Genomic DNA, 71,527 nt, shown 5'->3' with positions numbered 1-71,527 from the left:
GTGGGTGATAAGGAGTGGTGAACTTGTAGTTGACACTACATTCCTTCCACATAGCTGTCAAGTATCCTGACATGAAGTTGGTACCTCTGTCAGAAACCACCTCCTTAGGAAAGCCCACTCTGGAGAATAGTCCCAGTAGGGCCCTGGCCACAACAGGAGCTGTTGTGGTCCTAAGGGGAATTGCCTCTGGATACCTGGTGGCATGATCCACTACCACCAGTATAAATCTGTGTCCAGATGCAGTGGGGGGATCAATGGGACCCACTATATCTATTCCCACTCTTTCAAAGGGAACCCCCACCACAGGTAGTGGTATTAGGGGTCCTTTGTTGTGCCACCTGATTTGCCACTGGCTTGGCAGGTCACACAGGAGCGACAAAACTCCTTGGTATCTTCATTCATGTGAGGCCAGTGAAAGTGAGGGACAAGCCTATCCCAAGTCTTGTTCTGGCCTAAGTGTCCTGCTAGAGGAATATCATGGGCCAAGGTAAGAAGGAAGCCCCTAAATTGCAGAGGTATAACCAACCTCCTGGTTGCACCAGGTTTTGGGTCTCTAGCCTCTGAATAAAGGAGCCCATCATCCCAATACACTTAATGGGTACCTTGAGCATTCCCAGCAGCCTCAGCAGCGGCCAGCTGTCTGAGGGGTTCAAGAGATGGACAGGATAACTGAGCCTGCCCCAAGTCAGCCCTGGAAGGTCCCCCTGTCCCCAGAAACTCAACCTGGTCAGGTTCAAGCTCTTCAGGGACAGTTCCTTCAGGGTTCTCAAGATCATCCTCCTGGGAAGACTAATCATCACTTGGAGGCAGGGGGGAAGGCACAGCCTTCACCCTCCTGTTCTTCTTCTTGGTAGGTGCTTGGTCCATTGTTCCAGGATCCAAGACCTGAGGTTCAGTAAGGCACTTTTTGGCCTGTGACCTGGTCACAGCAAGGACATGTGGTGATATACCTAACATCTCTGCATGTGTCCTGTACTCCACTTCTGACCATAGAGAACTCTCTAGGTCATTGCCCAACAAACATTCTACTGGGAGGTCTGCACCAACCACAACCCTTTTGAGGCCAGTTACCCCTCCCCATGAGAAGTTAACAATAGCCACACTATGGGAAGTAGTGGTATTGCTGGCATTGGTCACCAGGTAATTCACACCTGGTATGTACTGTCCAGGATCCACAAAGCCTGGTGTCACCATAGTGACACTGGCACATGTGTCCCTGTAGGCTTGAGACACTTTTTCATTTATTAAAGGAGTCTGTCTGTACTTGCCCAGATTACTGGGGCTCACAGTCAGGGACAAATCCATGTCCCCATCACAGATCAAGACTGCCTGTGTAAGGGTTCTGTCTAAGTCAGAATCTCCTTCAGTTCCCATAGTGATTCCCACTACACCCTTTGTCTGGGGACCAACACTGCTAACAGTACTACTGGGAGCAGGTGCCTTAGGGGCAACAGTGTTGGGGGCTCCACCCTTCTTACAATCACTAGTCCAGTGAGTTGTATTCTTGCAAGATTTGCACCAGGGTTTCTTTGGACCTTCTTTCTTCTTTCCTTTAGATTGTTGGGTTCTGATCACCACCCTTTTGGTCTGTTTTCTTCTGATCACCCCCTTGGCCCTGGTTCTGGTTCTTTTGCTTAACCCTGGTTCTGACCCATTTGTCTGCCTTCTTTCCCAATTCTTGGGGAGAGGTCAGATCTGAGTCAACCAAGTGTTGATGCAGTTGCTGGATTGACAGTTATTTAAAATCTGTTCTCTCATCATCAAATTGTACAATCCTGTATAATCAGACACCTTACTTCCCAGCAACCAACCCTCCAAAGCCTTAGTGGCACATTCAATATATTCAGACCAGTCCTGAGTCTGTGTCTTCTGGGTATCTCTGAACATTAACCTTCAGTGGTTAAGCCTAACCCATCAACCAGGACACTCTTCAGGGCTCTGTAGTTTCTGACATCCTCCTCTCTAACAGTGAGGAGTCTATCTCTGCCTCTACCTTCAAAGGAGAGCCATAAGATTGCTGCCCACTGGTCCTCAGGAACCTGCTGTACTTTGCAGGCTCTCTCAAGAGCAGTCATCCACTTGTGGATATCATCCCCACTTTTGTAGGGGGGCACAACCTTGGACAGGTTCCTATTATCAAATACCCTATCTTTGTCCCTCGGGACAATGCTGCCACCAGTGGGTATAGGCCCACTCTCTCTAGGTTGCCTAGCCTTGCTCCTGTTTCCTGATCCTCAGCTGGGCTTCCTGCATTCTGGCCTCATGCTCCCTCCTCTGAGGGCTGGTCATCCTTCTTCTGGAATGACCCTGAGAGCCTCTAGAGGCATGAGAGGCATTAGAGTCACCTGAGTGATTCCTCTGTCTCCCAAACCCCTGGTTAAGTCCACTAGGGAAATTCAATGGGGGGAACCCATTGTCATTCCCAAATAGTCTTAAGTTAGCTGAGCCAGGTATAGCACCTGGCACTGGGCTATTTCTCCCATCAGAATGACTTCTACTATCAGACTCATCCCCCTTGTCATCCTTGTCCCTATGCTGATCCTCATAATCTGTAGTCTGATTCTCAACTAAGGGGCGACTGTTAGGAAGGGGTGCTTCAGTAGCATCTTCAGAAGGAGGGCCTCCTGTTCCTGTCCCTAAGGGGTCTAACTGGGAGGCTTTCTTGAGAGCTCTCTGATCTTCATCAGTTTGCAAGAGTTCTCTGAGTTCAGCAGAGGTAGGGTTCCTGGGCTGTTTAAGGCCCCTGGAATTAGCCAACTGCCTGAGCTCATTCTGGTTTAGGGTAGCAAAGATGGATGGTGCCCTCTGGGGGTCACTCTCGACAGAGATGGGTACGTTGGACCCCTCTGCCCCAGCCATTGCTCTTAAGTGTGGGTGGATGTGTTGCAACTACCTACACTTGGGTTTTCCTACTAAACCTATCTAGTAGTTGTAGTCAGGGTGTGCTACTCCCTTTGCTCTACAACAACTAAGTTCAGTAGAACTTAAGTATATAACTAACTTGTTTTATATGTACCTACAGGTACCTGTATGATCTTTCAATTGGTAACAAAGAGATTACAGAGGTAAAACAACAGCAAGCTCAAATCCCAACCGCTGCTCACCAATGTGAGAAGTTGGCCTGGTGTATGATGTTCACTAGTTAAAGTGACCACCTTGTACCATGCCAAGCAACCCTTATGGTGTGGTTGTAAGTCAACCTTTTCGGACCAGCTGCCCTAGTGGTAGCGTAGGCTAAGCAGTCTTTGAGGCTAAACTCGTTTAGTCATGTAAAGCAAGCTGTTTTACCATATGTAACCCCCCTTTATACCAATGAAAGGACACCACACAGATATATATTCAAAATATATATGTATTTATTACTCAAAGTATCCCCTAGACTCTTTATGAGCACAGGAGCACAAATCGTTAAACAAGAAAGTATCACAATATACAGAAGTTGCACTTTATATGGAAAGGCCCTGGTGGCCGCTCGAACCATATACTAAAATAGTGGTATAAGTACCACAAACAGGAAAGGGAGAAGGCCTAGGGCCTCTAGAATCACTGGGCCTACAAGGAGCTAACTTCAGTTAGTGACCAGGAGGTCCACGGGTCGCGTGTGCAGTGAGGAAAGTTACACGCGGGTTCCCATAGGTTTTCAATGGGTGCGTAAAAGTTCAAAAGTTACTGCTAGAAGGGTCTTCTGGTTGGACTACGAAATCAAGACTTCAAACCTAGACATTAGAGATGTTACTCTACACTTGTGCACCGGAGTGCCAGCTTTACCTCACCCACAGGAAGCGGGTGCATAGGTCTCGAAGTGCGTCGCGTTTCGTCTATCTGTTGAATGGAGCCTGACGACAAAGATGCTGCAGGCGGTCGGTCCAGAAGAGATGCGGTGGATCCAAGGATGGATCAGAAGTGTAGAAGACATGTAAGCAGAGGGGACAGTGTTCACAGTCACTAGCCAGTGACCGGTGTGGCACCAGGTAGGTACCAGGCGATGTCGGGTGCAAACAGGTGAAGAGGTGTAGCTTGTCTCTGCAGCCACGTGGTCCCTGAAGGTCGACGACGTCCAGGAGTCGGTTCACGAGCTGTCCCACGCAGGCTCTCGCTGTCGGCGACTCAGAAGAAGCAAACAAGCCTTGGCAAAAGCAGGAGTCGCAGGAATTGAAGAAAGCTGTTAGCTCTGACCAGCAAGGTCAGAGGGGCTGCTCCTTTGGAGGGAAGCAGGGGCCAGTCTGGAGCAACCAGACCAGCATCGTAGTTTTCAAAAAGGTTCGCCAAGATGGCCACTAGCCAACGGGCCAGGGACCGGGTAGGCGCGTCGAGTTGCAAAGTGCAGAGGGGCCCCACGCAGATCGTGGAGATGCTGGAGGGCTCACCTTTGGTGCAGATGCTGCTCGGATGTTGGGCTTCTCAGGACCCAAAGCACAACTTGGAGGGAGCCTATGTTGTCGCGCTTGCAGCTTGTCGAGTGTCTTTCAAGATGGCTGGCTCCACGTGTCTCGGTGCCTCCACGGGTTCCTTCTTTGCAGGGACTGTGGATCGGGCTGTGAGAGGTCTGGAGGTCCAGTTCTTGTCGATCTCTGGGCTCGGGCTCCGGCGGGAGGCGGCGGCAAAGCAAACGTCGATTCGCTGGTTGGTGCTTGCGTTAGCAAAATGGTCACTCCCTGACCATAGGGGAGAATTCCTTCAGTCTTCTGTACAGCAGAAAGTCGAAGTTCCCGTCTTCTTCTTAGTGTTAAGTTGATTCCAGGATGTCTGAAGTCTTAGGACACAGCTCCTACCTTTAAGCGGATTCTAGGGGCCGGACTACCTGCTAGGTCCCCCCCTAAGGGTGGGACCAGGAAGGGGGGTGGTTACACCCCCAATCCTTTGTCCAGCTCGCTCCAGGTCTGGGGCTGGTGTGCCCCAGGACCGGTTTGAACTGGCATATGCACCGAGGCTCCTTGTGAGCCTCAGGCATGTCTGATTTTATTCAAGCCCTACCTGACCAATACACAAAATCCTGTCTGGGGTGGTGCTCGCACCTCCCCTGGCAGGAAAACCTTTGTCCACGTCTCCCAAGCTGGAAGGACTCCCAGCAGCAGGAGGGCAGACTTGTGTCGGTGGTGGCAGCGCCCATTTTGTGGAGCTGAGGCTATGTCTGATTTTACCCGGGTTTCAGGTTCTGTACATGTCGTGTCCCTCTAGAAGGGTGGAATGCTAACCCCGTCGCCAAAATTGGCGAGGGGTTAGTATTCCAATTCGTATGACACCTTACTCGACATGTTTTGATAAAGCCAAACCTAAGATAGCATTTAACCGCGAGGTTCATAATGCACTTAAGAGTATATGGTATGGCGATATCTGGAAACGGTAGAAGGAAGTTGTTCTGACCACTGCAGACAGGCTCAGCTCATGCCAGAGCACCATCTCACATGAAACCAAGCACTCTGCCTTCAGGATTGTTAAGGCCTGCCATAGGAGTGACTTATAGGTTAACATGTGTCCCATTTAAGGTTAGGTATAGGTATACTACACCTAAGTAAGAGGTGGATACACCAACTTACCCCAGCTGAGTGATCAGCCAGTTGTGTCAAATTGCTAGGCCAGGCCAGGGGTGGCACAATACATGCTTCAGCCCCTGGTAGGCCTTAGATACACCAATGCCCTGGGTACCTAGTGTACATGGGTACAGGGGCTCACAGGGTGATCCAGTTCCAATTGGTTATGCACCTGAAGTGCATAGTGTCAATTTAGTAGAGAGAACAGCAGGCTGGGGGTCTGATTAGCAGGCCCACAGCCTCAATATGTCAAAAACCAGTGAAGCAAAAAGCAAAAATTTGGGGTGACCATAGGATAGCAGACCCTATTCTCCTACAGTTCCCACATGCAGAGGAGTCTGGCAGGGTGTTGTATGTGTAGGAAGTAGCTGTGTGTCATCTCCTATCCACTTGGAGAGATGAAGAAGGGCATCCAATTTGGTAGGAGGGCTTCCCAAATTATATCAGCATTCATAGGCACATAACACCTCCTCAAACACTGTGGATAGAAAAGTATATCTACTGACCACAGTGACCCTGGTGGCGGGCCCAAACATCACTTATCAAGTGGGAGTGGCAGTGCTGATCTACCTACAGTATCGTGCATGCTATGATTAGCACTGGAGAAGTGCTGTCGTCTGTGAAGCTAGTGGAAAGTACACCATGGCGGCAAAACTGGCAAGAAACCTATTTTCCTGGTAAATAACGAGGATCAATTTATCAATAAAGTAATCAGTTTGCAGAATTGCAGTAGGAGTTGCCTAACGCTACACAGAGTTCCACAAAAATTAAATTAAACCAAAAAAAAAATATAGGCGAACAAGAAACTGCAGCATCATTTGTGGACGAGCACCATGCCTGTCCTAAATAGGCTTGGTAATGCACAGAGTCTGCATTATTCAATATTACCAAAATGATGGAAGTTTGCATCTGGAAAAGGCTGCAACTATCTTAAGACTCAAACAGCATATTACAAGGGTGCTTCCTGCTTTTCAGTACCCTGTGGCGCTAAAAAAAGCAGCTATTTATTTTGGCCAAATTTGAAATGTATGCTTCTCCGTACAGGCAAAAGTAAATAGTACGCATTTGTGATTAGTGCTTAATGATGGCGGCGAGCCCATTTCAGAGATTTCCAAGCAACAGCATTTAAGGGAAAAAAGGCATATGGAAACAAAGGGAAAATTAATCGCATCATTTGTTCAGGTAGGAAAGTCAGGATCACCAATCATATATGTGATTATGCAGTTTACAATCTAACCACTAGACCGAAATGCCTTCCTAGAGGAAGAAAAATAAAAAGGATGGCACATTTGCAGATTCCACAATCAACCAAGTCCCCGCAACCTCTATGATCCATGTGCCACCAGTCAGATAATGTGCTTCATCGCCCGCAATGAAGAATGTAGCGTTCTATACACGCAACCATACAATTCAACCATTATCAAGTTTGCCCCCTTGTGGGCAGTCCAAGCAATTACACTTCATACTTTATGTATCTTGCCCCACATCCAAGGCATTTGTGCAGCTTGAGCATTAGGCAGAATCAGTTATCGGAAAATAATCGGCAAAAGGTTAAAAGAAAACCTCACTACAGACCAAGACATGAAAGAACTGAAGCAGGAGTAAGCCTGGTTCTGCAAGTAATGTGATATTGTAATGTCTACTTGCGTGTTGACACTACATACACTGGGGTTGGCAAGAGTTAGCATACTAATCCTTTATGGGTTCCGGAGTAGTTTGCTACTTGCCGAAAAAGCGATTCGACGCCTCGTCAGGGGTAGTAAGCGCTATATAAATGCGCAATACAATACAATGCAATATCAGTAATAAATATGTCAGCGCAACCTTTTTCCTTTAAAAATTGATGAATTAGCGGGAACAGCAGTAGTGCCACACATGGCCAAGAGGTTCTAGGTTGTGAAGCTTGTACTCTTTTGAGTGAATCCACTCACACTCTTCCCCACTGCCCCCAGGTTCAATTACCTCCAAACACATTTCTTTTATTTGCTAACTGAAAGACATGCCTGGCGCCTTGCATCGAATGCTGTCTGTCCCATCCATACATTTCCCTAACGTGCGCTGTGTCAATCACCCGGACCCAGCGCAGCTCAACCTGGCGATCTGGCTCCTGAAATCCTAGAATTCGGGTACCTAAATCTTCCCCCTGACTGTACGAACGTCATCAGAGAAGCTAGAAGACCTACCACTAGAGCGTGCTACGCCGCTAAGTGGAAACGTTTTGTTGTTTATTGCTATAACAACACTATCAATCCACTGGACGTGTCCATTCAACACATCATAGACTACTTACTCCACCTACAAAGGTGCAATCTAGCCTATACGTCCATTCGACTACACCTCGCAGCTATTGCAGCGTACCTACAAAACAGGCAACATCTGTCACTCTTCAGTGTACCTGCCATTAAAGCCTTCATGGAAGGCCTTAAAAGAATAATTCCCCCCAGAGTGCCACCCTCACCTGTGTGGAACTTAAATATCGTTCTCACGAGGCTAATGGGGCCTCCCTTCGAACCTCTCCATAAATGCGAACTACAGTTCCTAACATGGAAAACCTCTTTTCTTGTAGCCATCACTTCCCTTAGAAGGGTCAGTGAGATACAAGCACTTACTATTCAAGAACCCTTTCTCCAAATGCACCATAACAAGGTTGTTCTCCGTACCAACCCAAAATTCCTCCCTAAAGTCATTTCTCCCTTTTACCCAAACCAAACAGTAGAACTCGCCTGGGTGTTGGACCATTAATTCGTCCTCTGGAGATTCTTTCTGGACTGCAACTAGCATATTGCGAAAATTGGGACAGTGATAAATGGGAACATTCCAAGTACTTGAGTGTGTATGGTTCCTGGGATTGTGGAACTGTTGCGACGTGAACCCACTGGATTTCAGCTGTGCCATCAATAATCTAGTGTTGGCGTTATCTTATCTGATTGGATGGAACTCTGCCATTCAGTATGAAATTATAAAAGATTGGTGAACATTCAGGAAGAGACTATATTTGGTCTCTGTCATAATTCAGTGCCCTGAAGAAGTCCTGGTTCAGGACGAAACACGTCGGCTGGTCTTTCTGTAGAGTCATATGAACTGAATGTTATGTCTCTTGAAATTATCAAAAAGATGAAAATAAAATGAATATAAGGAATGATCTCTGAAGAAATTTTATAATTGCAAATGAACTCTGTGTCTTTAAGTTTCTCTTGTGGTGCACCTCTCTTCTGTTGGTATACACTCTGATTCCTAAGGGAATAGGCATTGTAACAGTGGGTGCCACTGAGCGTGCACACAAATTTCCCTTAAATAAAGGACTGTTACTGTGAGAGTAATAATAGGTTAGGTGCTGGTCAATTGAAGGCTCCACTGTTTTTGTCGTTCCAAACAGTAGAACTACCAGTATTTTTCTCGCAACCACAGACCATTGCAGAAAGGGCTCTTCACACACTGGATGTTAAACGAGCCTTACTCTACTACATTCAGAGAACACAACCTTTCCGTTAGACCAAACAACTGTTTGTTTCTTTCTCTCCACCACACAAAGGTAACCCCATCTCAAAATCGGGGATAGCTAGGTGGATTGTAAAATGCATTCAAATCTGCTACCATAAAGCAAAGCAAACGCTATCCATTCCCCCAAAAGCCCATTCTACACGAAAAATAGGGGCTTCCATGGCATTCTTAGGGAACATCCCATTAGGTGATATCTGCAAAGCAGCTACATGGTCAACACCGCACACTTTCACCAAACACTATTGTGTAGCTGTGCAAACTAAGCAACAAGCTAGTGTGGGCCAGGCTGTACTCAAAACGTTATTTCAAACAACTGCAACAGATACGGGTGGTCGCCGCTAACGGTGGGTACTGCTATATAATCTATGCACAAGTGTGTAATCTGCAGCTCATATGCCTCAAATGGAATATGCTACTTACCAGTATGCATCTGTTCTTGGCATGTAGAGCTGCAGATCTACACACGCCCACCCGCCTCCCCGGCTACCTTTATCTGTTCCAGTTTATCTTATTTAGATAGCACACACATGGGCATCTTCACTGTTACTAGTACGCTCCATCTTTCCCTGCTGGCAAAAAACAATCTGAGGATGGAGCCGAAGCCCATGCGCAATACGATCCAAAGGAGGAGTCACCGGCCTCGTGACTTCCAAAGACTTTCCGAGAGGAAAAACAAACTGCAAACATCCGGGCCCAACACCAGATGGCGATCTATGCAAAGTGTATAGATCTGCAGCTCTACATGCCAAGAACAGATGCATACTGGTAAGTAGCATATTCCTTTCTATTCCCCAAACTGTGCGCGTGTCATGTGCGGAGTGAAGCTCTCGGCCATCAGCGCTGTCCCTGGCTCACTCTAATGAGAGCAGATGAATTAGTGCTACGTGACACGATTTGAGCAGGGCTCGTGCCCGCCTCTCTCTCTCAGCTTCTCTGCCCGCGCTGGTGACAGCCATGTGGTGGAGGAACGGGGTGGGTAGAGAAATGTGCTGCGCACACTCTTCCGAGATGGCGGCACCCCCAAACCCTACTGTCTAATTGGGGTTTCGGAAAGGTCAGGGCCTACTTACCTGCCGCCCTCAGAGGCAGGGGGCGCGGACTCTCCCCAAACGTACCATCCTGCCGTTAATTTATTTCTGCTGCGGAGTGCACGCTTCCATTACAGCAGAATCCGTTAAGAGAGGAAATATTGAAGAGCATTTGCTGTGGTGGGAATGGGGTGCCCCGGCGGGGATTTGCTGCTAAACAAATGCATACTGCAGCATAACCCAGTGCTGCTCGGGTGCAGCCTGAGGTAAGCAGAGGTTGTGAGTGTACCTGGGGTACCAGATGTCTCTCTCCCGCCCCCTTACCGTGCATAACAGGCAAATTATATTTTGGTATTCTAAAAAAATATTTGAACTCTTCCTGCATTGATGTTATCTCGTAAATTTGGACGTGGCGTGCACATGTCACAATGAGTTCATGTTTGGTCATTTAGTACAAGTGAGGTAGACTTTTTTTTTAAAGAATTTACATTGTAATGAACAGCACCAAATATTGACACCACTAATGTGATAACTGCTGTCATCATAAGCAATTTTAGTGCTCAATGGTTGCTTGCCAGAGACCTACAGAACACCGTTCCAAGGTCAGGTAGGGCTGATCCAGTCCTTCATCCTTCTGATGTCAATACGAGGACTAGTACTTATTATAATAACAATAAGGCTATTATTGGAATGCTCAGAGGTAATTCAGTTTCTGGTAAGCAATACACAAATAATCATTCATTGTTTATCAGTAATCAAAACAGTGCAGACTTCACCTTGCGCAGCACTTACCATACACATTCTCATACTTTTTTGTCCCGAACATTTTTTATGCAAGCTTTTACAAAACTAGAAGAAAAGAAAAAAAAGCCCACGAGTGGTGCGCGCGCGTGCACTACAAAGAATTTAAGGAATGCAGCAGGCACAGCAAGGGCCGCTGCGCGCTCCCAAGCTCCCTAGGCTAGGGGAGAGAGAAGTCGGGACATGCACACGCCTTTGGCCAATTGCGTGCTGTCTTTCTTAGAAAGACACACGCAAAGGCCAATAGCGTGTGAGCAAAAAAAAAAAAAACACGCACAAGGATGTGGTCTGAATTGGAAGTCCTTACTAGTAGCTTCGCAGAGCAGCGCATGCACGTTGGCTCAGGCGAGACCTAAAATGTCACATGCATAGTAATCTAAAAAGTAACTGAAAAGTAATTTCAAAACATTGACTTACCTGTAATTAAATCAACTGCATTCAATTGTAAAACATTGCATAAGATTTTGAAAAGCATTTATTTCACTTACCTGCACCAGGCTTGGCTTTCTTCTAAGAAATAAAATAACTTAATAATATTTTTGATACAAACAAATTGGTCTGAGTTCAGTCTTTTAGTGTGCAACATCATTTGCTGCCTGAGAGTGTACAACAAATGCTTAACACTACCCTCTGATAAAGCCTTACTGCTAGCCCCCACAACACTACAAATAGTTAGTTTTGTGTTACGGGAACTGGCCTAGGAAATATGTTAGAGTAGACAAATGGGGGCTTTAATCGCCTGCTCATGGATTTTAAGACCACTTTTGATACTGTTAATCTTGATGAAGTAGGCTAAAACATACAAACAAACGTATACCCCATGGCCTCCTTGTTTTGATTAAATATTTGCTTACTCAAATTAGGATTTAGGTGGAGATTGCAATGTGTGGTTGTCTTAGTCCTAAAGCTGAATCCTAGAATGGCCTTAAGCAGCATTGTATACAGGCCCAAAAGCTTTTATTTGTTTCTAACAAACCTACCAGTCGCTGTTTGTCTATCAAACTTTTTTTCACAAAAATAATAGATTGCCATAGAGAGTGGATAATGTAAGAAGATGTTTAACTTATTCTGAATATTACTCTGATTACCTCACAAACGCAAATTACAGCTCTGTCCTCGGACAATGATCTTATGACAAACACTTATAAAATCAAGGTCCTACCTTATAGTCACTGTAAGATTAATTACACTTGGTGGATTGTGATAAGGTGTTGGAAATAGTGGATTCTTATCAATATTTGGGCATGTACTTTTCTTATTTATATATCATTTTATTGGCATTTTAGATGACACACATTTCGTAACCTAGCACTATCACCCATCTTCATTGCTTATCATGAAAGACAATCCCCTCTCCCCCATTCCCCTTTCCCCAGTTTATGGACTTAATGGATATTAGTTCCTGGTAAAGTCTCATCAACATTGAGTGCGCTGGGTTTGCTACATATATTGCCCCTGTAAGCATTCCATTGGTTCACAATTTTACCCACTTTTGGGGAATCCTTTGCCCTCGCAAACCACTTCTCCGCCAGCATGCACCAGTCCATATCTAATTTCCAGTCTCTAAGCAGCAGTGTCTGATCGACTCCCCATAGTTGCGCTATATTTCTCTTATCCACATCCAATCCCAGTGCCATCCATATTTGTTGCATGCAGCCTACTTGTTTCTCCCCAGAAATTTAGCATGCACCACCTGACTGAGACCTTCATAAGTCTTCCACTCACTGCCCCCATGCATTCAACTACCGCTGTCCAGTATCCATGTATCCTGGAGCAGTCCCAGAGGATGTGGAAAAATGTCCCCGTCAGCCCACAGCCCCGCAAACAGAGCCCATCTGTTGTCCTCCCCATCTTTACCATCATTGTTCAAGCATGGTACGAGCGATGGCAGACCTCTAATTGGGCACCTCACTAGGCGGCGCAAGAGCCTTGGCCCACTCATCATCCTTCAAGCCCTCTAGATCCTGAACCCCTAGCTCCTGTAGGATCTGTAGTGCGTGCTTGTCTAGGAGCCGATCTTCTCGGGACGAAGATTCTGGGGATAAGTTCATCTGGGCAACACTGCTCAGACTGCATGGCGGAGTATGTAACAATAGGTTTCAGTGGTTGCCAACTGATTGTCGCGCTACAGATCAGATAGGGGGATAAAATTCCTGTGTGTCCAGACGTCTCCCACCTGGGAAAGTCCTATGTGGTCCTATTTATCAAACCTTGGTTGTTTCCTTGGTGTACCCAGAATTTCAGTGTCCCAGAGTGGTGTTGCTTGCATGATTTTATCTTTTTATCCCAGGGCCAGCACTGCCGAGCACCAGTTGGCCACCATAGTCTGCGTTGGGTCAGGTAAGTCTATTGACCTAGATCTTCTGTGAAGGGCCCCAAGGTACCTTCTGGGTTGCAGCGCTAATCTGTCCATCTGGAAGGCAGGCTCCGTTTGCAGGAGGAAACCCCTACTATTAATGGTGCTCAGTTGTGCTACACAGTAATATTTCTGTACATCAGGTAGCGCCAGGCCTCCATCATACCAGCCTGTGCGAGTTTGTGCAGTGCTACACGAGCCGGCCCGCATCCCAGAGCAGCATTGGAACCTCCCCCTCAATCACTTCAAGTATGATTTGTCTATTGTGTACTGCGTATTTTGAAGGGCATATAGGAAGCATGGTAGGGACATCATTTTAAATAATGCAGCCCTGCCCAGGATGAAAAGAGGCAGGGACCTCTCATGTTGCACGTCTCTTTTCAGCCTCTCTAGCACCGGAGCTGAGATACGGTGGAAGGAGAGGTCTTGTGTGATATAATGGAACCCAATGGTCGCACAGTCATGCGGAAGCCGTGGGATCTGTCCCCAGAGTGGGTAAACCAAGGACTTGTGCAATTAATGATATAACAAGAATAGCAGCCGAAGATGGCAACAATCTGCATCAGTCTGTATAATGTGCGTTCCCGGTCTATTATGTTAACAACACATCATTGGCATATAGAGATATTTTATATTCCAACTGCTCATTCCAGCATAAGCCTCGAACCACTGGGTCTGTTCGGGTCCATGCCGCCAAGGGTTCCAAGGCCAGAGTAAAACTTAGGAGTGACAGGGGGCATCTCTGCCGGGCATGTAGTTTTCTTGAGTGTGTGAGGACAATGATTTTATGATAAACACTTGTAAAAACCAAGGTTTTACCATGCGGCTATTGTAAGATTTATTATACTTGGTGGATTGGTGATAAGAGATTGGAAATAGTGGATTCATATCAATATTTTGGCATGTACTTTTGTATAATGCCGTCTTGTGCCACCCACTAGTGCACGACAAATGTATACGTGATTAATATCATTGCTGGCTTCAGGAAGTTTAATCAACTGTATTTAGGCTTTTCTATAAGTTTGTTGGTTAAAGCTATCAGAGGCTAAATTGGGCCTTTAGATTTTAGTTCCTTGTTAGAGATGGATGGGATGTTAGATTTTACATTTTTGGATGGAAAGAATTAGAAAGGGGCTTGAGGACTTCTAAATCTAGTTTGCTCCAGGCTATCAGACTTTCCCAGATAACCAAAAGTGCTCCATTGCCATGAATATATCATTTCCAAATAACAATAAATTAAATAATTAGCGCTCTAATACCTTCGGGTCGAGTTCGCGCTATATAAAAGATGCAACAACAAAAAACGTATTTTTAAGGACACGCGTGTTGTCCTCTGCAAATATTATTAGAAGGATTGCAATCACTTTAATAACTAGATCTACACAGTGATATATAAGGGATGTTACATTGTTCATGAGACAATTGTGACTTGTCCCACAGCCCTTTATTCAAGGTACACACCTTTTGAAATTAAATCAATGCTGGGATAGAATTTTCTGAGTGAATGTGAACAAGCATAAACATTAGTGGAAGGTGTCTAGCTCAGCCTAAATTATATCTTTCTCTTGTAGCCATGCTAAAGAATCCACACCAGTACCTCTAGACACACAAGAATTCAGCTTTGGTTTTTGTTTATTTTATTGCAAAAATCCCACGACAAGTTCTTTAGAAAAAATACTCACAGTTCTTAAAACACACAGGGAAAGAAAAACAATTCAGGGTTAATGTAAAATATAAAACTTCAGAAACCCTTTAACCCCTCCCACCCCACAACATTCCATTTGCTCCATATCTTTATATGGTGGATTAATCATTGCATTTACCTTGAACATTGCATAGTTTTTCGTACAATGTGTGTTTCTTATAACAGATCAAACGCACGCACAAGGCTTGTAGTAAGCCGCCAATCATACCATTTTCAGCATCAAAAAGGTTTCTTAAGAAGCCCCACCAACTTCATTACACTCCTTGACTGACTTGTTCTCCAGTGAGATCATTAATTTTTATTGCAATTAGGTACATTAGTCGTCATTTTAACCCCTACTCTTTCTGTGAAGTAAAAAAGAGATCACCAAAAAGTAAAATCTCTAATACTGTACTTTAGTGAGGGGTTGAATTTGACGTTTCTCAAAGTAATTAACTTAAAATATGAAGAACTTCTCCGGCTTAAATACGAGGTGATGTTACATTCACTAATCTTATATACACATGTACAAGTCAGTCAACAAGTAAGTAAATGGAGTCTCCTCCCAAAGAAACCTGAGTCTTCCCATCCATCCAGAATGTCCAAAAGGCTGTCCACTACATATGCCAATACTCACACACACACGTCCCAAGTGGGATTTTTTTCCTTTGGTATTCTGAGATACTATGACTTGACGTCATACATTGATGCACTCTTGTGCAGACCTGTGCCACCTTAACAGGTGGTATGATGGTCTTGTGCACCCTGTTGGACATTTTGGTGGTGTTTCCAATACTTGGAGCAGTACCAAGTCCCATGTCTTTCTGCTTTCAGTGAACCGTGAAATGCCTCATATTAACTGTGTTAGTGGCGAACATGACCTCTTCGTGGCTTTCCGCGGCCTGCGCTAGCGAGGTGAATTTCATGAGGACTTTCGTTATGCAGGCTTGTGACCCAAATAGCACCCTGACTTTCTCAATGAAAAAAAAACAAATTTCTCACAAAGATAAAATAAAAATCACTACAACTCATCACGCATTTTGTCGCCCTTGGGCCTTACTAACCGGCCAATGAAAAGAATAGAGTCTGTTTTATTGTCTTTGATAAGGAAAACAAATGGGTGGTCAGCGTAGAAGAGTTTAGGATTCCTCAGTTCTTCGCGCCCATAGATATCAGAATCAAAAGGGTTGCCGGGAGTGTCAAACTCTAAGGCTGTGGCATGGAAGACGTTGGCCAGGTACAGGTCCTTCTTACCAGAGATCTTGGATAAATCAGCTTTTGCTTTGTCGCTGGCTTCCGTCAGGCCCAGCTCAGCCAGATGTTTCTGAAATGAGAGAGTCAGTGTTGTGGTTTAATTGAAACCTGTATGTTGTAGCATCCACAGGTGTCGCCTGCTCCCCAGGTTGCATGATAATGGCAAAGGAATGTAAAGTCGGCTTCCATTACACATGCTTGTGACAGTTTAACATTCTCTCAACTCAGAAGTTCAATCTATGATTTTTCTGTCTTTTCTTGTCAAGTTTTAATGTCACTCTACCTTACTTACGTTTCTTCCTCTTCCAAAGTTAGGCTGCTATTTTAGTTATGCCTTAGACACAGCTTTACCTGTTCACCAGCCTTATGTTTTCCAATGAATTAATATTTATATACATGTGTATATATATCTAGATAGATAGATAGATAGATAGATAGATAGATAGATAGATAGATATCTGTACTTCCATTGCTTTTTTAATTTAATGTCTAGGGACTATAATTACAAAACGAGAAATGTAAAAAACACTGCCGACATCCCAAAGGAAGGCCTATCGGCTTTGCCCATTTTGTGGCTGTTCCTCGCGTCTCCATTGTAGTCATGCAGCCAGCTCCATGCAACTACAAGCAAACCTATCAACAACATTTCACAGAAATTCATACTGTCATTGTTTCTTTTTTTCCATTTTTGTGTGTTTTTGCCTGTTTTTGAGGTGGGACTTACCTGAAGGTCGTGGCTGACTTCCACGCTGAGTTTGGGAATGGAGATCGCCACTGCTCTTTTCTGAAGTTGGCCCAGCCAGGTTTTCAGCTGATCTCTAGTTAGAAGTTTCTCAACGCGTTCAAGTGGCTCGACGTGGTGGGGCATGATGAAAATCATGCTGGATAGCTTGTGGGCGAGAGGCATCTCCACGATCTGAAGACTGTTGGCAGAGTCTTCGTAGTAATTATACAGACCTTAGGACAAAAAGCAATCAGAAATAAGTTCATTCTTTCTGCAGACGAAGGATGGTAAGCTGTGAGCTGCACAAACGTACATGCTTAGCTAGGGGCATACTTATGAGAGGCTTGCATCGCCGTTACGTCACTTTTAGTGATGCAACAGCAGCGCAAACCTTTCAACCATATCTATGAGGCCATGCAAAGCTACTTTGTGTGGCTTTGCACGTCATCATAGATATGGGGTACAGCAAGGCAGCACAAATTGATGTGTTACCTTACTCTGTCGTAGGGAGGCATTATATGGGCGTTGCCAATGGGTGTTCCCATGCAACACCCATGGATTTAGGCGCACCCCATATTTACAGGACTGTGTAAGTCTGGGGATGTGCCAAAAGCTTACACCTCCTGAGATGAGGTGCAATGAGGAGAAATATATTTATTTTTTCCTCTTTCAATATGTGCTGACTTCTGCAGCACACAGAGAAAGAGGAACAAGCCTCCCAGGATTGTTTGTGTGCAGAAAGGTGCCCCTTCCTACACAAAAACAATCCTGCCGTCAATGCAGGCACCCTTGCACCACAGTGCAAAGGTGCCTGCATTAGCACTAGGCAGACAAAACGGCTCCAGCGCAGTGGGAAAGGACGGGAATGCACTATATTGCATAGATACGGTGAATTCCTGCCCTTTCCTTTTGGCGCAGGGCAGCGCAGCAAAGGGACTAACTACTACCTGGTCTTTTGTGCTATTTGTGGTCACAGCTTTGGTCTGATGTAGATTTTTTTAACAGTGGGGACATTTGACCATTCCCCTAGTCTAATAGAGTGTGGGTGATACTGTTTAAAGGGTGAAGGTTTTCCCTAAGGTGTTGCTTCAGGACAGTGAGAGTAATAGATTTTTCAACCTCCTGGCTGATTATGGGGAGTCTCTGAGGGTGCTTTTCCACAGGGTTTGGGTCTTAATGGTCTGCCACCCAACCGAAGCCAGTGGTGTGGTTGTTGTATTAGAGTCTTGTTTCATCTGAAGAGCAGAATTATATATAGTTGATTGGCAGTCCTCCCCACGTCCCCAGAAGCTTACTTAGTGATTCTAGTACCCCACTTGTTTTAACTGCTCTTGGTTACTTTTCAACCATTGACGTACTGGAACTCTACATTGGTTTAACTTGATATTGCTACATTCTAGTCGCATGATGTGTCTGGCTACATGACTGAATTTAACTATAACTCAGCAGTGCAGGAGAGAGAGACATGCTGGACTTTTGCATAACGCAGTCGGATAATTGAAAATAACCCAGGACAATGTTTCTGAGAGAGATACGGAGAGTGTGCCTTGTATAGTGCTTACTACCATTTATGGTCTTGTGGTGCTTACAGAGTCTGGGTGCGTTTTATGGTATGAAATGTGGACGAAGTGCAGAATGACAAATTCTGCGGGGGCCAAACTAATATGTTTCATTTTCTGATGTCTGAGCTTGCGAGGAAATCATTGCATACATGGTAATGGCCTTTAAGGAAGTTTGCAGTAGGGCGGAGGGGGAGTCAATGGTGCACAAGGACGAAGGTTTCCAGATTTAAACTCCTAAACATACCTGTACGGTGCATCATGGGAATGCCCACTGTGAAGGAACGGGTCACCATGAAGACACGATCATCGACCATGGTGTGATGGAATCTTTCCTCCCAATGAGCTACAACAGATAATATGACAATGGTATCAATGACAATGAGTCTGTAACAGCAGGTCAGGTCTATTCTACAAAGACATCAAATGTATTTCATGTGGAATATCTACCTATTACAATTTTTCCCTCTTTTCTTAATTAAATGTTATCTTATTGATACTTACGCTTGAAAAACATGGCGTTGACGATCAATGCCCCGTCGGTCTTCTCAACGTTGTTGGTCACTTCTGGAAGCTTGCCATCGGTGGTCTGCGATGCCCATTCGTTGATCGACTTCAAGGCACTCCTCTTGTCTCGGAAGTTGATCTTGGAATGCTCGTAGTTGTAGTGCTTCTTGCTGTCCTTCACAAAGTCTTCAGCAAAGTTGATGGAGGTTGGACCGTAGAGGCGGTTGCCGATCTTCCATGTCACGTTGCGGGCGGTGGAGTTGCTCACCTCATTCAGAAGCTCAGACAGCCCCGCGTGGATGTAGTCATCATTCAGCTTGTCTGCACTCAGGATTGCTTTGGCTTGCGTGGCAGTGCTGGCCTTGCCGGCAAGTGAAACTAGGCCCAGAGAAGAGGCCACCACCACAGGAGAAACAAGGATGTTGTCCATGCTCTTGTCTTTGGCCATCGTATGGTACAGGTTGAACGCGAGAGTTGCACTTCTGTCTGCCAGGGCGGTGGCTTTCTCACTTAGTTTCTTGATCTCCCCTGCCCCATCAGCCGCTGGTTTATCTGCAGGCTTGGCTTCTGCAGGTTTAGCTGCCGGCTTGGCTTCTGCAGGTTTAGCTGCCGGCTTGGCTTCTGCAGGTTTAGCTGCCGGCTTCTTACTTACTCCTGCGTTGACCGCAACCAGAATGGTCAAAAGTACAAATCTGGTCAGCCACATGGTTTCAAAGCGAGTTGGCGGCCCTCTAATCCTGCTAAAATAAAAAACATGCATAGTTTTGCAATCACAAAGTGAGAGCTACACAAGTCTAAATATCTAGAAGTCCTGAAGCTTGATTACGAAGCTTGACAGTGATAAGATTACATTTATAATTTCTTCTGAAAATTACTATGGTCAACTTCACTACTAGGCGGTTTGAAGAGGACAGAGTGCCTTCAGGATAAGAATATATCTGCTGCACTGTGTATGTTTATGGACGACCATGTAGCAACTAGGATTATAAAGGTGCTCAGAAATGTGTCTGCAAATGGAAGACCCTGTTAGCAGCCTGTACAACAGGCGCGTGGGCACTGTGAGCTAGTAAATCCCAAGTATTCCTGGGTTTGGGGGTGGTATAGACCCTCTGCACATCCAATTATAGGCTCTTGATCATGTGGGCTGCACATTTCTCTGCAAAATTAAGTGGCCTTTATTGCGTTTTGTGTGTTCTTTGCTCTTATGCGCTCTCACCTCCTGAGATGACATTGTCACTTCTGTGGCTAACACTAACCACATAAGTGAGGTGGAAATCCCCAGCCTCCCACCACCCCAGGCCCACCAGCTGATTCCTCGGGCTAGCTTAGCTCCAGTCAGGATTGCCTAAGAACTGCCAATCAAAAGACTGTGTAGGTCCCAAATGGCAACTTATTTACTTCCAGCTGTCCACTTGCACACCAAAGACCAAACCCCGGTATATGTTTGCGAGTACTCATGCACTAGGCCATCCTCAACCACTTCTAGGCGTAACAATAAAAGTGCCTTCTGTAGAATCAACCTTTTATATCTGTGAGGAGACTGGAGCCCGCGTGATCTTAGTAGTAAAGTCGGGGTATTTTTAGGGATAAGATTCATGAACTAGTTATTATCTTGTTTTGATTGGCTAGGTTCAAGCTGCATGACTATCAAATGATTTGGTTCTTGCTAAACGAATCCGTGTTTCTCTTTAAGCAAAACATATAAAGAGAGTAAAAATATGTAATGTAGCCCAGTGTAACTACCAAAAGGTGAAGCTAATTCACCCATTATTTGTTTTTTAGGTCTCGCCTGACCCAGCGCATGCGCTGGTCTGGCGAGACTTATTGAGAGGGCTCCAAAAAGTGCTACCAGGAACAGCCTGGAGCTACAGTGCATGTGCGCGGGCGCGCGCGCCACGCCGCGCTTTACCGCGATTACTTTCACTTTAGCGGCCGTGCGGCCGCTTTGATGTGTGATCGTGATCCCATCGCGATCACTTTCACTTTCGTGGCCGCACGGCCGCTTTGCATAGCCAATAGGTCTTGCTTTTAGGACCTTATAAATATTTAGTTATGCAACTGTTGCATGGCTAAACACTTATAAGGTCCCAAAGGCGAGACCTATTGGCTATGCCAATGCTTGTCTTAAGGAGCCGTCCTCAGTGCAGCAGATGTCCCCAGACTTGGATCCGCAGCTCACAGTCCCATGGAACTCAGGCTGCCCCTCACTCATGGGGCCCAACAAGGTCACAGCCAATCAGAATGGACCAGGCCTAGCAGTTTGGGTTGAACTCTTCCTATTGGAGCAGGACCGATGCTGATTTACATAGGGCTGCCCCCTTTCAGTAGTGGCACAGTGAACAAAAGGAATGGACGGACAGGAATGCACCTTCGAGTAACTACCAATGGCAACGGCTGATCTAAGTGCATATACCGTGCTGGCAAACAAAAGAATGTGGCACAGTACTGGGATTAGTAAAAACCTATGCCCTGCACCGCTGCAAACTGGGAACGCCTTCCGATTCCAGCCCACTGCAGGGATCTGGCGATGCGTGAAGCGTGTGTGCTTAAATAGCACTGGATTTCCACACAGACTAGTAGCCCGTGGCAGAAAGCGAGCAAAGGCCAAACCCTTCTGATGAGGGAAAAAACGCTGCCTGGGGCCAGGAATGACTGCATCTGCTAAGACCTGCTGACAGAGAACTCATTGTTTGCAGGGAAAGAATGCGCCCGGCTCGGTGCTCTTACAGCCCCACCTGGAATCCCTTTCCATGTAATAACTATCCGGCATTAGGAGGTCATGGGCTGTCTTGTTGACACATCGTGGCCCTACAATGTGTATGTCAGGGGAGGAACTAGAGGCAACTTGAAGAAAGTTCGGCAGAGGACTTCTGTAGACCTCCACGGAAAGGAAAGTTGTGCGCTGGGACCTGGAAGCCCGTGCGCGTGGAAGAAAAGCAGACTACAAGCTCAAGCTCGAGCTGTCCTTTTGGCTTTGAGACAGGAAGCAAGGACTGAAGACGGGGTTCTTGGGATGGCATGGGGTAGTGTTTACTCTTAAATTTACACTCCAAAAATTGCAAGGGGATATCTCCCCCCTAATGTGGTGCCCTCTGACCCGCCTGCCCTCGTGCTCCTGGCTCAAGAGAAAGTGCATGGGACCCTCAAAACGCTATGCTGCGGGCAATTTAAAGTAAAACAAAATCTGGAAATTTACACAAAAGGTGCAAAAACCTGCATATGCTCCAACCCACACCATGGATGCCAATGGCCGCATGTAACATTGAATGCGTCACCGCATTCCAATCTGACGCGTAGTTTCGCTTTTACATCATCATAGCCGTAAACAACAGTAGCAAAAGAACTGCGTGGCGGGGGGACCCATTACTTGGGGGCGCTTACGCTTGGCAACTACGCCGGGGGTCCAGAGACACGCACAGGCCCGCGGACATGCAAACTCATCTGGCCCACCCCCTATGCTGGGAAGTGTGGGTGTGGCCCTTGGTGACCCGTGATAGACCCCGGGCCCCCCGCCATTACTCCCACCCATTCCATCTCATCGCCTGTCTCAATGCACCAAAAACCTACTTGAGTTCGCCCTGTTGTACCGGTTCCGGCTGTGCCTGCCTCTTCTGGCGGAATGCAGACGCAGGGAGGGGACGTGTCTGGCTCACAGGCCGGAAAATCTCTACTCCCGCCCCCCGAGCAGACTTAACGCTTCCAACGCCAGCCTGGGGAGCCGGTGCCCTGTGCATGATGTGACTGCGCAAAGGGTTTAACTAGCTGCATTATGGATATGTACACCCCTCAGTGGAAGATATCAGGGCAGTTGAGGGCAGCATGTCCTATTAACTATATGCAGAGACTGGAAAATGTGTGCAAAGAACCAATCCCATCCATTCCGAGGCCTCTTATCCGTCTATGGTCTTCGATGGAGCGCACAGCAATCAGACTATCCAATACAGTTTCATTTGAACGGAGTGTCTGAGGGACTTCTATTACCAGACTGAAATCTCGGGAACGGTGAGGGACAGCCACTGCGTACATATAGCGACCCCTTGTTCACACTGTATAATAACAACCATAAGCAGGACAGAAAACACACAAAACCCACTTCCGGGGTTCAGGTACAAAAGGATTAAACATTAAAACACTTCATAAACAGCAGAGTTGTTAGGACGTCTAGATACCTTTAAACTTTTTCATACTGTTCTCAACGTTTGCCCTTTTCATTCTGAAAGAAAACAGACAAATCAAGCAGGGCCCGAAGGAAGAATGTTATTAGCACAGATGTAAACGTTTTGCTCAGCTTAGGGTGGGTGCACCAAGCCCTAGAACCACAGCAATGGCCAGATGTGTTTTTTTTTTTTTTGCAGGACAACATATTGAACCGTTTTTTCCCACTAAATGCTACTGGACACAATTTAGGTATTGCACTAACTGTTTTAAAGGGTTAAAAAACAATACATTACACCGTGTGTCCACCCGTCTTGCTACATCTTGAAAACTCTTTAAAGGGCCCATCCCGCGCAGAGGAACAACACAGTTCTCTTTACCCTGTCCTGCTGCATGGCTAACAATCACTAAGCACTGGCAATCGTAATCTCTAACATAGACATATTAGAATGCTGGTTTGGTTGATGGCGTCAGCTTGTGTTCTGAGATCTGTTGTGATATCATTCACTAGATGGTCCCTTTAAAAACACACATTTGCAAAATAAAATCACAAGCATAATTACTCTTTAAATGCAACTTCTTATACATCTGATACAGATTAAACCACCGTTTTACTGAATTTGCAAGCTGAGTTACTCATTAACACGAGCTCTTCTTGCAAAATCAGACATTAATTTAGACCAAATTCTGTCGATTTCAAATGGAGTAGGAAGCAATGTATCAAGATCGCATGCGAGGGTGAACACTTGTACAGAGCAACACAACAAAGTGAGAGGCCTCAAGGCGCTTTCGAAATGGACAAATACAGTCCGGTCTATTTTAATGCTTACACCATTTTCAGTCTGTGCTGTGCGATCCGCTGTTTGGCACATGATAGTGATCTGCCCAGGATCCCGCAATTCTGTCAAGAAGACAGGGCAGCTAGGATCATAACTCCGCTCCGGTCAGTTTTAAAGGGACCAACTTAACCACTCAGCAGCCGTACCCCGTCTCCGTTTAAGCGATGGGGTAGTCGTTGGCAATCAGTATCTACTTGACCCAGGTCGGCCTAGTGAGATGCTACTGGTAATTAATTACACGGTCTCTTAGCAACAGGATGGGATTTTTACACAGGCACCCATGGGGCCAGGCGGTCCTCTCGTCTACACTGCACGTAGCCGCGGGGTAGGCGGCGCTCTGCCCCAGGAGGATGAGAGGCCGAGCCTGCCAGGGTTGAGATTTCGCACGCCCCTGGCTCACTCCCGAGACCACTACACCCCCTTGGCTCCTCCCACCACGGGGGTGGCGGCTGGCTGGATGGTCTCTAGTTACCGTCTGCTGAGGTGGCAGGGAGTGGAGGGACTGTGTGCAGGGCGGAGCCTTCTCTTTCCAGCCTGGCAGGGCCATCTCAGCCTGCATTGGAGAAAGTCTGCACCGAGTCACATCTATAGCTTTGTGGGGGTTGGGTACGTGGGAGCAGGGGTGGGGATAATGTATGTACTGGAACCCCCATCAACAACAGTCTGCGCATGTCTAATAGAGTAGTGATGGAAGCAGCAGGTAACTCGTCTTCCAAAAACGCATCCATGCTTCTCTTGCAAGAGGGCTCCCTGAAAAGGAAGGGAAAGGGTTGCCCTGGATGCCCCACCACCCCCTCAACTCTGTTAACCACGAGATGGATAATGCCCCAGTTTTAAACTGAGCCTCAAACCCCACTGATGGAGCAAAAATATTTATACATGCATTTCAAGGAAATGAATGAGGCTAACGCCAAATATCCTCCGGGGTGCGCAGGGAGAATGCACACCCCCACCCCCTGGAGCTCCACCCCTGCATTATTTCATTGTAGTGTTAATGACGTGTTTCATTTAGTGACCCATGTAACAGGGCACCTAGACTTTGCTGTAGATAAAATACTTTCTTGTCGATGTTGACCCTGTGCTCTGTCCCCTTTAAAGAAAGCATGATGTCACAAGAGGATTTAAGACCCTACCAGCCAGCACCGAAAGTAGCGCATTCATGCATCCTCGATGCGATGCATTTCTGCTGAGTGGAAGTTCCTTTAAAGGTACGATCTAGTTAATAAAGTTAAAAAAAATAAGTCAGCACCCACCTGTGCATCAGACAAAGGGACATTTGAGGATCCTGGCTGCTATGAGGCAGAGCTAAGGAAGCAGGGCTGTAATTCCTTCTATTTACGGACTGTCCCTTTAAAAGTACGATCTAGTAGTCAGTAATGTCAGACAAGCTCGCAGTGCCCACCTGTACATCAGACAAGGGGATATTTGCGGATCTTCGTTGCTACTGAAGCAGAACTCGAGAGGGGGAAATTGATTTATTACATTTACTGGGGGACCCCTTTAAAGGTCCAATCCGATGAGTACATTACTGTAGGTCTCCAGACGCAATCAGAAGTTGGACAAATGGACATTCTAGGACCCTTGCTGCAGGGCAGGGTAAAGAGGGCTGCCACTTTCGTTTCGCTGATTTAAATGCCCTTTATATCGCCCCCCCCCCCTCCACCCCCGTGCGACCTCCTTCGTTTCTCACAGCTGTGCAGGGAGCACACCGAGCTCCTCCTCCGTCACGAGAGACAGCGGGCAGTCTTTGACTGCCAGCCTCACAATGACATCTTTCACTTTACCCAAATCACCAAAGGTGAAAAAAGGGGGTGGAGGAATGAGGGGTGGGGGGGTCACACTACCTCACATCCGACCCCCAGGCAAATCATTGTGAGACTTTTATGTTGGCACCCCAAGTCTCTCTGATAACTAAAAACAAATGAATGCACCCCTTTTTGGAGGGCTCTATTCTTCTTCCTGGGAACTAACAAGCGAGAATGAAATATTCCGATGCCACGCCTGAAGTTTAGATCATAGTAAATAAAGTGGCGGGGGGGGTGGGGGGAGAATTGTTTAAACGCTCTCAGAAACGCCTCGTGGCTTCTGATGCTAAGCACAATCACAACACAAACTCTCTAAAAAGTACCACGAAAACCATAGACTCCAGACAGGAAAGGATCGCCGAGTGTCGGGCGGGGCTGCGTGGCATCCATCCAGGTTGCAGAAGAGCTGGGTGGAAAACATATTCCTGCACTCCCGGCCTCGGACAAGCCTCACAGCTGGTGATACACACTCAGAGGTAACTGCAGGAGGATGGTAGTGCCACCCAGCCGCCCTCAGAGCACAGGGCACAGAGCCTTTACTGCTCATCCCTGGCATCGAGTGCAGTGCAACGGGGCAACTTGCATGTGTACACCCGCTAAACCCACCGGGCACCCCCTGGCTGCAAGCAGCACACAGGGTGCTGCCTGTGGGCGCCAGGAGCAGTCGAGAGCCGGCAGTGTCCTGGCCAATGCCTGGGCACGCAGACTGTGAACCGTTCTCCGTTGGACCAGCAGGGCTGCAAACAGACTATTAATGAACTCACTAAAACACGAGGTACACCGAACGCCCCAGGACGCCCCCTTTCCACAATGCTTGGTAATTGTCCCGGCATTCTTCTATACCTCGCTGTGAATGGAGCTTTCGCATTTTTACAACATGCATATTACATTAAAGGATAAACATAGTGTCTGCTCTTCTTACCTGAAGAGTTTGTTGTGCTGCTGCTGCTGCTGCAGGGGCTGGTGATGGTGGTGACGTGGCTGCTCTGTGTCTCCTTCGCTCACCTCCTCTCCAGCGCCTTTATACCCTCCAAAAGAAACTTCTGGAAGTCTGGGAAAGACCTTAATAAAGTTCTATTCAAATGAGGCTCTTTGAACTCTGTGCAAACTTGCAGCTCCATCCCTCCCACTGCCCCTCCCCCCGTCAGCCCCTGATGCCTCGACTTCAGGGTCCTAGTGCTTGCGCCCCACACCCACAGCCTCGAGGAGCTGCGGCTTCTTTGCAGAGGCAACAAAGAAGGATGATCACTTTGCAAAGCCAAAGAACACTTATGAAATTACCAGTCTCTAAGTTTTATATCCATTAAGATCCAGGGTTTCTAAGCGCTTTCAACGTGACAAGATAAGAGACACAGGAAGATAGGTGGAGGCCAAATTGAGCATCTGTACTTAGACAGTGACTATTACTCAGAAAGGTTTACAAATTCGAAATCTTTCCTTTGAAATACAATTTAAAATATCATCTTTAAAACCAATATAGAGACACAATAAAGGTGACAACATTCTTTCATTAACTCATTTAAAAAAAATGTATGCTTGTATATGTCAGGCCAGTTCCCAGGGCCTAGGAGTCTTTGGGGTAAGTAAGTTGCCAATGTTTGAAACGATTATTGCCTGTTCCAGCTGGCACCACAGACGCCAGACTCTGCTCCGAGTTCACTGAATGAACACTACCTCCGGTTTATTAGGATTTGATGTTCCCAGGGGTCAGCCAGGGGTCAGCGAGGTCAGCCAGTCAAGGCTTACCCATGAAGGTTGGTGTGTGTAGAACCTAAAGTATAACTTTCACAGGTAAGATGCGCAATAAATATGTTGTGAAGTGTTTTATATTCTTTTATATAGAGATAAGATTTTTATTCACGTGATGCCCAGTCGCTTACCAGAAGTACTTTGGAAGCCTTACCACGAGTCTCAACCGTGAAAAATGCATGTATGGTTCAAAATCCTAAACGTGGAAGGTTCTGCTTACATGCTCTAACGTGTGCTAGCATGAGCAGGGCCTAGCTCAGGAGAGTCCCATGCGCAGGGTTTGCTTACGTGCTCTAACGCGTGCTATCATGAGCAGGGCCTAGCTCAGGAGAGTCCCATGCGCAGGGTTTGCTTACGTGCTCTAACGTGTGCTATCATGAGTAGGGCCTAGCTCAGGAGAGCCCATGCACAGGGTTTGCTTACATGCTCTAACGTGTGCTAGCATGAGCAGGGCCTAGCTCAGGAGTGTCCCATGCGCAGGGTTTGCTTACGTGCGCTAACGTGTTCTAGCATGAGCAGGGCCTAGCTCAGGAGAGTCCCATGCACATGGTTTGCTTACGTGCTCTACTGTATGCTAGCACGAGCAGGGCCTAGCTCAGGAGAGTCCCATGCGCAGGGTTTGCTTACGTGCTCTAACGTGTGCTATCATGAGTAGGGCCTAGCTCAGGAGAGTCCCATGCACAGGGTATGCTTACATGCTCTAACGTGTGCTAGCATGAGCAGGGCCTAGCTCAGGAGAGTCCCATGCACAGGGTTTGCTTACATGCTCTAACGTGTGCTAGCATGAGCAGGGCCTAGCTCAGGAGTGTCCCATGCACAGGGTTTGCTTACATGCTCTAACGTGTGCTAGCATGAGCAGGGCCTAGCTCAGGAGTGTCCCATGCGCAGGGTTTGCTTACGTGCTGTAACGCGTGCTAGCATGAGCAGAGCCTTGCTCAGGAGAGTCCCATGCGCAGGGTTTGCTTACGTGCTCTAACGCGTGCTAGCATGAGCAGGGCCTTGCTCAGGAGAGTCCCATGCGCAGGGTTTGCTTGAAATACAATTTAAAATATCATCTTTAAAACCAATATAGAGACACAATAAAGGTGACAACATTCTTTCATTAACTCATTTAAAAAAAATGTATGCTTGTATATGTCAGGCCAGTTCCCAGGGCCTAGGAGTCTTTGGGGTAAGTAAGTTGCCAATGTTTGAAACGATTATTGCCTGTTCCAGCTGGCACCACAGACGCCAGACTCTGCTCCGAGTTCACTGAATGAACACTACCTCCTGTTTATTAGGATTTGATGTTCCCAGGGGTCAGCCAGGGGTCAGCGAGGTCAGCCAGTCAAGGCTTACCCATGAAGGTTGGTGTGTGTAGAACCTAAAGTATAACTTTCACAGGTAAGATGCGCAATAAATATGTTGTGAAGTGTTTTATATTCTTTTATAAAGAGATAAGATTTTTATTCACGTGATGCCCAGTCGCTTACCAGAAGTACTTTGGAAGCCTTACCACGAGTCTCAACCGTGAAAAATGCATGTATGGTTCAAAATCCTAAACGTGGAAGGTTCTGCTTACATGCTCTAACGTGTGCTAGCATGAGCAGGGCCTAGCTCAGGAGAGTCCCATGCGCAGGGTTTGCTTACGTGCTCTAACGTGTGCTAACATGAGCAGGGCCTAGCCTAGGAGAGTCCCATGCGCAGGGTTTGTTTACGTGCTCTAACGAGTGCTAGCATGAGCAGGGCCTAGCTCAGGAGAGTCCCATGCGCAGGGTTTGCTTACGTGCTCTAAAGCGTGCTAGCATGAGCAGGGCCTTGCTCAGGAGTGTCCCATGCCCAGGGTTTGCTTACGTGCTCTAACGTGTGCTAGCATGAGCAGGGCCTAGCTCAGGAGAGTCCCATGCGCAGGGTTTGCTTACGTGCTCAAACGCGTGCTAGCATGAGCAGGGCCTAGCTCAGGAGAGTCCCATGCGCAGGGTTTGCTTACGTGCTCTAACGCGTGCTAGCATGAGCAGGGCCTAGCTCAGGAGAGTCCCATGCGCAGGGTTTGCTTACTTGCTCTAACGTGTGCTATCATGAGTAGGGCCTAGCTCAGGAGAGTCCCATGCACAGGGTTTGCTTACATGCTCTAACGCGTGCTAGCATGAGCAGGGCCTAGCTCAGAAGTGTCCCATGCGCAGGGTTTGCTTACATGCGCTAACGTGTGCTAGCATGAGCAGGGCCTAGCTCAGGAGAGTCCCATGCGCAGGGTTTGCTTACGTGCTCAAACGCGTGCTAGCATGAGCAGGGCCTAGCTCAGGAGAGTCCCATGCGCAGGGTTTGCTTACGTGCTCTAAGGCGTGCTAGCATGAGCAGGGCCTAGCTCAGGAGAGTCCCATGCGCAGGGTTTGCTTACGTGCTCTAACGCGTGCTAGCATGAGCAGGGCCTTGCTCAGGAGAGTCCCATGCGCAGGGTTTGCTTACGTGCTCTAACGCGTGCTAGCATGAGCAGGGCCTAGCTCAGGAGAGTCCCATGTGCAGGGTTTGCTTACGTGCTCTAACGCGTGCTAGCATGAGCAGGGCCTAGCTCAGGGGAGTCCCATGCGCAGGGTTTGCTTACGTGCTCTAACGCGTGCTATCATGAGCAGGGTCGAGCTCAGGAGAGTCCCATGCGCAGGGTTTGCTTACTTGCTCTAACGTGTGCTATCATGAGTAGGGCCTAGCTCAGGAGAGTCCCATGCACAGGGTTTGCTTACATGCTCTAACGCGTGCTAGCATGAGCAGGGCCTAGCTCAGGAGTGTCCCATGCGCAGGGTTTGCTTACATGCGCTAACGTGTGCTAGCATGAGCAGGGTCTAGCTCAGGAGAGTCCCATGCACATGGTTTGCTTACGTGTTCTACTGTATGCTAGCACGAGCAGGGCCTAGCTCAGGAGAGTCCCATGCACAGGGTTTGCTTACGTGCTCTAACGTGTGCTAACATGAGCAGGGCCTAGCTCAGGAGAGTCCCATGCGCAGGGTTTGCTTACGTGCTCTAACGAGTGCTAGCATGAGCAGGGCCTAGCTCAGGAGAGTCCCATGCGCAGGGTTTGCTTACGTGCTCTAACGCGTGCTATCATGAGCAGGGCCTAGCTCAGGAGAGTCCCATGCGCAGGGTTTGCTTACGTGCTCTAACGTGTGCTATCATGAGTAGGGCCTAGCTCAGGAGAGCCCATGCACAGGGTTTGCTTACATGCTCTAACGTGTGCTAGCATGAGCAGGGCCTAGCTCAGGAGTGTCCCATGCGCAGGGTTTGCTTACGTGCGCTAACGTGTGCTAGCATGAGCAGGGCCTAGCTCAGGAGAGTCCCATGCACATGGTTTGCTTACGTGCTCTACTGTATGCTAGCACGAGCAGGGCCTAGCTCAGGAGAGTCCCATGCGCAGGGTTTGCTTACGTGCTCTAACGTGTGCTATCATGAGTAGGGCCTAGCTCGGGAGAGTCCCATGCACAGGGTTTGCTTACATGCTCTAACGTGTGCTAGCATGAGCAGGGCCTAGCTCAGGAGTGTCCCATGCGCAGGGTTTGCTTACGTGCTGTAACGCGTGCTAGCATGAGCAGAGCCTTGCTCAGGAGAGTCCCATGCGCAGGGTTTGCTTACGTGCTCTAACGCGTGCTAGCATGAGCAGGGCCTTGCTCAGGAGTGTCCCATGCGCAGGGTTTGCTTACGTGCTCTAACGTGTGCTAGCATGAGCAGGGTCTTGCTCAGGAGAGTCCCATGCGCAGGGTTTGCTTGAAATACAATTTAAAATATCATCTTTAAAACCAATATAGAGACACAATAAAGGTGACAACATTCTTTCATTAACTCATTTAAAAAAAATGTATGCTTGTATATGTCAGGCCAGTTCCCAGGGCCTAGGAGTCTTTGGGGTAAGTAAGTTGCCAATGTTTGAAACGATTATTGCCTGTTCCAGCTGGCACCACAGACGCCAGACTCTGCTCCGAGTTCACTGAATGAACACTACCTCCTGTTTATTAGGATTTGATGTTCCCAGGGGTCAGCCAGGGGTCAGCGAGGTCAGCCAGTCAAGGCTTACCCATGAAGGTTGGTGTGTGTAGAACCTAAAGTATAACTTTCACAGGTAAGATGCGCAATAAATATGTTGTGAAGTGTTTTATATTCTTTTATAAAGCGATAAGATTTTTATTCACGTGATGCCCAGTCGCTTACCAGAAGTACTTTGGAAGCCTTACCACGAGTCTCAACCGTGTAAAATGCATGGATGGTTCAAAATCCTAAACGTGGAAGGTTCTGCTTACATGCTCTAACGTGTGCTAGCATGAGCAGGGCCTAGCTCAGGAGAGTCCCATGCGCAGGGTTTGCTTACGTGCTCTAACGTGTGCTAACATGAGCAGGGCCTAGCCTAGGAGAGTCCCATGCGCAGGGTTTGCTTACGTGCTCTAACGTGTGCTAGCATGAGCAGGGCCTAGCTCAGGAGAGTCCCATGCGCAGGGTTTGCTTACGTGCTCTAACGCGTGCTAGCATGAGCAGGGCCTAGCTCAGGAGAGTCCCATGCGCAGGGTTTGCTTACGTGCTCTAAGGCGTGCTAGCATGAGCAGGGCCTAGCTCAGGAGAGTCCCATGCGCAGGGTTTGCTTACGTGCTCTAACGCGTGCTAGCATGAGCAGGGCCTAGCTCAGGAGAGTCCCATGCGCAGGGTTTGCTTACGTGCTCTAACGCGTGCTAGCATGAGCAGGGCCTAGCTCAGGAGAGTCCCATGCGCAGGGTTTGCTTACGTGCTCTAACGTGTGCTAGCATGAGCAGGGCCTTGCTCAGGAGAGTCCCATGCGCAGGGTTTGCTTACGTGCTCTAACGCGTGCTAGCATGAGCAGGGCCTAGCTCAGGAGAGTCCCATGTGCAGGGTTTTCTTACGTGCTCTAACGCGTGCTAGCATGAGCAGGGCCAAGCTCAGGGGAGTCCCATGTGCAGGGTTTGCTTACGTGCTCTAACGCGTGCTAGCATGAGCAGGGCCTAGCTCAGGGGAGTCCCATGCGCAGGGTTTGCTTACGTGCTCTAACGCGTGCTATCATGAGCAGGGTCGAGCTCAGGAGAGTCCCATGCGCAGGGTTTGCTTACTTGCTCTAACGTGTGCTATCATGAGTAGGGCCTAGCTCAGGAGAGTCCCATGCACAGGGTTTGCTTACATGCTCTAACGCATGCTAGCATGAGCAGGGCCTAGCTCAGGAGTGTCCCATGCGCAGGGTTTGCTTACATGCGCTAACGTGTGCTAGCATGAGCAGGGTCTAGCTCAGGAGAGTCCCATGCACATGGTTTGCTTACGTGTTCTACTGTATGCTAGCACGAGCAGGGCCTAGCTCAGGAGAGTCCCATGCACAGGGTTTGCTTACGTGCTCTAACGTGTGCTAACATGAGCAGGGCCTAGCTCAGGAGAGTCCCATGCGCAGGGTTTGCTTACGTGCTCTAACGAGTACTAGCATGAGCAGGGCCTAGCTCAGGAGAGTCCCATGCGCAGGGTTTGCTTACGTGCTCTAACGCGTGCTATCATGAGCAGGGCCTAGCTCAGGAGAGTCCCATGCGCAGGGTTTGCTTACGTGCTCTAACGTGTGCTATCATGAGTAGGGCCTAGCTCAGGAGAGCCCATGCACAGGGTTTGCTTACATGCTCTAACGTGTGCTAGCATGAGCAGGGCCTAGCTCAGGAGTGTCCCATGCGCAGGGTTTGCTTACGTGCGCTAACGTGTGCTAGCATGAGCAGGGCCTAGCTCAGGAGAGTCCCATGCACATGGTTTGCTTACGTGCTCTACTGTATGCTAGCACGAGCAGGGCCTAGCTCAGGAGAGTCCCATGCGCAGGGTTTGCTTACGTGCTCTAACGTGTGCTATCATGAGTAGGGCCTAGCTCAGGAGAGTCCCATGCACAGGGTTTGCTTACATGCTCTAACGTGTGCTAGCATGAGCAGGGCCTAGCTCAGGAGTGTCCCATGCGCAGGGTTTGCTTACGTGCTGTAACGCGTGCTAGCATGAGCAGAGCCTTGCTCAGGAGAGTCCCATGCGCAGGGTTTGCTTACGTGCTCTAACGCGTGCTAGCATGAGCAGGGCCTTGCTCAGGAGTGTCCCATGCGCAGGGTTTGCTTACGTGCTCTAACGCGTGCTAGCATGAGCAGGGTCTTGCTCAGGAGAGTCCCATGCGCAGGGTTTGCTTGAAATACAATTTAAAATATCATCTTTAAAACCAATATAGAGACACAATAAAGGTGACAACATTCTTTCATTAACTCATTTAAAAAAAATGTATGCTTGTATATGTCAGGCCAGTTCCCAGGGCCTAGGAGTCTTTGGGGTAAGTAAGTTGCCAATGTTTGAAACGATTATTGCCTGTTCCAGCTGGCACCACAGACGCCAGACTCTGCTCCGAGTTCACTGAATGAACACTACCTCCGGTTTATTAGGATTTGATGTTCCCAGGGGTCAGCCAGGGGTCAGCGAGGTCAGCCAGTCAAGGCTTACCCATGAAGGTTGGTGTGTGTAGAACCTAAAGTATAACTTTCACAGGTAAGATGCGCAATAAATATGTTGTGAAGTGTTTTATATTCTTTTATAAAGAGATAAGATTTTTATTCACGTGATGCCCAGTCGCTTACCAGAAGTACTTTGGAAGCCTTGCCACGAGTCTCAACCGTGTAAAATGCATGGATGGTTAAAAATCCTAAACGTGGAAGGTTCTGCTTACATGCTCTAACGTGTGCTAGCATGAGCAGGGCCTAGCTCAGGAGAGTCCCATGCGCAGGGTTTGCTTACGTGCTCTAACGTGTGCTAACATGAGCAGGGCCTAGCCTAGGAGAGTCCCATGCGCAGGGTTTGCTTACGTGCTCTAACGTGTGCTAGCATGAGCAGGGCCTAGCTCAGGAGAGTCCCATGCGCAGGGTTTGCTTACGTGCTCTAACGCGTGCTAGCATGAGCAGGGCCTAGCTCAGGAGAGTCCCATGCGCAGGGTTTGCTTACGTGCTCTAAGGCGTGCTAGCATGAGCAGGGCCTAGCTCAGGAGAGTCCCATGCGCAGGGTTTGCTTACGTGCTCTAACGCGTGCTAGCATGAGCAGGGCCTAGCTCAGGAGAGTCCCATGCGCAGGGTTTGCTTACGTGCTCTAACGCGTGCTAGCATGAGCAGGGCCTAGCTCAGGAGAGTCCCATGCGCAGGGTTTGCTTACGTGCTCTAACGCGTGCTAGCATGAGCAGGGCCTTGCTCAGGAGTGTCCCATGCGCAGGGTTTGCTTACGTGCTCTAACGCGTGCTAGCATGAGCAGGGCCTTGCTCAGGAGAGTCCCATGCGCAGGGTTTGCTTACGTGCTCTAACGCGTGCTAGCATGAGCAGGGCCTAGCTCAGGAGAGTCCCATGTGCAGGGTTTGCTTACGTGCTCTAACGCGTGCTAGCATGAGCAGGGCCTAGCTCAGGGGAGTCCCATGCGCAGGGTTTGCTTACGTGCTCTAACGCGTGCTATCATGAGCAGGGTCGAGCTCAGGAGAGTCCCATGCGCAGGGTTTGCTTACTTGCTCTAACGTGTGCTATCATGAGTAGGGCCTAGCTCAGGAGAGTCCCATGCACAGGGTTTGCTTACATGCTCTAACGCGTGCAAGCATGAGCAGGGCCTAGCTCAGGAGTGTCCCATGCGCAGGGTTTGCTTACATGCGCTAACGTGTGCTAGCATGAGCAGGGTCTAGCTCAGGAGAGTCCCATGGACATGGTTTACTTACGTGTTCTACTGTATGCTAGCACGAGCAGGGCCTAGCTCAGGAGAGTCCCATGCACAGGGTTTGCTTACGTGCTCTAACGTGTGCTAACATGAGCAGGGCCTAGCTCAGGAGAGTCCCATGCGCAGGGTTTGCTTACGTGCTCTAACGAGTGCTAGCATGAGCAGGGCCTAGCTCAGGAGAGTCCCATGCGCAGGGTTTGCTTACGTGCTCCAACGCGTGCTATCATGAGCAGGGCCTAGCTCAGGAGAGTCCCATGCGCAGGGTTTGCTTACGTGCTCTAACGTGTGCTATCATGAGTAGGGCCTAGCTCAGGAGAGCCCATGCACAGGGTTTGCTTACATGCTCTAACGTGTGCTAGCATGAGCAGGGTCTAGCTCAGGAGTGTCCCATGCGCAGGGTTTGCTTACGTGTGCTAACGTGTGCTAGCATGAGCAGGGCCTAGCTCAGGAGAGTCCCATGCACATGGTTTGCTTACGTGCTCTACTGTATGCTAGCACGAGCAGGGCCTAGCTCAGGAGAGTCCCATGCGCAGGGTTTGCTTACGTGCTCTAACGTATGCTATCATGAGTAGGGCCTAGCTCAGGAGAGTCCCATGCGCAGGGTTTGTTTACGTGCTCTAACGTGTGCTAGCATGAGCAGGGCCTAGCTCAGGAGTGTCCCATGCGCAGGGTTTGCTTACGTGCTGTAACGCGTGCTAGCATGAGCAGAGCCTTGCTCTGGAGAGTCCCATGCGCAGGGTTTGCTTACGTGCTCTAATGTGTGCTAGCATGAGCAGGGCCTTCCTCAGGAGTGTCCCTTGCACATGGTTTGCTTACGTGCTCTACTGTATGCTATCACAAGCAGGGCCTAGCTCAGGAGAGTTCCATGCACAGGGTTTGCTTACGTGCTCTAACGTGTGCTAGCATGAGCAGGGCCTTGCTCAGGAGTGTCCCATGCGCAGGGTTTGCTTACGTGCTCTAACGCGTGCTAGCATGAGCAGGGCCTAGCTCAGGAGAGTCCCATGCGCAGGGTTTGCTTACGTGCTGTAACGCGTGCTAGCACGAGCAGGGCCTAGCTCAGGAGAGTCCCATATGCAGGGTTTGCTTACGTGCTCTAACGGGTGCTAGCATGAGCAGGGCTTTGTTCATAAGTGTCACTTGAACAGGGTTTGCTTATGCACGCTATTATGTGCTAGCATGAGCAGGGTCTTGTTCAGGAGTGTCACAGGCGCAGGATTTGCTTACGTGCACTAATGTGTGCTAGCATGAGCAGGGCCTAGCTCAGGAGAGTCCCATGCGCAGGGTTTGCTTACGTGCTCTAACGGGTGCTAGCATGAGCAGGGCTTTGTTCATAAGTGTCACTTGAACAGGGTTTGCTTATGCACGCTATTATGTGCTAGCATGAGCAGGGTCTTGTTCAGGAGTGTCACAGGCGCAGGATTTGCTTACGTGCACTAATGTGTGCTAGCATGAACAGGTCACAATAAAAAATCGGCCACTTCATGTCAATTAAAGCTAAGTGCAGTGGCGTAACTAGACCTACTGCCACCTGGGGCAGGTCCTAAGTTAGACGTCTGGTGCAGGTAAGGGAGGGCTTTGGGGGGTGGCCGACGGACGACTTGTTCCAGGTGTGGGTGTGGTATCCGACTTGTTCCAGGGGTTTGGAGGGGGGGGGGTCTGGCGGCCGACAGACAACTTGTTCTCGGGGGAAGGGGGATGGCAGTAGTCGACAGAGATGACTTGCTCACCTCTGCCACCCCAAAAACAGTGCTGCCCGGGTGCGGCCCGCCCTCTCTTGCTACGCCACTGGCTAGGTGGGTCGCAAAAGTGGGGAGAGGATGTGGTCCCGGTCCGTCGGCTTAAACGGCCGACTTTAGTGCAGGAAACCAGGGTACTAGCCTCGAGGTCGCGTCCACATCATGTGATTCTGGGCAAATCACTTAATCTCCCGGTGCCTGGATGTGTAATGTAAATACGGTGCTCATGTAAAGCGCTCCAATACCTTCGGGTCGAGTTCGCGCTATATAAATATTCAACAAAAAAGAAAAATGGGTTATGGTTCTAAAAAGTTTGGGAAGCACTGATATAGGTACATTCTACACACCAATTTGCCCATAAACAAAAGACCACATTAGATACTGCTAACAAGCCATTATAAGTTAATTAAGGGTACATGAGATTTAAAATGTAACTTTTGGAAAGCTAGAACTTATGCAAATTCTTCAGGCTAGCACAAAAAATGTAGAAAAAAACTGCATTGAAAATATATATATTTTAAAAATTATCATAATGATGTGGTTTAGCGAACCAGTGTGATAAGAACCATGAATCTTGCAAATAATTATCTTTGCAAGCAGACTACAAGGATACATCACTCAGGAGGATATCGGTGTTCAGCTTACCCGCTTCTTAAAGGGTGAATTCTTCAAGTCAAAGATTGTGATGAGAACAATGTTTTTAATGTCAGGAAGACAGGTGCCCATCACAATCGTCAAAAATTGGGGTGATTAACCTCATGCAGACGGGGGAGCTAAAGCAGGTTGAGCTGCCTCCCACCTTTCACTATTGTAAGAGCCAGGAGCCCCCAGAGCATGCTTTGTCCTTTTTGGAAGCTCTGGGCGAGTCGCGCCGGCCAGGTCGCTCTATGAGCCCCCAGATGCTGGGCGTTGCTTTCATGGCTGGATTGTCTCTATCCGCCCCTGAAAGCCTCTCTAAGGGGGTGATGCGCCCTCAGCACATGTACAACACGTCCCCAGTCCACTTTGTCGATGCCACTGCTGGCCATGGTCCATGGTCTATCCACTCCCATCAGCCTGAGCATCAGATCTCCAGCCGTAGAAGAAGGCCTCTCCCCTGGCTGAAGCTGCTATGCTCTGACTGACAGCAGGGAGCTGGATGGTCTGTATGCTGTGGAGCTGCACAGCGGGCAGGTCTGTGCAACTTCGCCGGTTCCTCTTAGTCATATATGTAGACACTGATCATGTATTGACCATGTATTTCCACAGTGGTGTTTGGGAGCCGCATTCAGTGAGTTTAGAAGTGTTTTGATATTGTATGTGGGAGAGGTTGTGGGACCCAGGCTCATAATGTCTTGGTGAGAAAGTGAAAGAAGTCTTTAGAGGAATATGGATTTTGCTTAATGGGTTTTGGTTTTCAGTGGACGATTGGCACAGAGTGAAAAAGGGAAATTGGGATGGCCAGATTGCCAAATCCTGTGGTATCAGGCAATGGCAATTAGTCTTGTGTTGGGCTGTGAGGAAAAGATCAAGGATGTTGCCTTAGATGTTGTTTGGTTCACTGATGTGATTTGCCGTGTGTGGTTTGTGGTGCTGAGGAGACCGAGGAAGGCTTCTTACATTTACTATGTGGTAGAATTTCCCAGATTCTGTCGTGGTAATGGGGTTTAATATTTCTTAAGTGAAATAGTTGTTCTATTCTGGGGTCCATATATCAGGTGAATGGTGACCCTCTGGAAGGTAGAGGGAGGAAGGGGCTGCTAAGCAGCTCTGCGGATTTAAGAACAGAGATTCCTAAAGAGCACAAGGGTAGGAGAACCAGAAGGTTAGGGTGAGGCTCTTCTGGTCTTGGTGCACAGTTGATAGTGTTCATTCTGTAGCCTCTGTGAGCTTTGATGTCAAGAACCTACAGAGATGAAGAGACAGCCTACCTTTCCGTCATCATGTCTGTCCATGCGGTGATGGCGTTTCCAGTGTCTCCAACTTGTTGTGCTCTGGAATGAGTGTGGATGAGGCTGAGCAGTGATGTTTGATCTGGAGAAGGTGTGCATATGGGGGGGTGAGTTTCTGTACTCCTTCCCCTGGGTGTCCGGAAGCTTATAGAGTAGTTATGGGATGCTGTTTGTGCAAAGAGGGGTGCACTGGTACTTTTCGAGTGAAGCCGGCACTTGAAGACTGTGCTTCTCTGGAGAGGAAGCTTTGCTTTTGCTTGCATTAGGTGGGATGTGCAAAGGGAATTTAACAGTGTTAGCAAAATGTGTACTGTTAGCCTTTGAATACAAATATTTACATGCATGTGTGTAGAGGGTCACAGCACTCATCACCATCAGGGTGGGCTGTATTGAGTCACAGTACCGGGTTGTCCCATCCCCTCCGGAACATCAGTGCTGAGGCATCTTTGCCACGCTCCATCCTAGTGCCATTGTCCCTCTGAATTATAACGTTATTTTATATATATTTCTGGGTCGGTATGGGGCTGGGTCAGGTCCTTTTTGGAGGGCCGGTCTCAGCTGGTATGGCTTCCACTGTGTGCTTCAGCACCACAGATAGTGGCTACTGGCGTCCCTCAGGGGTCATCCCTTAGTCCCCTTCTTTTTAACATTTATGTTACTCCGCTTATCTATCTGGCCGAAACCTTGGGGGCTAAGATGATGGCCTATGCAGATGACACTCAACTGCTGTTTTCCTGGGGTCATGACGAGATCTCTGTCCTCCCTGCGCAAGAGTGCCTCTCCTCGGTTTTTCGCTGGCTCGCCCAAGCTCAGCTTAAATGTAATGAGGAGAAATCGGAGATCCTCTTGTACGGCTCCTTCCCGGATGACTTTAGAAGGAAATTTTGGCCTCCTGGGTTTCCACTCCCTTGTTCTAAGGGTGACTCTGTTAAGAACCTTGGGATTTGGTTTAGCGAGAACCTGATTTTTTCCTCACAGGTAAAGAAGTTAACAGGCTCCTGTTTTAGTATCCTCAGGTCTCTTAGGAAGTTTTTGCCTTTTCTGCCAAGAGCGGCTAAGGAAACTGTGGTTCGTGCGCTAATCCTCTCACGCCTTGATTATGCCAATGCATTGTATGCTGGCATTCCAGGTTACTTGTTGGATAAACTGCAGGTGATCCAAAACGCGGCCGCCCGTCTTCTGCTGGGCCTTTCATGCAGATGTAGTGTGCGTGCACACTTGCGACTGTTGCATTGGCTTCCTGTAAAGGACTGTATAAAATTTAAAATGTTATCCATCGCCCATAAAGCCTTGTATGGTTTGGGCCCTACCTATCTACAGAATAGGCTGGCCTTTTATGTCCCGGTACGACAGCTGCGCTCGTCCTCTCAACTCTTGGCAGAGATTCTTCGCTTCAAGCGTGTAAGACTGGGCGGCTGCTCTTTCTCACGGCTGGCGGCTCAGGCTTGGAACGCGCTGCCATTGACTCTGAGGGGCATTAAAGATCCTGTTATTTTTAAAAAGCATCTGAAGACCCTCCTGTTTTAGTCCCCTTTCTTTGGCTGTGTTATCCTTGTTGGATTTGCGCCGGGACACTCCTCGGAGTATCTGTGCGCGCTACAAGTGCATATAACATAACATAACAAGCACTGCAAATAACAAATGTTACTGTACCAACTTTAATGGTACCCAGTTTATCTCGATAGGATGAAATATGCAATATTTCAGCTAGCGTGCAACTCGGCAGCTATCCTGACTGCCAGAATACTGAAGCTGGCTCCTCCACTAACTTCAATGGGTTCCTCAGCTCCATCTAAAGTGCTGATAATGTCTGTCCCCCCCCCACCTCCCAGGCAGCCCAAGTCTCTCTGCGCCTGAGGGCGTCTTCCAGGTTGACTAAAACCTCTGAGAGCCTCATATATATACAAAACCTCATGAAATAGAGCGAGACCAACTTGATCTTTCTGAAATGGCTCAGAAAGAACCATCATTTCCATGACCTTGACAGAAACTTCAAAATGGAAGTCAGTGGGGGGCATGTACCTTTCTGTTGGATTTCACACCTGTTCCTGTTCATTTTACGAACTTTCTCCAAAGATAATTTCCAGATCTTGATCTGCCTTAATCCTAACATTCAATAAATCAATCAATCAAAGATTGGAAATGCGCTGCAGATCACTCGTGAGGGTCTCAAGGCGCTGTAGTTGCTGCTAGCTTCGTAGTGATCTGTTCATTCGCACAGCCAGGTCTTGATTCCTTTTCTGAATTGCTGGAGTGATGGAGGGCTCCTGAGATGAAGGGGAAGGTTGTTCCAAGCTTCGGCCACCAGGTGTGGGAAGAAGTGTCCTCTGCTGTTGCTTCGGCGGATCTGGCGGTTAACATTTGTTCTGCCTTTGTTTCTACTAATTCCTTCCACCATCCTTATAAGATGGCAGATATATGTCAGGGCTCTGCAGTACCACTGGATCCTTGTAGCTCATTCACACCTATGTATTAAACCGCGAGGTAACACGGAAGCCAAATAATCTCATTTGCATTAGGCATGTAGGCCAAATCTCCGGCCACACCAAATGAACTAATAGCTCTATCACTTCCGGCCTTACACTGTCTGGTTTGTGAAATTTGAGATATAGCTCTTCTGCTTGAAGACTGATGCCTGCGTGGTAATCTGCGCGATAGTTCATATGTGTAGTTGCAGAGCACGTGAATTCTGTGTCCCATGAGGGGCATCTCTACGGTCTAAATCCAAAATCTCTTAGTGTTTTAAGTGGGATGAAATCAGGTGTGTGTGTGGAGGGGAGGGTTAACTGAAAGGGGCGTGGCCAAGAAGCATAACTAGGAATCATTTACAAGAGACCTGCCCATAGTAGTTGAGGGTGTGGCCTAAATTATGTGAAGTAGAATCCTGTGCTTGATGCAACATGCCGCCTGATCAGTAATTTGCTTCCTTTGTGTGCTTTCCGTTAGTGCATCCAAACACAACCACACAATAAAAACATACACCTGAAACAACTCTGATATATCGGCTTTGCCAATGCTTGTTAGCACAGATTTATTTCCCTCTATCAGGTAAATGAGAAACAACATTAGTTTTGCTGAGAATAATTGTTAATGCTTCAATTCTGAAAGTATGAGATTCCCAAAACAACCTAAAATATGAGATTGTGAATTAAACATTGCAAAGGTATGTGGAAGGGAGAGTGTCTCACTGAGTGAATTAGAACCTGATTACAAGTTTGGCGGTCCTCGTGGTGTAGGTGCGGTGGCGGTTGGAGACCGCCGCATTAGCAGTCCGACTGCCGTATTACGAGTACGGCGGTGGAAGCACTTACTGCTAGTGAACCACGATCCCTAGCAGTGACACGGTGGTCTGGGAAAGCAATATGCATGGCTGTGCCGCTGCGGCACCTCCATGCATATTATGAGTTTTCCCACCACCAGCCTTTTCATGGAGGTGAGACCGCCACGAAAAGGCTAGTGGTGGGGAAACAAATAGGGGCCCCCTGTTGCCCCTGTGCATGGAGGTACATGTAGGGGGGCACATGTTGTTCCCCCCTGTGTGCATGTACCCCAGTTCCTGCACAGCACGGACTGCTCAGTCCATACCGTGCAGAAACGTGCATTGGCAGTCCAGCGGAGGTGCAATTCTAAGGCTCATATATAAACTGCACTGCCGAGGGACCACCACGCTGCCTGCCTCCCAGGCCATGAATTAACTCGTAATCTGGGGGGCGGACGGCGGTTGAGTTTGGCGGTGTGGGAGTGGGGCGGTGGCATGGCGGCGGCATGGCGGCCTGCTCCTACTCTGCCAAACTCGTAATCAGGCCCTTAGTCACTCCAATGTTCATTCACACATCACATTTCTCTGCAGTCTCCCTCTGCGAGAGTTACTTACCCTTCTTTTATCTGCTCATCTCTTTTTACTTGGTCCCTAGGCAGTACTTAATTTGAGTCGGTGGTTGGCAGTGGGACTCACTGGTACTCATGTGTGGGGACTGCCACTTATTTTTCTTCAACAGACTTTGACCCAGAGCAAGAAAGAGAAAAACATAAAAAGGGGAAAGAGTAGAAACAGAGAAAAATAGTGACAGAGTAAGAAGGCAGGGATTAAAAAGAACGTACAAGAGTGAGATAAAGAGGCAATGAGTGTCTGGTGGTGGATGAAAGAGGCATGAGGGGGAATCAAGACTTCCCAGCCTTGGTATTCTCACCCCAACCTTTGATAGCGCTGGGCATGGGGCTCTGGGCAAAACCTCAGGTCTGGCGCTTATTATTTGGCAAATTAAGCCCTGACCCCTCCATCTGAATGTGTCACGCTTCAACATCTTCCTTTTCACGGCTGTGTTTTCTCTCTCTACTTCTGCATGTACGTCACCACACCCCACACGCAGACAGAAGCCCAAACTCACCCCCACACAAACTCCACATGTATTTTCTTTTCCTTTGGCACTGTCAGCTTTTTCCTCTCATTATGTTGACAGCTGTGTGCCCCAATCACACACTTTCCTGCAGATTCATAATTACAATTGTTGTGTATGTGACTATCCCACTGTGCTCTTGTCAGAGAGGCCAAGGATTGGATGAGCATGTATTCTGAACACTTTCAACCCGTTATAGACACTGTGAAAGACTGTCTGCCTTCAGCGTCAACTCCAGATCCCTCAGTTGTGAGCTGTCGTGAGCACCCATCCACAACCGGGCCCCTAGAGGCGACCCAGTTCGTCCTGAGCACTACACGAGACTCGTGATGCATGAAAAGCATAAACTGCAGAAACACCGCATCCAGGAAAATTAAATACTCTTAGAAAACTAGGACACCTACTCATTGCAACAGAAAGTTAAATGTGTGAAATGTAAAGAAGGACTGCATCGCTGACTTAGGTTACTTTAAGGATCTTGCACTCATTGTTGAGAAATACGTGTTTTTGTGTTGTAAATTTAAAACATGAATCTACAGACACATTTGACTGTTAGTTTATTATTACTCATTCATTCATTTGATAACTTTATTTCGGTCAGGGACCATAAAAGCACAAAGTAAATTACAAGAAAAATTGCACATTTCATTAAAACAATAAATAGAGTCAAGTTAATACAATGATTAAAAATGAATTAAACTAGTGTTATCAAGAAAGCTAATTTTGATAAAAAGACAAAACATTTTTAAAGAAAGCTTTTCCTTCTACGCCAAAAACCATGTAAAAAATGGGACATAGCAAAGACAATTGGGGGGTGAGTGTCATATATTAAGACCCTGCATGCGTGCATGTAGTGTCTAAACCCTAGGTTCTTGCATAAGGGGATGAGCCACTTTTTCCTTATTAAGTGGTATGCGGGGCAGAAAAACAGGACATGGCATATATCTTCTAAGTTGTAGTTGCAAGCCGGACAGGCTGCGTTTTCTGATCTTGCCCATTTATGAGTGAATGCCCTGAGCGGTAAGGTACCGTGCCTTAACTGCAAATAAAGCTTCCTAGCAAGAGATGGATAAATTACATCGAGGAAGACCTCTGCTCTTGTTTCTGATTTTATTAGGAGAAACTCTTTAGTGAGTTTCCCCAAGGAGCTTGAACCATGTAGAGTAAGTAATCTCAGCTGCCTTATATGGCCTGTTAAATCAGATTTGGAAGTCCTTTTACAGGCTACCTCCGGAAATTCCCAAAGATCGGTCCTACCGATCTTTGTGCTAAGATCCTTAATATGGGATAACCATGGGATGTTCTTGCTTTTAATTAGGGCCCAAACCTCCATGAATTCCTCTCTATAAGGTGCCAGTTCAGGCACCGTCCAGAGCCTTTTCCAGTAGAGTAAGGGCCGAAGGGTTGCCAAATCTTCAATAGGTTCTATCCCCAGATCAAGACGTAGGGGAATGAGCGGTGTACTTACAGGCAAGCTCACAAGACTTCTCATGAAGCCCTGCTCAACCAGGGTTAATTTGGCAATGTTTTTATGACCCCATAATTAAACCCCATACAATGAAGCAGTTCTGGCTTGCAGCCGGTATATTTCGACTACCGGGGCTGCTGGTTTATAGACCGAGGCTCGCTGGACCTTACAGAGGCCCCCTACTATTTGAGACAACCTCAGCCATGATTTTGCGATTTGTAATCCCCAATCAAGGTTCTCGGTCAATGTGATTCCAAGATAAACAAAAGTCCTGACTCTCTCGAGAGGGGAGCCATTTAGGGTAGGATTTGGGCGGGTATGTTTGGGAGGATTGAAGATCATGAACTTGGTCTTCTCTAAGTTGATCTCCAAGCCTCGGGCAGTACAAAATGCCAGGAAACCATCCAAGATGCGCTGAATGCCCGATGATGTTTTAGATAACAACAAAGTGTCATCGGCAAACATCAGAGCGGGCACTCTACCAGTAGCCAACCTAGGGGCATCGTTATTAGCTACGTCAGCCAAATGGGTAACAAGACCATTAATGTAGAGACTGAACAATGTTGGAGCCAAGACACACCCTTGGCGCACGCCCTTCCTGACGGGAAAGCGTGAAGAGAGGTCGCCATGTCTCCCACACCTAACCTGGGCATAGTTACCGTTATGGAATCTGGTTAGAATATTCAGCAGATAGGGGGAGAGGCCCATATCTGCGAGAACTTTCCATAATTTTCCTCTTGGGACAAGATCGAAGGCAGCGCGCAGGTCAACAAAGATGAGGTAGAGGCTGCCACCCTCTACTCTCACCGTTTTCCAGTATAAAACCTGTAACCGGAAGATCTGGTCTATGGTTGAGATCCCAGATCTGAAACCTGCCTGTAGTGTAGTCAGAATTTTGTTTTCATCCATCCATCCCTGGATTCTGTCTAAGATGATTCTGCCCATTAATTTCTGGGTGGTGTCAATAAGGCTAATTGGTCTATAATTAGCCGGCTTTAACGGACAGCCTTTCTTAAATATGGGGACTATCTCCGCGCCCAACCAAGTGTCTGGCAAAACAGCCCCCTTAAGAATTGAGTTGAATAATACCACCAAATACGGGGCCCAAATTTTTGGTTGAGAGCGGAATAAGTCCGGGGGCATTTTGTCTAAACCGGGGGCTTTATTAGACAGGAGCCTTAATATTGCGGTCTCTACTTCTTTGAGAGTGATAGCCACAGGGAGTTCTGGCATAGGAGTGCCCACACCCACCAAGGATGGACACAACTGGCGCTCTTGTTGAGGCTCGGGGATAGGGAGAGGGGGACGAGTCTCAATATCACGTATAATAGGGTCACTTCCTCTTATCGGTCTGCACTCCAGAGGTGTGTCAGGAGAAAGGGGGTCGTCCGAGTCCCCGTACAGTTCCTCAAAATGGATTTCCCACACTTGTGGAGCTATGTTTGCAGCGGGGGGCAAAACTGCCCTACTCTCGTTGGAGTTCACAATAGCCCAAAACGCCTTGGGGTCTCTACATGAGAGGGTTAGTCTTAGCTCCTCCCATCTTTGCTCCTCCCAATCCTTCTTTCCCCTGGTAATAGCCTTCTTATAGTCTAGGCGAAGTTTCTTTATGTTAGCCCTGTCGTTGCCTTTTATTGCCAAAAGCAAGTCCTTTTTTGCTTTTCTGCAGGATTCCTTATACCAGGGGTGAGTCTTGGGCTGTTGTTGTTTGTTTCCCACAGGATTGAATAAGGCCCTCGGGTTATCAACTAAGTGAATATGAATCTTGATGGGGTCACTCAGGTTGTCTACACTTACATCCCCCATTGCGGAAAGAAATGGCAGGGCTATCTGGTATATTTCCGCAAATTTAGCGGGGGATTTCAGAAAGTAGGGCCATTTTATCCTCCTCCTGTTGTTAGAAAGGAGTACTGGGAGCGTTGGGCTATTTGAATTAGGAGGAGGGTTTGTTAGACCAAAGCTTCCCGGTTTGAGGGTTAAAACAAGGGCATTATGATCACTGTCTTGCCTAGGGTGAATTTCAAACTCCAATAGGTTGTCCCAATGTCTTGTTTCCATTAATATATAATCAATATTAGAGTTTTGACCTGGTCTGTTAAATGTTGGGAGGCCTGGGCGATCAGGTTTCAGTCTCCCATTACAGGCCCTTAAAGACAGTGCAAGGGATAAGGATTTGATTTGAAGGACGAGAGGGGTCCAAGCTCTGACGGGAGAGATTTGTGGTTCACAAACATGCCAGAACTGGTCTTCTTCGTCCAATTCACCCGTATCAGGAGACTCGAGGGGTTCGAACTGGCAGTTGAAGTCGCCTCCTACTATTAGTTGTGGTGGGGGGTCTAGGGACAGTATGAAGTGCTTTAGTGCGTCAATGGTGCCAGATTCTTGAACATTCTTGACTGGTCTAGAATAGACGTTTATTAAAGCAACCGATGGATTGTCTTTTAGGGTTAAGAGAACACATTGGACGTCTAGGGAATTAGTTGGAATCTGGGTTGCCAGAGCGCCCAAATGCGTCCCCACCCATATTGAAAGACCACCCGAAGGTCTCCCTCTACCACTTGAAGTTGCCAAAATGTCAAAAGTGGCATAGCCGATCCTCGGATTTTCCTCCATGGCCCAATTTTCTTGCATGAAGCAGATGTCATGAGTACCTATAAAATTGCTCCACTCCAAGGTGGATAGCTTATTTTTTATCCCAGCCACGTTCCATGACAATATTTTTATTTCCCCGTCTGTTGCTCTGTTCCTATCTAATAGGTCGCCAGCCTTAAGATTTGGGCAGACTTCTGGTATTTGGGGGATGGTTGCTAATGTGGTGTCCGCAAGGTTAACGCCGAACAAGAAATCATCGGAGGGAACAGCCTGATCGTTGTCCATAGTTTGTCTTGCTTCCGGTCCTATGCTCAAGGGGGGGGATGCTAAAACGTATTCTAAAGTACCACTCTCACATCTACCCTTATCTACAGCTATTTGGGTGCCCATAATTTTGTCAAGTTGGAGTACAGGACTCTGGATCACGACTGGTCAATCAACCTCCTCCAACATACTGAATCTATTTTTTTGAGCAAAAAGTGACAATAGGGGCATATTCTGGGTTTCTTCGGCTGGTCTAGCATACAATTTGTTTTGCCCCCCTACCCAGCTAACACCTCTATTCTGCCCTATTCTGTGCTGGGGTGCTGGATAGAAATATGACAAATGCAATGGGATGATTTGAGTATTAGGCCTAGGAGGTATCCTACTGCAAATATAATCTACAGCAAGCGGGTGCCTAAAGTTGATAATGACACAGTTTCCTATGATGGATTTAGGGGTAGGCCCAATCCAGTCTAATCTCCTTACACCCAAAATTTCTCCAGAGATGTTGAAAGGGAGGGGGCTGTTTGAGTTGAACCAGTACATACATTTGTTTTTCAATTCCAGAAAATCCTCATTCTTCCCTTGGGGTAGGGGAGGAACACCGGCAAGCACAACGACGTATGGAAGAGACTCAGGCGGCAAATCTATGCAAGGCAATGCGGTGTTAAAGCCCTCACTAGAAGTGTTTCTGGTCTCTTTTGCTTGGTTATCTAAACATTTTTCCCCCACATTGGTAGCCTCCCTCTGTACTTTGGAACTTTCAGAGTCTGTGTCCCTGGACAAAGGAATAGTTATATCGGGGACAGTCATGCCAGCCAATTGGGAGGGTGCAGGCAAAGTCTCAGAGCCAGCGGGGACATTATCATGAGTAGGAGCAGAACAAGAGGGGGGATTTGTAGAAACAGTGGTCGGTTTGGCTTTACCAAGGCCTGCATTATTAATAGTGGAAACCAGTCTATCCAATCTAGACAGCAGGGATTTAAAGTGAGAGCCAAGTAGTTGTTCAATATGAACCTGGAGATCTAATATCATATGGGTGGCCCAGAGAGGAGCCTGCGTGGGGGACAAGGTAGAGGGAGTATCAATCGGTATGAAAGAATTGGTTGGAGGCTTATTTTTCCTTGATGCTTTACTCTTCCCGGCCCTAGGCTTCTTGACTACAGTACGAGTCACAGAAACCTTATTAGGTAGAAGGTGGGGTGGGGAGTTAGGAACCTCAGAAACGTGCGTATCACTAGTAGTGGGCTGTGCGCAAGGGAGGTCAGCAAAGGAACAGATAAAGGAGGAATTAAAATCAGGGGGATTGGTTGTAGCAATTGATACATCCTCCGCTAATTGGGAAAAGAGAGGAATTGCAGGAGTAATTGATAAACGCCGCTCTGTGTTTTCTATGGCTGAAGCCACAACTCCAATTGTTTGCTGCAGCATTTTATCAATTGCTGTCAGACTTGGGAGAGGTTGCGTTGTTGTAGTCTGTTGTCTAGTTGTTGGACGGGAGGTAGACAAACTAGGGTTTTTACCATTTCTTTTCATGATTACAGAAAAAGTGTAAGAAGCACACAATCGCGCAATTAATTACAATACTTCCCTTGGATGTTAAGTAACACAGGGCTCTGAGAAGGGATGCTATTAATCGTATAGTCCAAATGTCAATGGGTTCAAACACATGGGGAGAGCCAAGGTTTTGAAATACGTATCAGACTTATAACACAGTACCTTGTATGTTGCTATGTCCGACTACGGGGACGTCAGTGGGGTGGCCCTGCCTGGCCTCTAACGGTCCCTGATGGCCTCAGACGGCCCGCCCTTTGCCCGGGCTTCCCCCGGCGCGTCCCGCGCGCATCCCGCGAAGCGGGCCTCCCCGATGTTTGTAGGCGCCACCTGGCGCTCTCAGCGCGTCAGCTCGACGCGCCGCCGCTGGGGCTGCCGGGAGTTTGAGTCCCGGGGCGGCGACGCGGTAGATTAGATACGCTGCTGCTGCTGTGGTCGGTGTTGGCCCCCTTGTGACTCCTGGCGGTGGCGGCAGTGTAATTATCGGCGTGGCCCACACAAGGTAAGTTCTGCTGCTTTATTATTACTAGTGTCCACGCTGAGAACTGGCAGGAGCTGCACCCCTTAAAGCCCTACCCTGTACTGCATCACATTTTGATTTTCAGCCAGCAATGTCATTTATTGATTTCAAAACCCACGCCTCTGTAAACTCTTAGAGGCTTGTTTACAAGCCCCTTGCGCCACCGGTACCTCACTTTTCCCCATATTAAAAGTGACGCACCGGCGGCGCAAGGGACTTGTAAATAAGCCCCTTGGTGGTATTCCAACTGGACTCGAACACGCCATCTGCGCTGGATGACACGCTCTGTTACCTGGTAACAGAAAACTTTAACAGCTGAACATTCCGGTGTCATCGCGAGGTCACACACTCCTGTCACATAAATTGACCATGCTTCCTGTGCCATTATTCTGGTGGTTTACTTGTGAGTGTTTACTACATCTTTAAACGCTCATGGTGCATGTAGTATAATGTTGGAAAAATACTTCTGTCATTTTTTGTCAAATCTGCGTTATTTGAATAGTTGTATTTAGAAAGATGCTCCCTGGAGAACAATACGTACCTGGCGTGTTGGCGCAGTTTACACGGCTGCAATACAAAGGGCACCATCCAGAAGGGGTGGTCCGAGCACCTGGTCACGCATTTGGTGGCAATAACCACAAAGGTACGTGTGAAGAGGGGCGGCTGTTGATTTTTGGGGGTGGGTCAACTTTTCCAGATGTTGATTGCAGCCACCCGGCAGCAAACACAGCTAAAGCAGGCGGGCTGCCTGTAACTAGCCCAGGACCAGTTGGGTGTTCCATCAGCCAGTGACCAAGACAGGCGCGCCGGCCCAGGGTAGTGGAGGGAGTGCCCTCAAACTTTAATAACCCACAGAGAAGGCGCCTCGTGAACAGCAGCTAGGCACTGCCCTGTCCCAGAGCACCCTGGAGTTCCAGTGCTGAATAACCTTCTAGAAGTATAAAATAAGTTTAAAATAGTCCCGGACACTCAGTCTTTTTATTTATGTATATGATGTTTGGTGCTTGGGGTCGGCTCATGGACCGACCACAGCAGAAGATGATAAAGCGGCCTCGGGTGACCTTTTAGAGCTGCTGTTGTGTAAATGAGGTATGTGTGGCACGTGCTCTGCCATCAGTGAGGCCTTGCAGTGTGGTTGGAGCGCGGGTACCGTCTCATCTTGGCATTGAGGACTCCGTCACAGCCCACCTGGGGCTAGGGCAGGTGGACTGCCAGCAGGGGGGGGGTGTGGTCATATGCGGCCCTTGTGTATATGTCTTGGCCCTGTGTGGACCTGGGCTCCACCCTTTGTAAGAATAAAAAGACAATTTAAAATAGTCTCTGTTGGATCAAAACATCCAAGGATGGCTTGCGGCAGGAGCTAATACTACGTAGGTTTAATTACCCATACAATGCCCCCTGGCAGCTCTACATGGCCCGGCCGGGCTGGTGTGTTACAAATGAGCGGTGCAGCCGAACGAGGCAGGCATTGATGAAACCCCAATACCTCTTTGTGGAGTTCACCAATGAACATATGCGGTTAGGGCCAGACTAGGGTTGAAAAGTGCAGAATCAGGAACACGCTGCGGCGGTTGTAAGAAGGCCGGCGGTGCGCTCGCAGGGCTACCTGTAGTAGGGCACCACGAGTCGTTCACTGGCTGGTAAAAGCCGTGGTTATCGCTAATCTGCTGCACTATCGTGTTTTTTGTACTCTCTCCCCACCCGATGTAGGCGACCCCTGCTAGATGCACCGGAAGCGCCCCTGTGACAAGCTGGAGTGGTACTGTCCACTCCAAGGTCTGAATTAACCACAGTACTTTTCAATTAACGTTCTAAAGCAGATTTATTTAAACATGTCACCAAATAATAGAGAAACTGCGCCTCGTCACGGCTAGTAAGCGCTATACCAATGCAATTAAAATGCAGTACAGTGTGCAGGGAAAAGCCTAGCTCCGTGATGTTTGGACTGCGGGTTGAAAACATTTGAAAGGCATCCTTCATTGAAGGAATTAGGGTCGCCACGTTAGTTTTAGAGGCAGTGCGTGTTGTCCGTGGTGTGTAGCGCTGTGTGCCTGTTGCAGTGTGTGTCATCATGTAATAATCTCACATGTGAATGCAGCCTGGGAAGTTTCCAGTCAAACCCCCGGGGGCTGAGGCTGATGAAACTGCATTCAGGGGCGAGTTGTCTCCTCTGCTCAGATTCCAGGGCGGGTCTGGAAGGTCTCGAAGCCCCCCACCCCCTCCCCTCTGTGTGCCACGTTGCATGGCTGGTGGATGAGGGAGGGATGCGGCCTGCAACTGTAACCCCTCCCCCCTGAAGTCCTGCCTTTTAAAAGCAGCCTGTAATGCATGAAAGATAACCCTTGACGTACTAAAACTATCTAAAAATGGATTTAAATAGTAGTTCGAGAAAATCGAAGCGTTTTACATCCCGTTCCCAGAGATCTCAAATTCGACTTCCGAAAAAGACGCCCCTCCCACCCCAACTCTGTGCAAATTAAGATGATGAGACTCAGAGATGCTCGCCCCCACCGTCTCGAGCTTAAGTGGAGCACTCTTTGAATCACAGTGCGGCTCTGGGAGGCGGACTCTGGGCTAGTAAAGGCAGTGGACTTCTGACCTGCTGCCAGGGTCAAGCCCCAGGTGCTAGAGACAGCGGCGTCACTATGGGGGTGCGGACCGCACCGGGTGACACCCTCACATGGGGTGACACCAACAGGGCCAGTGTGCGCAGAGCAACCTAACCTCTATTTTATTTTATTTTATTTAATGCGTTTTTATATAGCGCGGACTTTACCCGAAGGTGTCGGAGCGCTTCACAATAGGAACAGTAATGATACATAAGGAGAAAAATTACAAGTGAGCATGTTACAAAAGCAAACGTTACGTTACATGAGGCAATAGTGACAATTGTGCAAGTATCAAGAGCAAACAAAATACAAGAGGTAGCAAACGATACGTTACAAAAGGAAAAGGTGACGTGTGCAGGTTAAAAGAGCATACAAAGTACACGTAGAGGTAAAAAATTGCAATAAATGGCAAACACTCAAAACACTAAAACAAAAGTTACGTTACATGAGGCAGTGGTGGCCGTTGTGCATGTATCAAAAGCAAACAAAATACAAGAGGTAGCAAGCGCTACGTTACAAAAGGAAAGGTGACGTGTGCATGTTACAAAGGAGTACAAAGTACAAGTAGAGGTATAATACTGCACTAAATGGTAGACACTCAAAACACAAAAACACACTGGGAAGGCCCTTCTATAGGCATGGAGAACAGAATTTCCTATAATGGAAGGACTTCCTTCAGAAAATAGAGGGCGTGAATTAAATTTGGAAGTGTCTTTGAAGGAGGAGAGCTTTGAGGTCAGTTTTGAAGGCCTGGGAAGAGCTGGTGGTCCGGAGCTGAGGCGGAAGTGAGTTCCAGCTTCTCACCGCATTGCCTGAAAAGGATTGGGCCATCGCTCTTTCCTTCTTGAAAGTGGGAGGTTCAAGCAATACATTTTCGGCATTACGTGATGGTCTGGAGCCTCCAGAGAGTTTCAGTTTATTCGCCAGGTAGCGAGGGGAGGAGGAGTGCAAGGCTTTGTGGGTGATACAGGCAGTCTTGTAGATAGATCTTGCCTCTATGGGAAGCCAACGGAGGGTGGATAAAATGGGTGTGATGTGGTCGCTTCTTTTGGCCCCATATATGAAATGAGCTGCTGAATGGAGAACAGACTTCAGGGGGGACAGGTGGGATTTGGGGAGGCCAGTAAGAAGTAGTCCAATCTGGGGAGAACCAGCGATTGGACCAGGGTTTTAAGGTCGTGCTCCGGGAAGAAGCGACGAATCCCCCAAAGAAGGCGCAGTTGGTATCGAGCAGAATTTGCAATGGAATCGATGTGGGAGAGTAGATTGAGTTTTTTGTCGAGTATGACACCAAGGGATTTTGCGCTGTCGACAATGATGGGTTTATTGTTCAGTAGATTCATCTGATCCATCCATGATTGCACTGGGGGAGGAGAAAGTGAGGAGGAGAGGAGGAGGAATTCAGTTTTGGAGGGATTCAGGATCAGTTGATAAGTTAACATTCAGTTTTGAATGGTGTCGAGAGTAGAGCTTAGGAAGGAGAGATCGTGAGTGGAGGCCACCTTAAGGTAGATTTGAGTGTCGTCCGCATATAGATGATAGTGTTAAATGGTAGCGGCAGTTTCAGTCGATAACCTTTCAAGTATTTGCCCGGCGGTAATCGCCTCTCATACCACTCGATAATTTACCAATGAAAGAGGCAGGCGCCGGAGACTGGAAGGCAGGAAACAAAGTTTTATTCCGTCGGAGCAGAACACATCAGATCAGACAGCAAGGTATCGTCACGAGGTGCTCTAACTGCATCTCTGAGACCTGGTCTCTTATACACAGGTTTATTGCTTTATTACACATGGTACATTCTTGAGATTCCCTTGATGTATGGGGGAATATCCCCTGAAGCCCCGGCTCAGATCCGATCCCACACATAGTTACAGTAGAGGTTCCCACCCTACCCGCGGTGGGAGATGGCTATCGCGCAGCAGGGAATTCCGCTAATTCCCGGGGGTGTGTGCAACCGGCCGGGTCTCAGGGGGTAGGGGCTTTGATCTACTGTAATCCCTTTGATGCGGGGTGTTTCCCTTACAGTAGGGGCAATAAACTGCATCCGCAGGGCTAGGTGATGGCCTGGGACCAGTTCGGACAATGGGGCGCAGAGGAAGGGGGTTATCAAAGGAGAGGCATGACCATGTATGGGATGTCGGTCGGATGTGGTTCCGTAGCAGGGTCGCGCAGAAGGAGAGGGTTTATGGCCTGTATGAGAGAGCGGGGGTGGCCGGCGCGCGGGGGATGCTCGCAGCGCCAGGGGAAAGCGCTGGCGATCGAGAGTGAGCGGGGAGAGAGAGTGGGGTGCCTAAAATGGCGGCCGTGCATTCGCTATGCGTGGCGCTGGGGAGAGGCAAGATGGCGCAGATAATGTTCAGTTTGCACGCTAAATTTCCACAGTCCTCCCTTTTAACATATCTCGCCAGCTTGTCTAGTTCAGATTTATCCCCATAATACTGCGGACTTCCACCTCATAGAGGGCTTTCATCCGCTCTGTTTCAAAGTTCAAAGTCTTAGGGCAGATGCAGTTCATAAAAAGCGAACATAAAGGTGGCAGACACTGAATCCCCAAACAACATCCACATAGTATCACAATCGGTATTAGGATAAATGAAAACAGCCTCCATCCCCAACTTTTAATAGTGTCCCAAAACCAACTCCCCAGCGACCATTCTTCTTGCTCTTGATGGACCTCTGTGGACAGTCTGTGGAGGTGTTCAATTGCTTTGTAGACTGAGGGTGAGTTATCTGGTACGTAGGTACAACAGCTGGACCCAATGATGCGGCATGCTCCTCCACGATCAGCCAGAACCACATCTAGAACAAGGCGGTTCTGAAGAGCCACCAGGCGGACGGCCTGAAGCTCAGCGGTGTTGTTGGCGAGGGCGCCAGCTGTAATGTTCATTGCTGTTTCGACTGCCTGGGATAAGTGGCGGATGGCACGGCTGTTTGCCATCGGACCCCCGAGCGGAACAAGACCCTTTACTGCGTCCATGAACTGTGCTCCGGTGGAGTCGGCTTGTACAATGTCTTTGGCACGTTTCTGTCGGTGATGGTTTGCTGGAGCCACATATGTCGGGGGAAGGACGAAGGCGATGTAGCAGGTGCCTCCCCAACCTTTCGGGAGCCAGGTGTAGGCCTTAGTACCACAGACGAAGTACATATTCGGGGAGGCAACAAAGGAGGGTGGGTCAACTGAGTCCAATGTTCGGGTGATGAGGCAGGAGCTGTGGCCCACCAGCTGTGCCCCCAGGCCTTCGAGGCATACAGATCCAGTGATGTTGATGACGGACAGGGCCACTGTTAGGGTGGCGGCCGTCCGTTTTCGGAGGTAAGAGAAGGTGGGTCTGGCTGGATTGTTGAACACTTGCATTTCAACTCGTTCTTTGGCGGGGATGTCCATGTGAAAGCAAGTGTTCGATCTCAGAGGGCAGAAGAGGGCGGAAGTTCTACTAGTTTTGTTCAGCCAGAACCCATGGTAGAAGTGTGACATGGTTCTGCCGGAAGTGGCATTGTCCTTGTAGCTCTCCTGCAGGAGGATCAGCCAGGCGAGGCAGGAACCATGGACAGAAAAAGGTGAAGGGATGAAAGGGATTGAGTGCCCAGTGGCATGGGGTAGCAATCCACAGATCCAGCAGTTAGTGGCGTTGGTGGCAAGATTGTGTTGGTGGAGCAACTGCACAAAAGAGTTATTCCAGAACTCCTTACGCCTTTCTCGGAGTTGGGGTGAAAGTGAGATCAGATGGTGTTCTTTCGTGGTGGTAGGTTGAACGGTGGTCAGCAATGTCTTATGAGCGGGTGTGCTCTCCTCCATGATCCAGAAGGTGACCACGAGGAGAAGGCAAAAGAGAAGGGAAATGAAAAGTGCTATTGTCTTAAAGCTGTGCATTCGGTCAGTCTTTGGGTTTTTGTAGTGGATCTTCGGACGTCCGGTTGCTTCCATCATCTTCATGTCGGGCGCTTCCATCACCTTCAAGAGACTCGGTAGCGGGCAGAACCACAGACTTTGTTTTAGTTTCTCTCCTGGTGGCCTTTGAGGTGACTAGGCTACCGTTCTGAGATTTCCACTTAGCCTGTGGTCTGCTTAGCCGAAGTTCTCTCCTTTCGTCGCAAGTTATACCCTTCTTTGGATGGCACAGTGGGATCGGGATATTCAATCAATTCAAGTGTCTCTGTATCCGGGCAGCGGCTCAGGGATGGTCGGTCTTTGTCCAGAAGTTCCTCTTGGGCGGTGATGTTGTCCGTGGTTGTCAGGGTCGGTGATACCTTCTTGCAGTGGTGTGCATGCAGCCAATTGCGTTTCCCCTCCACTCGAAGAGCTGTTCGGGTGGTGATCAGGACTTGCAGGGGGCCCGTCCACCGGGGCTCCAGACTCTTGGTGCGCTGGAAGTTACGCACTAAGACGAAGTCACCGGGTTGGATGTCGTGCCCGGGGCCCCTGGAAACATCGGGAATGGCGTGCAGCACCTGCTGATGGATAACAGACAACGTCTTAGTTAGGTTATACAAATAGTCAGACATGAGGACGTTCGGGACGTCGTGGATAGATGTTGGTTTTGGTGCAGTCCAAAGATTCATGGGCCGCCCAAAGACGACCTCGTAGGGGGTTAAGTGGTGCTTGGTGGGGGTGGAACGCATTGATAGCAATGCTAGTGGGAGAGCGTCTGGCCATCTTAGTCCTGTGGTGGCGACTATTTTTGCTATCTTAAGCTTCAATGTGGCATTGTGTCGCTCAACCAGGCCTGCAGATTGGGGGTGGAAGACCGCATGGAATTTCTGTTTTATACCCAACCCTTTTAAGATGAGTTGGATAACTTCGGCTACGAAGTGGGGGCCGTTGTCGCTCCACAAAATTCGACAAAGGCCGTATCGGGGGAAGAATTCCTTCAGTAGTACTTTTGCGGTAGTCATAGCGGTGTTGTCATGGGTTGGGTAGGCTTCCACCCACTTGCTGAAGGCACACACAACGACAAGTACATACTTTAAACCTTGGCACCTTTCTAGCTGGACATAGTCCATTTGTAGGACTTCAAAGGGGTGATTGGGGACCCCAAACCCTCCCCGGGGTACAGCAGTTCCTTTCCCAGGGTTGTGTTGGAGGCATACTAGGCAATGTTGGACCAGACGTTTGGCTGAGTCTGGTATTCTGTCGTTGTGCCAGACTTTGGAGATGAGTTCGATCATGGGGGCAGACCCTATGTGTGCGGGGGAGTGTGCCATGGTCAGCATGGGGATCAGGTTTGAGTCGGGTAGCAACCATTTGTTTGAGTCTTTAGTCCGCCAACAACCGTCATCATCCTTCAACCCCACCCGGGCCCATTCAGTTAATTCGTGTGGTGTGCTGGCTAGTTGGATATCCCTAATCGTTTCCCTAGCATCCTTCCATTTCTCAGTTTGTGACCTGGTCACGTACATGCGGGTCGTGGACCTGTTCTCGGCTGTGGTTCGGGCAGTAATGTCAGCTAGTGCATTTCCCTGTCCTATAATGTCTGTCACCTTCTTGTGTGCCTGGCATTTGATCACGGCTAACCGTGTGGGGAGGAGGACTGCTTCGGTCAGGGCAGAGACTAGATCTCCATGCAGGATGGGTGTGCCATGAGAAGTCAAGAATCCCCTCTCTTTCCATAAGAGCCCAAAGTGGTGAACTACCCCAAAGGCATACTGACTGTCTGTGTAAATGTTTGCGGTTGTCCCTGCTGCCAGGATGCAGGCTCGTGTGAGGGCAATTAGTTCCGCCGCCTGTGCGGATCGCTGTGTGATGCGGGCTGTCTCAACAACTGTTCGAGCTGTGGTGACTGCATAGGCAGCTGAGGTGGTGCCATCGGGGAGCTTGATGCATGAGCCATCCACCCACAGTTCTCCGTCAGGGTCCGGGAAGGCAGTATCCCGGAGGTCAACCCTACTCTTGGTTTGTTCGTCGGTGAGGGTCACGCAATCATGTATAGGGGATGCATTGGGGTCAGCGTCAGGGAGAGGTAGTAGAGTAGCTGGATTCAGAGTGGTGCATCGTTTCAATGTGATGTGGGGTGCAAGCAGAGTCAGTTCATAACCAGTCAGTCGTGCGCTAGTCAGGTGTTGAGTCTTGGTTTGGTTCAGGAGGGTATCAACAGCATGGGGTACCAATACTGTGAGGGGGTTCGAGAGCACGATCCCCTCACTTTGCCGCATAGAGACAGCAGCGGCGGCCACTGCTCGAAGGCAGGCGGGCAAAGCTCTGGCTACGGGGTCAAGAGTGGCAGAGAAGTAGGCACAAGGGCGTTGCTTAGGGCCTATGGACTGGGTTAGGACAGACAACGCACATCCCTCCCTTTCGTGGGTGTAGAGGGAGAAAGGTTTAGTGTAGTCTGGGGTTCCTAGGACTGGGGCCGAGCAGAGGGCGTCTCGTAATTCTTTGAAGGAGTATTGACATTCGGGTGTCCAGGGGAGGGGGAAGGGGGTATCTTTAGCCAGCAGGGAAAGCAGAGGTTTTACGATAAGACTGAAATTTGGCAACCACTGTCGACAAAAGGAGGTGAGGCCCACTAGGGACCGCACTTGCTTCTGAGTTTTGGGAACAGGGGTTTCTAGAATGGTTTGAATTCGGTCAGGGGTAAGTTTCCTCCCGTCTTTGGATAGTAGGTGGCCTAGATACGTTACTTGGGGCTGGCAGAATTGCAATTTCTTTCTGGAGACCTTGTGACCGTTCTCCGCAAGGAAGCGGAGGAGGTGAATGGTGGCTGTGACGGCAAGTGGAGTGGTGTCGGCCGCCAAAAGAATGTCATCGACGTACTGTATCAACACCACTCCATCGGGTAGTTGGACTGCATCCAGTTGCCTCTTGAGGGCTTGGCTGTAAATACTGGGACTCTCAGTGTAGCCTTGGGGTGCCCTGCAGAATCTGTATGAACGGGCTTTTAAAGTGAATCCGAACAGGTAGCGGCTGTCTGGGTGGATGGGGATGGAAAAGAATGCATTCTTGAGATCAATAACAGTAAAGATGGTGGCAGTGGATGGAATCAGGGTGAGGATGGTGGTGATGTCTGAGACCACGGGGTACTGGGGTATGACTACTTTGTTAACCTCTCGCAAGTCAACAATGAAACGGTAGGCTTTCCCATCCCCCTCGCCTTGCTTCTTTACAATGGGTAGGATAGGGCTGTTGCAAACATTACTCACTACTTCTTCTACCACTCCTGCCTCGACTAGGGACTCGATGATTTCCACCAATGCCTTCTCGCCTTCGGGTGATATCCGATACTGTGGAAGCTTTGGGAGCACTGCGTCCGGTCGGACGGTTATGTGTACCGGGTCGATCACCATGCGCCCTACATCTGAGTCGGTTTTAGCCCATAGATGTGAAGGTAATGTGTCGAGTAGGGACATGTCAGCATCGGTTATAGAGATCATACGCCGTGTGTGACAGGGTCTGGACAGATCTGGGTTATCGTGTAGGATGACTCGAACTCCGTCTGGGGAGCATCTGATGGTAGCTCGAAAATGTTTTAGCAAATCAAGTCCCATAATAGCATCGGGGGTGTTGGAGGAGAGCAGAAAGGTCGTGTCAGTGGTGTTATCTTCTAAGTCAAAGGAGATTGGTGCTGATAAGGGGTTAGTGGAGGGCGTTCCATCGAAGCCTATTGAGGTTACATGTGAGCCAGACAAGGGTGCCCTAGGGATCAGTCGTTTGGATAGCGCACTACGTGTCGCCCCAGTGTCTACCAGGAATGGGGATTTTGTGCCCAAGACCTTAGCAGTGACGTAAGGGCCTTGCTGGTCAACACGGAGTTCGACTGGATCCCTCCCTTGCCCCTGGCGGTCCTATGCGAAGTCATGGGTGCTTTCATAGTCGGACTGCTGACACTGGTTTTGTCGGGGGCGGTCAAAGGTGTTTGGTTTGCCTGGCCTGGCGTTGGTTGCGTCGTTCGTGTGCCCTCGTCCCTGTCCTCTGTTTCTGGGGTCATATGCTGTGTCTCTGGGATCCCTATTTTTGTTTAGTTCCAGAAGGACCGGGCACTGGGATTTCCAGTGTCCGAACCCTCTACAGAACGCACATTGGTTCCCATCTAAGTCTCTCCGTCCGTTGTAGGGTGCAGGTGTATGGTCTCTAGGGGGTAGCTTTCTAGGGGCGGTTGGGTGGTAATTCTCTTTCGGGGGTTCCCTTCCTATGGTCACCCCTTGCAACTGTGCTATCATTACCCTCTCCTTCAGTTCCTTTTTCTTCTTCTCTGATGCCCTATCGTTCTCGTTTTTCTGATTTTCGTAGTATTGGGCCATCTGGAGAATCGCTGCGGGTTTGGAGGCTGCCCAGCTACTCTCGCTGGTCTGTAGTTTCTGGGAAATTTCTTGTGTCAGACCCTTCACATAATTCTGGACAAAGAGGTGATGTCCGGTTGTGGTGGTCATGTCTTGGCCACTGTAATCGGAAAACACAGTCTCGAATCGGGAGAAGTATTCAGACACATCCTCCTGGGGTTTCTGGCGGCAAGCCGTTACTATCGACCAGTCTACCTTTCTTTCTGGGATTAGAGTCTTCAGTTTTAGTACAATCTTGTCTGGGAGCTCTAATATGGCTTTTGGGGGTTTCTGTCCTGGTTCTCGCTGCTTATCTATGGTATCGAGTTGTACCCAGGTATATCCGAACGGCTCAGCGTGGTCAACCTTCCGGATTTGTTTCCACACATCAGCCGGCAGACATAGCCCAAAGAACAAGTCGATATCTGCTAAAGTCATAATCGTAGAACCTAAGGCTGTCCCCAGTTCAGTGTAGAAGGCAGTCGGGTTCTTTCTTAAGTCGGGTAGAGTTTTTCTAAAGGTCAAAATGTCTTGCCGGTCCCACGGCTGGTAGACCCAGTTATATACAACCCTTCCCTTCGCATCTTGGTGGTTGATGTCGTCATGTGTTCCCAGACCTCGTGGGGGGACCCAGTAGGGGGCAGCTTCCTTAATGGGCATCATGGCATCAGCCCTTCCTTCCTGGGGCTTAGTCACTATGGGGGTTTCTGCTTTGGTGGTCTGTCCATGTTCTTTAAGGTGTCGGTAGACCTCGAGTGTACGAGTGAAGAGGTTCGTAACGTCGCCCTCTCTTTCCTCTCCGATGTCTACCTTCCTATATAGGGCTGCTAAGCCTTCGGGACCTTTATCGTGGTATCTTTCCTCATACGCATTCAGGGCGTGATAACAGAGCCGTACGACGAAGTGTCGTCTGCGGCTGTCGGCATACGAGTTATACACGTCTGTTATATACTCCTCACTTTCTTTTCGCTCCACCAGTGTCCCTACTATCTCATCAATTCCTGCTCGTTCATCCTTTGTTAATCGATTCATTCTGGTGGACTCTTTCTTTCCCATCTCATGGTCATCTAGCGTTGTAACCGACATTGGGTTCAGTACAAGAGGCTCAGCCGGCGCGGAGGCCGTGAGGACCGAGGCCCCTGTACTGCTTTCGCTCGTGTTCGGGGGTTGTAGATGTTGCACTACTGACTGGGAGGGTGCATATGGAGGGGGCATGTAAATGATCGGGGGACCTAACAGTAATTCATCATTCGTTCGCTGCTTGGAGGACAACTCAGGGTAGAGCAAAGAAGGGGTCCTAACAGCATACTGGCCTGAGGTTTCGGGCTCCTGTCTTAGTTTAGTTTCCCTTCTCTCCTTTATGTCTTCTTCTAACCTTCTAGCGGCAAGGTGAGCTGCCTTTCGTAATTCCTTTTCTGCTTTTACTTCTTCCCTCTTTTTCCGTTGCGTTGCTTCTTTGCGCCACATGCCGATACTGTCAAGCATAGTAGGCGTCGTCTTATTGCTACGCAGAGCTACTTCTAGCGCTTCTATCTTATGGTCGTCGAAGGATCCCATCAGTGGCCACTGACTCTCGGGGTCCTTCTTTGTATATTTATGCCATAGCTTGGTATAAGCTACGGCGACTAGTCCATATTTAGTGAACATGTCCTTATTAGGGGTGCCCTCCAGTGGAGCCGGATGGTTCACCTCTAATAAGCGGTCCGGGCAGAACCAACTACCAATCAGTGGGGAGAAGATAGGCATGACGGGTTTCAACGGGGACAAAAGTCAGCACTACCTATCTTTTCACTGCTTGCAAAGACTAGACAGAATATCTCTATTCCTCGTTATTTGTAAGCAGAGAATACCTCCAAAGAACCAATATCGAACAACTAGTGTTCGGACAATCAATCAATCAATCAATGGGAGATAAAGATAGGCATGACGGGTTTCAACGGGGACAAAAGTCAGCATTACCTACCCTTCACTATTTGCAAAGACTAGACAGAATATTCCTATTCTACGTTATTTGCAAACAGAGAATATCTCAAAAAGCACTATTCTCCAAAACAATCAATGTTCGGACAATCAATCAATGGGGAGATAAAGATAGGCACGACGGGTTTCAACGGGGACAAAAGTCTGCGTTACCTACCCTTCACTATCTGCAAAGGGAGAGAGAGAGAGAGTATTTCTACTCCTCCCCGTTTGTAGACAGCGAATATCTCAAAGAGAACAATCAATGAGCACAATCAATGAGCAATACTAGTATTTCCAAAGCTTTAAACAATCAATCAATTAGTTCGCATTTTGTCGTGTATCACGACCTTACCCGGACCGCGTGGACAGTTTCTCGTCTTCCGCCTCCAGCGCCCGATCGTCCTCTACTCTCCGTATTTGCCGCGGCACTCCTGATGGTTCCCAGTCAGGACCGTAGATCACTCGAGAGAGGTCTGTTCGGAACCAGTGAAGTTCGGATGATCGGCTGCCAGACGAGGGTCTATTGGGCAGGAGCTCTCCCGATCGTTGCAGTCGTTCACTCTGTCGTCGGGACCTCTCCCACTGGATCCACGTGTCGCTGATGGGCCCCACGTTTGGGACGCCAATTGTTAAATGGTAGCGGCAGTTTCAGTCGATAACCTTTCAAGTATTTGCCCGGCGGTAATCGCCTCTCATACCACTCGATAATTTACCAATGAAAGAGGCAGGCGCCGGAGACTGGAAGGCAGGAAACAAAGTTTTATTCCGTCGGAGCAGAACACATCAGATCAGACAGCAAGGTATCGTCACGAGGTGCTCTAACTGCATCTCTGAGACCTGGTCTCTTATACACAGGCTTATTGCTTTATTACACATGGTACATTCTTGAGATTCCCTTGATGTATGGGGGAATATCCCCTGAAGCCCCGGCTCAGATCCGATCCCACACATAGTTACAGTAGAGGTTCCCACCCTACCCGCGGTGGGAGATGGCTATCGCGCAGCAGGGAATTCCGCTAATTCCCGGGGGTGTGTGCAACCGGCCGGGTCTCAGGGGGTAGGGGCTTTGATCTACTGTAATCCCTTTGATGCGGGGTGTTTCCCTTACAGTAGGGGCAATAAACTGCATCCGCAGGGCTAGGTGATGGCCTGGGACCAGTTCGGACAATGGGGCGCAGAGGAAGGGGGTTATCAAAGGAGAGGCATGACCATGTATGGGATGTCGGTCGGATGTGGTTCCGTAGCAGGGTCGCGCAGAAGGAGAGGGTTTATGGCCTGTATGAGAGAGCGGGGGTGGCCGGCGCGTGGGGGATGCTCGCAGCGCCAGGGGAAAGCGCTGGCGATCGAGAGTGAGCGGGGAGAGAGAGTGGGGTGCCTAAAATGGCGGCCGTGCATTCGCTATGCGTGGCGCTGGGGAGAGGCAAGATGGCGCAGATAATGTTCAGTTTGCACGCTAAATTTCCACAATAGTGGATCCCGGATTTACTCAGGAGATTTCCCAATGGTTCTAAATAGAGATTGAACAATGTGGGTGCAAGTATAGAGCCTTGAGGAACACCTTGACCGACCGCCAAAGGAGATGAAAGACTGTTCGCTATTTTGATCATTTGGGATCTATCAGAGAGGAAGGAGGCAAACCATTTGAGCACAGTGCCCTCCATGCCCATTCTCTGTTGAAGAGTGTTAAGGAGAGTGTTGTGATTGACAGTGTCAAAGGCTGCAGAAAGGTCAAGGAGGATAATAAGACAAGACTCTCCCAAATCGAGTATCCGCAGCGCGTCATCCATCACTAGCAGCAGGGCTGTTTCAGTGCTGCAGTTTTGCATGAAGCCGGACTGGAAATTGTCAAGAAGATCATTGTCCTTGATATGACGAGAGAGTTGTTTTGCTACACATTTTTCTGTGATTTTCGCAAGAAACGGTAGGTTAGTGATGGGACGGTAGTTGTTGAGGTCGTTCGCATCAGTGGTGGGTTTTTTAAGCAGAGGGGTGACCTGCCCAGTTTTGAAGGAAACAGGAAGAAACCTTTTAGGAGGAGGAGGTGCCTGTGCGCAGTGCGCACTGTCTCCTCTCCTTTCTTTTGCAGCATCTGGAATAAAAGTTTAAAAATATGAAAAATAAATAACTAAATAAAGTAAGACAGAGTGGTAGCAAACTGGCCAGATTGATTTCATTCACACCCAAACACATTAGCGCCACTTTTACAGAGTTTTCCAGTGAACCGCTATGTTTGTTGTCTTGGCTTTGTTTTCCCTGGGCTTGGAACTAGTGCACCAATCCTGGAGGTACTGCAATGTGAGGATTGAAAAAAATTGTACTGCTGCTCTGTATCTAGGGATGTTGTCTTTTTTTACCATACTGCTTACGTTTTGTAAGGATATAAGCAATGGCCATTGAAATGGGTCCATTCAGGGCCCTGTAGTCATGTCCTTAACTTTTCAGGCAAAAGCACTCACTGATTTCTGAACAGTGAGTGTAAAAGCGTTAAGGTAACCATGTTGTTCCTGCTTACATTTCACATGGTTTGCAAAATTTTGTATTCCCTATGATTGTGTGCTTTTTCCAGGATGCTGTCACTTTTTTTTGTAGGCCACATATTGCTCTTGCCCAGTGCGTAATTTAAATTGAGCCGCATCCAGGTGTTTATAGCTGGCAACAATTGGGTTGTAGTTGAAGGCAGTCTGAGTTTTTCTCAGTGGGGCAGTATGGTGTTCAGTGGGGGAGAGGATGTGGCACTATGGCCAGAGCTGCTGAATTTGGAACTGGGGAACCGGGTTCAGCCTTAATAACCAGTCCACCAGACCACTCTCCTGAGAGAGCACTAGCTCATGCTAGACCTTAGAAGGCTTCGCAAGACGTTAGAAGCCCCGGTGTCGTAGCACCAGCAGGTGGACCCTAGCATGACAAGTGTAGGTTAACCTTCAAGGCTTGTCCACCGCTATTCATACTGAAGTTCACCTCCAGTATTGCGGGCAGGCCTATGAAGCAGTACACCCTAGAACAATGACCGTGTCACTGAGATGACAGAACCCTTGAGAAGGGCCAGCTTTAGGGCGGTGCAACCGGTGTGACCGCACCAGGTGCTCACTTTAGGTGGAGGCATTATTTTTGCAAGTATATTATGGTTTTAAAAGCGCTTGCTGCCTCCTTCCTGGCCTCCAGTAATTTTCTGTAACAATAAAAATGTCATGATGACTCTGGTGATTAATGTTCTTCCTAGAGAGAGATCGGAATTTTGTCTAATGGAAGATTTGACTCATGAAAAGGTAGCTCAGAGGGTTAATGTACCTGCTGCAAAGAACATGTGCCATGCAGCTCACAAAGTGCACATAATGTAAATAAGCCATTTAAAGGTATGGGCCATCACCCCATACCTAACAAGTGTCCCCTGGCTCTCGGTCCAGAAGAGATGCCAATTCAAGATCCTCATCCACATGTTCGAGGCATTACACAACTCTGGCCTCAACTACTGACTCCACTTTCACAACCCACCAGGAACTTGCGCTCCACCTCTGTTTCCAGGCCTACACCCCCCCCTGATTTCGTCATCAAGGGATCGGAGGCTAATCCTTCTCCTGCCTTGCAGTGACAGCCTGGAATGTCCTCCCTCTCAACATACAGACCATGACAACTTTGCAAGAGTTCCAGAAGCAGCTGAAGTCCTGGCTCTTCGAATAAAGGCCCGGCTCCCTTCCAGCAACTGGATATCCTCATGGGTGATTAGCGACGATTTACAAGTCGACTGATTGATTGATTGATTACACCCTATTTATTGTATGAATTTTTTCCGAAGAGTGAGACACATACCTAAATGAGTGCATCTGAGATCCAAGGCGTGAGACACACATCCAAGGCATGAGACACACACCTATTGAGTGACACTGTGCTTAAATGGAAGAGGCTCAATCCTAGTGAGTAACTCTGTGCTTCAAGTTTGTGAGACACACACCCAATGCACAAAACTGTGCTCCAAAGAGGAAGAACTAGAGTGATTCTAACACAAAGTGATGTAAATGGGATATGAACCTGTCATTTGCTGAGTGAAACTTTACATCAAGGTGTGTGATTTTACCAGTGAGAGAGATTGGAGGTGCCTGCTTTTCTGAGGGCATTTTGCTTTGCAATGTATTAGTATATCAGTGGCTTCACAAAATAGGTTGCACCACAAAATGATATGCAGGTCGCAAAAAGTGGAAGCACTAATTCACACCCGCTATTTGACCCTTGCTTGTATGTACATCAGGACCCTGATCTGTTACAACAAAAAGCAAATTCACTAAACACACAGAAAAGTTGTCAAAAGAACATTATTGACATATGTTGAGCATTGTAAATCTACTGTTTTATGTAATATTTTAAAGGTTTATGAGTCTTATTTTGTATTGTAAAATGAATTGCATTGTATTAGAATTGTTTTAATATGTGTAGTATGTCTTTTATGATGTGAATCGAATAAAGACTTATTGACTGACTGACTGGCTAATGATATATGACCTAAAGCTTGAAAGGTTTATACCATTCAATCACTCAGTCAATCAGGGTTCTTATAGAGTGTGGCTAATCACCTGTTAGGGTCTCAAGGCGCTGGGGGCTTGGTTCGGCAGTTCAATCGAAGAGCCAGTTCAGTCAAAGAGCCAGGTCTTGAGATCCTTCCTGGATTGAGGCAGTGAGGGTGATTGCCTGAGATGTAGAGGAAGAGAGTACCAGTTTTTTGCGGCAAGGTACGAAGAAGGGTCTTCCTCCAGCCGTGGTCTTGCGGATCCGTGGGATCTATCAGGATTGCTGATGTTCCATGTAGTGCAGTCTTCAAGTGCTGGACTAGTTATTCCAGATTCCAGATGCTCAGAAGGACTGAAGCTCACTCCCTTCTGTAGCGCACTCTTTGTAAAAATGCATGGTAGGAAGATATCATACATTTTCACAAATGTTTCAAGAAGCTTATTATTCTAGGACAAAGGCTGATGAGAAGTCAGAAATTGAAATTGTCTCATAATCTTCCCACATGGCTTTCAGAATGAAGTTTCCTCCTTTACCTAAAACAACATATTCTGAGAAACCCACTCTTATAGAAATATCAGGGAGGACATTTGCGGCCACTTGCGTAGTCATACTGCTGAGAGGCACACCAAGGGTACCTTGTTGCATGCTCTACAGCTACTGGTATCACACATTTGTGGGAGGTAGACTAAATTTTAAAGGGTCTTACAAGTTCCATCCCACCCTTATGAAAGCTATTCCTGGCATCCACAGTGCATCTGTGGTACCTTGCTTAATCCTCCAGGTGTCTCACTGGATTCACTCAGTTGCTTTATACTCACTCCTCACAGGCCAATAGTTCTTTTGATTTTGCGATCTGTTTTAGAATTCAATAAAAACACTTGAAATAAAAAAGACATAGTAATAATCAAGGATGCAGTGAACATGGCTGTAGAACAGACAAAACCTGTAAGTAGGGGAACGTGCTTTTTGGCACCCTATGCAGATCCAGCCTGACGAGTGGCTTCCCTCGACCAATACCTTGTTTGCAGAATTCAAAGAGCTCTGCTGGGTAGGGGGGGGACTTGGAGGGAGGCAAAGGGACATGCAGAGGCCAAACAAGTCCACATGCCGTAGTATGTTGCGGTCTGGAATACTGGGTGGTGGTCATTCCCAGAGCTGATATTTTTACGACTCATACAAGGGACCAACTCTGAACAATAAAGTTACACTCTAAACCAGATTAGTTCAAAGCATCATTATCCCAAGCATCAGCCAAATCAGATATGCAGAGTGGTATTCTTGCAAGTTCAGCTTTTTCAGCAGAATTCAGAAACCATTGCAGTTTCTTCTGGCTTCCTACTTTATGTCAAAGTTTGTACCCTAATCAGCATGTAAGTACACACAACCTCTCAGCCTCCTCTTATGCACAGTAAGACAGTGGCCTTCAAAGTAGCAGCATGTCATCTTCTGGCTTCCAAGATTGTCACTTGATGTCATTCGATCCTCTGTTCTCTTGGATTCCGCATCTTTCAGAACATCAGTTGTCTCGGCACCATAGGGTCCAACAACAGAATTTATAATACTCACTTATCTACCTTCAGAAAAGTCCGGGAAGATGTTTCTCCATGTTCATGAAGGTGGCTTCCATCTTGGAGAGGACACCGGTGCAATGGAGAACAGCTATTATGTTCTCCTTCCTTCAGATGATCAATTTTAGTCATACTGATAAAACCTTGTACCATCAGGGTCATGTGACTGGCTTTGCATTTTTTAAGAGAGAGTCTGAATCTGATTTCAAGACTTTTGCTCATCACTCATAACCTCTCAATAAATTGTCCTGCACTCTCTTCATCTACAGCGTTACAGGATAAAGTCCTAAGACACTTGGTTTGGGGTTGCCAAACCCACAAGTCATTAAATTCGACAAATCCAACAATCATTTATTTAGTGCCCTTATTTGGAGCAGAAACACTGAAAAACTTGGTATAACAGAGCGATGGTGGTGGTTAACATAAGCCGAAATTTGTGTGAGCCCGACGAGTATTGTAAAATGAACGTCATAGGTAGAAAAGCCTTCTGTATGTATTTACACTTGAATGGTCTCAAGCAATTGGGGAACAGGGGGGTATGGGGCATGTCCTACTAGGCCATGCTGGTGGAATTCCTGATTTATGAGGATTTTTTTCTAATAAAATCCCAAAACTGGGTATCACAGGAATACCCCTCAGCTCAAGGGGAAGGGTGGACCTTCCCAAGTAGGTATAATAAATGAAAACCAAACTGGGTGAATGTGGTTTTTGGGTGCCGTGAGCTGAGGATTCACCCGGGTGGTTGCATGTGGGCTTGGGTGCTACAAGGAATACAGACTACATGGATAGAGTTGGATCATGTCAGGAGAGAATTGCAGAAAGAGGTGGCACACATTGACCATTTTTAGGTCTTGCCTGACCCAGCGCATGCGCTGGTCTGGCGAGACTTTTTGTGAGTGCTCCAAAAAGTGCTACCAGGCCAGCCTAGACCTACAGTACATGTGCACGGCCGCACGCGTCGCGCTTCACGCAAGTACTTTCCCTTTCACGGCCGCTTTGATGTTTGATCGCGGACACAGCAGCCCCTTGGCATAGCCAATAGGTCTCGCTTTTAGGACCTTATAAGTATTTAGTTATGCGACTGTTGCATGGCTAAACACTTATAAGGTCCAAAGGCGAGACCTATTGGCTATGCCAATGCTTGTTAAGATTAAGATGAGGAACATAAACGGAATTAAGTTGTTAGCTGAGACCCAACTAGTTCTGGAGGTGATGTGTGTTCCTGGTGCTAGAGGGCAAAGATGTATAGGCAATGGAGGTAATGTCATACTTACGGTGATATAGTACAGTGTTTAGTTTGTTCATGTTTGGCACATTTCTGCATTTTTTAGATGTATAGAATGGGAGGTGGGGACAGGTTTCTAATCTGTACACCTCATGCTGTGCGGCTGTGGTTGTAGGTAAATATTTTGTTCTTTATTAATTATTTTAGTATTTATATAGCGCAGAACTAGCCACTTAGGCACCGGAGCACTTTACACATGACCAGAAAATTGTCCAACAGTAGATATTGGTTCAGAAAGGTGTGCGGTCTGTTGCCTATCAATCATGAGATTAGACTGGTTATGTTTCTGAATAGGTGAGTTTTCAGGTTCCTTCTGAAGTGGCGGCGGTTGTCGTTGGTTGGCATGAGACTGTGTCCTTGTACTTCTTTTCCCTCCAGAGGTCTTGAGTTTGTTATTCAGGTAAGTGGGCAGATCTAGGTGTATGGATTTATAGGTGAGGCAGGCAATTTTAAAGTGACTTCTGACACCCAAGGGTAACCTGTGGAAGTTGTTCAGGATGGGGGGGGGGGTGGTTGGAGGGGGTGATATGAAATAAATAAATAAATCCATTCATTTATAAATCAAAAAATAAATACATGAGTCCAGCCTCGATTGTAAATCACAAAGTACTCCAATATTTTTAGCTGAAGGGGGGGGGGAATAAGGCTGTCTCTGGTGAAACAGATGAGAGAGGTTAAGACAGGAAGATTGGTGAGGTAGGGGAAGTGTATAATTGCATTTTTAGAGGAGTTTCGCATCATGAAATGCAGATGTTTCTAAAACAGTCAGAGATTTGAGTTTTTCAGTTGAAGGATCAGAAAGCAAAAGAGAAATATTTGGGTGTCACGTGTGTGTAAGTGAGAAGAGTAACCGAAGGAGAAGGTGATCGCACCCAGGGAAGGTGTATTGATCCTTGCAGCGTGGAAATCTGGTAAAACGCACAGCTCAAGTCGATGGGAATCAGAAAAATCAACAACGGAAGCATGAAAGCCTGCATCATTCCAACTAGCACTGATATGTCATCTACAGGTCTTGATTGTAAATTAATTTGTCAGTTCGCAAAAGGCCCACACAGAGAACAAGGCAAGCATAGAAAAAATCCCATCTCAGGAGAAATGTGTCAAACCAATCCATGCTGCCTCCAGACTCCAAGGGAAATCAAACCACCATCGGTGATGCCACAGGTCTCCCCTCAAAGTTAGATCTGCCTGGACGCGGTTCAGATGTCTCTTGAAGTTCTGCCAAGTGTACACATAAGCCACTCAATAACTGTACATTAAGCCCCCCTGAACTCCAAAAGCTCACTGAACGTTAATCACAAGTTTCCACACAAAAAAACAACTGACATGGTAAAAAGAAAGACTGGGCTGAGTATTGCAGCTCAAATTGTGCAGTGAATTCTACTCAAATTTATTAAAACCTGAAATGCTGCAGGGTATAAGTTATTTCAATGTAGCTTTGTCAGCCTACACAGTGGATGGGCTCACCAAGATGAAAGCCAAATTTGAGCCAATCAGGCATTAATGATGTCACTCTTCAATGACCTGGTCTGATGATGTCACTCTTCAAAGACCTGCTCATGCGGGTTCCATGATGAAAGTGTTCTAGAGTTGTAGGGAGGCCCAGACCTTGTACACGATCTTCATAACAAACAGCCGTACTCAGACAAACGTCAGTGTGTTGTCCTTGAGGTCTGCCAATGTGA

At 48.0% G+C, this 71,527-nt stretch overlaps 1 protein-coding gene across 6 annotated transcripts; it reads right to left on the bottom strand.

The window, feature by feature from the left end:
* Window positions 1-14,837: 14,837 nt before the first annotated feature.
* Window positions 14,838-26,820, bottom strand: LOC146805950 (serpin H1-like). 6 transcript variants are annotated; one of them, XM_085623294.1, is made up of 6 exons: window positions 26,667-26,799; window positions 23,115-23,158; window positions 18,943-19,685; window positions 18,686-18,784; window positions 16,880-17,112; window positions 14,838-16,225 (listed from the first exon to the last, which is right to left on the bottom strand). In XM_085623294.1, the coding sequence occupies exons 3-6, from the start codon at window positions 19,649-19,651 to the stop codon at window positions 15,923-15,925; spliced, it is 1,344 nt and encodes a 447-aa protein (XP_085479420.1). In that variant the 5' UTR covers window positions 19,652-19,685; window positions 23,115-23,158; window positions 26,667-26,799; the 3' UTR covers window positions 14,838-15,922. The 6 variants fall into 6 exon arrangements, with proteins under 6 accessions (XP_085479420.1, XP_085479422.1, XP_085479419.1 ...); XM_085623296.1 differs by having other exon boundaries at window positions 18,943-19,682; XM_085623293.1 differs by lacking the exon at window positions 23,115-23,158 and having other exon boundaries at window positions 26,667-26,820.
* Between the last annotated feature and the right edge of the window lie 44,707 nt (window positions 26,821-71,527).

Source organism: Triturus cristatus, chromosome 8 (genome assembly GCF_964204655.1).
Source record: "Triturus cristatus chromosome 8, aTriCri1.1, whole genome shotgun sequence".
In the NCBI taxonomy this organism is placed as follows: domain Eukaryota; kingdom Metazoa; phylum Chordata; class Amphibia; order Caudata; family Salamandridae; genus Triturus; species Triturus cristatus.
Note: the sequence above shows the minus strand (reverse complement) of the source record. Positions and strands in the feature narration are given on the sequence as shown.

Excerpts from the sequence above, each read along its gene's own strand:
- LOC146805950 (XM_085623291.1), bottom strand. The coding sequence starts at position 22,679 with ATGCACAGGGCACCGGCTCCCCAGGCTGGCGTTGGAAGCGTTAAGTCT. Across the intron at positions 19,686-22,512 it reads GTACAACAGGGCGAACTCAA|CAGGATTAGAGGGCCGCCAA; the intron begins GTAGGTTTTTGG and ends TTTTTATTTTAG. Across the intron at positions 16,226-16,879 it reads AAGTCAGCCACGACCTTCAG|AAACATCTGGCTGAGCTGGG; the intron begins GTAAGTCCCACC and ends CTCTCATTTCAG.